General features: G+C 34.2%; 2 protein-coding genes and 1 pseudogene across 2 annotated transcripts; all 3 read left to right on the top strand.

Moving 5' to 3' along the window:
* Positions 1–22,237: 22,237 nt before the first annotated feature.
* LOC128284226 (uncharacterized) lies at positions 22,238–26,474 on the top strand. Its single transcript, XM_053022091.1, has 5 exons — positions 22,238–22,738; positions 22,855–23,682; positions 23,815–24,020; positions 25,446–25,761; positions 26,257–26,474. Exons 1-3 carry the CDS (start codon positions 22,382–22,384, stop codon positions 23,821–23,823), a joined length of 1,194 nt encoding a protein of 397 aa, XP_052878051.1. The 5' UTR covers positions 22,238–22,381; the 3' UTR covers positions 23,824–24,020; positions 25,446–25,761; positions 26,257–26,474.
* Positions 26,475–41,890: 15,416 nt separating this feature from the next.
* On the top strand, positions 41,891–50,661 carry LOC108472810 (uncharacterized). The gene is made up of 8 exons (XM_017774366.2): positions 41,891–44,533; positions 44,841–45,323; positions 45,715–46,443; positions 46,812–47,645; positions 47,753–48,214; positions 48,631–49,011; positions 49,112–49,621; positions 49,739–50,661. Exons 1-8 carry the CDS (start codon positions 42,005–42,007, stop codon positions 49,865–49,867), a joined length of 6,057 nt encoding a protein of 2,018 aa, XP_017629855.1. The 5' UTR covers positions 41,891–42,004; the 3' UTR covers positions 49,868–50,661.
* An 8,583-nt stretch (positions 50,662–59,244) lies between these two features.
* Positions 59,245–60,152, top strand: LOC128283947 (protein argonaute 4-like; annotated as a pseudogene).
* Positions 60,153–72,089: the final 11,937 nt, after the last annotated feature.

The raw sequence follows: 72,089 nt of genomic DNA, 5'->3' as shown, positions 1-72,089 counted from the left end.
CCTAATGGGTAACCCTGAACATGAATTAACAAATTACTGGTTTGTGCACTTTGTGTGTACTACCTGAGTATCTATCGAAATTTCAATGACTCAACGGATAAAAAATCCCGAAATAAGAAATATGAATTTAAATGAATTTATATCTCGAATGTTCTTGAAATACTAGGAAACTTGTAGCATGATAAGCTCATCTCTATTGGCTTGAAATTTTATATTATTTACATGACTAACCAGTTGAATGAGTGCATGTGATTAGGGAATTGATCAAAACGATTTGGATGCATGTTTTGTATGTTTACTATAGGTGATTACAAATGGTAAGTTAAATTATTGTTATACGAATTTACTAAGCATTAAATGCTTACTAGGTTTACTTTACTCTATTTTATACTGCTTGGAAGCTCATCAAGGTTGGAGGTCGGTCAGAGTATCATCACACTATCCACCAGCTCGTCTCGGTATAAATAGAAACTTATTGTAGTATAATGGCATGTATAGGCTAAAGTTGACATATGAGAGTTTGTAAATGTTTTGGTTGTAATTAGCCATTAGAATGGCTAAATGGATAGTGATATTATGTTTAATATTTATGTGTGCATGGGATTAAAATTAAGGGTGAGGAATAAGGCTTGGAAATGGTATTATTCTGTCTACACAAGCAGAGACACGGGCATGTGTCTTAGCCATGTGTAAGACACAGCCATGCGCAAGGGCATATGGTCAGGCCGTATGTCCCATGTACCTAATTTTCGAAAACTAAATTTACCACATTTCCTAACACACGGGCGTGTGGTTGGCTGTGTGACGCAAGTTAGAGAGTTACACGAGTATGGACACGGGCTAGGACGCGACCATGTGCCTCACATCGAATGCCCATACAGCTTTATACACGGACATGTCACTTGGTCGTGTGAGCCGCATGGCCCACCTACACGGGCGCGTATCCCTTGTTTTTAAATTTGTTTTTTGAAATTTCGTGAAAAATTCTATGAGTTTTCGATTTAGTCCTAACTTGATTCTAATGTATAAATTAGACCTCGAAGGTTCAATTAATAGACAATATGATTGATTATTTATGATTTCGAGTATGAATAGTAATTGAGCTAAATTATCTGTAAATATTTTGTAAACTTTGGTGATGTTCCGTAACCCTGTTTTGGTGATGAATACGGGTTAAAGGTGTTACATTTATTAGTATCAGAGCTACGATTTAGCCCAATTCTCAGACTAAGGTAGTAAATGCGAGTTTAGCTTTACATGCTATTATATTATTTGTGATAGTGCGATATATGTTGACCATTTTAAGTGTATTTTCATATAGTAATGTCGTCCAACTAAGCTAGAGCTGAATCCGAGAAAGCTGAGAGCGCTGCTCAAGCTTCTATACAAACAGCTACATCTAGTAATAGTAGAAGGCCCGTATCTGAGGGCCGAGGAGAGGAGGCAAAAGAAGCCTTCTTTTAAATGATGAATAAGTGGTTCACTGAATATTTAAAGAGAAATCGTGCTGTACAACAACCTCCCCTACTTGCTCTTCAACCGGTTGATATGTGCAAACATTTTGAAGAAGGATTAAATGAAGATATCAAGTTATTGATTAGGATTCTTGAATTAAGAGAATTTGTGGTACTGGCTGGTCGAGCACAAAGGCTGAGAAATTGAATAAATAAAAGAAACAAGTAGAGAGAGAAGCTTGGGTTTATGGTAAAAGATTTATGGGTAAGTCATAATCATCTACTTCAAAGAAATCAAAGAAGTATCATAATTGTTTTACCACATCTGTGGGATATTCTGAGAAAAAGCGAGGCTCTCAACGCTCTAACCCGAGATCTTTATCTTTATCTGTAAGCAGTGTTGGAAGCGTTGGGAATTTCAAACCAAAATGCAAATATTGTAGTAAATTTCATTTTGGGAAATATCGTCTAAGAAGTGGGGTTTGCTATAGATGTGGTCCTTTTGACCATTTCCTTAAAGATTGTCCGAAAAGAATAGAAAAACATACTGATCAGATTTCGAAATCAAGTAACCCTGGTTTGAGGGGTAGACCACCCCGAGATTCTGAAAATGTCTGTGGTAATCGAAGGACTACAAAAGATTCAACAGTTAAGTCTGAAGCATGAGCACCGACAATGGTATATGCTATTCGTGCAAGAGAGGATGCCACTGCACCAGATGTCATTACTGGTACATTTTCTCTACTTGAAACGATATTACTGCTTTGATTGATCCTAGTTCAATACATTCATACATATGCACAAATTTAGTATTTGTTAAAAATTTACTTGTTGAATTCACTGAATTTGTGGTTAAAGTTTCAAATTTCCTGGGTCAGTATGCTATGGTGGATAAAGTTTGTAAAAACTGTCCATTGATGATAAAAAGGTTATTGTTTCTCGGCTAATTTGATGTTACGGCCCTTTGATGAATTTAATGTAATCTTGAGAATGGATTGGCTAACTCAACATGATACAGTGGTGAATTGTAAACAAAAATACATCGTGTTAAAATGTTAGAATGGTGAGTTACTCCATGTTGAATCTGATAAATTGCATGGGATATCTAATGTGATTTCGGCTATATCAGCATAGAAATATATCAGAAAAGGCTATGATGTTGATCTTACTTATGTATTGGACACTAAAGTATCTGAATCAAAGATTAAGTCAGTGCCGGTTGTTTGTGAGTTTCCTGATTACCCGGATTACCACCAGTTAGAGAAGTGGAGTTCTCTATAGATTTTGTTCCGGGAACAACTGCAATATCTATAGCACCTTATCGAATGGCTCCTATTGAATTAAAAGAGTTGAAAGCACAGTTACAAGAATTAACTGACCAGGACTTTGCTCGACCCAGTTTTTCACCTTGGGGTGCACTGGTTCTATTTGTAAAGAAGAAAGATGGATCTCTGAGGTTATGTATAGATTATAGATAACTCAAAAAAGTGACAATAAAGAATAAGTATCCATTGCCTCGAATTAACGATCTGTTTGATCAACTGAAAGGTGCCACTGTATTTTGGAAGATTGATCTTCGTTCTGGTTACTACCCGCTACGGATGAAAGACTTAGATGTGCCGAAGACAGCCTTTAGAACCAGGTATTGGCACTATGAGTTTCTTGTAATGCCATTCGGTTTGATAAATAAACCGAAATTATTCATGGATTTAATGAATAGAATTTTCAAACTGTATCTAGACATGTTTGTGGTAGTATTTATTGATCATATTTTGGTATATTCCCGAGATGAAAATGAACATACTGATCATTAGAGAATAGTGTTGCAAACACTGTGGGAGAAACAATTGTATACCAAATTTAGTAAATGTAAATTTTGGCTACGGAAAGTTGGTTTTCTCGGACATATAGTATCTGTTGAAAGAATCAGGGTGAACCCAAATAAAATTTCAACTATTGTTAATTGGAAGCCATCGAAAAATGTGTCTGAGGTTAGAAGTTTTTTGGAATTAGCCAGTTACTGTCAAAGGTTTGTACAAGGGTTCTCAATGATAGCTTCTCCGATGACTCGTCTGTTGCAAAAAAATGTAAAATTTGACTAGACTGAAAAATGCCAGCAGAGTTTTGACAGATTGAAAGCCTTATTGACTGAAGCCCCTGTGTTAGTTCAACCTGAATTAGGTAAGGAATTTATAATTTACAGTAATACTTCATTGAATGGTTTAGGCTATGTATTGATGCAAGAAGGTAAATTAATAACTTATGTTTCTAGATAGCTAAAACCACATAAAAGAAATTACCCGATACATGATCTTGAATTGGCAGCCATTGTGTTTGCATTAAAAATTTGGCGGCATTACTTGTTTGGTGAAAAATGTCACATATTCACCGATCATAAAAGTTTGAAGTATTTAATGTCGCAAAAAGACTTGAATTTGAGACAACGCAGGTGGCTTGAGTTGTTAAAAGATTATGATTTGGTTATTGGCCATTATCCGGGGAAAGCCAATGTGGTTGCTGATGCTCTAAGCAGAAAGTCTTGATTTACCTTACGAGCAATGAATACCCGATTGTAATTGTCAGATGATGGTTCAATTATAGCTGAGTTAAAAGCTAAATCAACATTTCTACAACAAATCTGTGAAGCTCAGAAGAATGATGAAGGATTACAAGCTAAACGAATATAGTGTGAATAGACTCTTGATTCAGAATTTCAGATTGAGCCAGATGATTGTTTATTATTCAGAGGCAGAATATGTGTACCGAAGGATTTAGAACTAGTACAAAAGTTTTGCATGAAGCTCACAAAGGTACCATGTCTATTCATCCTAGTAGTAACAAAATGTACAATAATTTAAAAAAGATATATTGGTGGCCAGGAATGAAACGTGAAATTTCTGAATTTGTATCAGGTGCCTTTGGGATTATTACAGCCAATTACGATACCAGAATGGAAATGGGAAAGGATTACCCCCGTCTCCGAAGAAGAAACTTGCTATTTGGATAATCGTCAATCGGTTGAAAAAGTCTGCACACTTTATTCCTGTATGTATGGATTTCTCTTTGGATAGATTGGCTGAATTATATGTTTCTGAGATTCTTAGACTACATGGAGAGTTGATTTCTATTATTTCAGACAGAGATTCTCGATTTACATCCCGGTTTTGGAATAAATTGCAAGAAGTTTTGGGTACATAGTTACATTTCAGTACTGCATTCCATCCTCAGACTGATGACCAATCCGAACGTGTTATACATATTTTAGAAGATATGCTTCGGTGTTATGTGCTTGAATTTGAAGGTAACTGGGAAAAATATCTGCCTTTAGTTGAATTTGCTTACAATACCAGTTATCGGTCAAGTAATAAAATGGCAGCGTACGAGGCTCTATATGGTCGCAAATGTAGAACTCCATCATATTGGACAGAACTCAGTGAGAAAAAGATACATGGAGTTCACTTAATCCGTGAAACTGAACAAAAGGTAAAGCTGATTCGGGATAGTTTGAAAGCAGCCTTAGATCGTCAAAAGTCTTATGCCGATCTTAAACGAAAAGAAATAGAATTTTAGGTTGGTGATAAGGTATTTTTAGAAGTATCACCTTGGAAGAAAGTTCTCCGATTTGACTGTAAAGGAAAATTGAGTCCACGATTAATCTGGTCATATAAAATTGCTGAAAGAATCGGACCTGTTGCATATCAGTTGGCATTACCACTAGAACTTGACCGAATTCACAATGTTTTCCATGTGTCCATGTTACGACGATATCAATCAAATCCTTCACATCAGAAGTAGAGATTCAACCTAATATGACCTATAGTAAAGAACCAATCAAAATCCCGGCAAGTGAGATAAAAGAGTTAAAAAATAAAAAGGTAGCTTTAGTGAAAGTTCTTTGGCAACGACATGGAATGGAAGAAGCTACCTGGGAACCGGAGGATACTATGAGAAAGCAATACCTAAACTGGTCAGCTTTTCGAGGACGAAAATTTTTATGTGGAAGAGTTATAACAACCCGTTTTCAATGAAATCAAAAAAGTGGTTTTAGAACCACTAATTGGAGTAAGAAAGAAACTTTATTTTAATGTTATTGCATGGTTTGCATTATGATAGGAAAGATACTTGAAAATTTTGATAAGAAATTTTACCGATTTCATGCTTAATTATGGAAATGATCAAATTGTATAAAATGCAAAAGTTGAGTTCTAGTAGCTATAAGTATCAAATAGCTATAGAATTCAAAATAAAAGGTCCTTATATGAAAATTATACCATTAGATGGAGTTAGTAGATATTTTGATGATTCATCCATGGAAAATTAGAAAAGAAAATGATAAAATTGGAAAGTTGAAAATTAAAAGATGATAAATTAAATTAAATAAGAGAAAACATCATTTTATATCATCTTCCCCAAAATTTACATGAAAACCCTAGGAGAGAGAAATGAAACCAATGAAGCTTAATTAGGTATGAATTATTGTCAGTTTTTAGTAATTTTTATATTTTTGAGATCGGTGTAGTTTAATTTATCTATTTTGGGGATTAATTTGTAAAGTTATTAAAGTATCAAAGTTTTTCCATGGATGAATATGCTAAAATTTTAAAATATAGGGTAGAAAATGAAAGTTTGTTGATAGATAAACAAATTTTACAAAATGAATTTTGATGAAAACACGATTTAGGGACTAAATTGAAAAGTTGTAAAATTCATGGAAAAATTCTAAATCTTGTGAAATACATGTGCTGTAAATATAATATGAAAATTTTGGTTAGGTTTGGAATAAGGACTAAATTGCATGAATTTTATTTTCCGAGCCTAGAGACGAAATTGTCATTTATGAAAAGTATAGGGGCAAAATGGTAATTTTACCTAGGATGTGAATTGAATTTATCTGAGTATGAAATGGATTAAATTGATGTTAAATTCATTCATATAGATTCGAAAAGATCAAATAAAGAGTTATATCGTGGACAAAAGAAAATATCGGATTAGTAGACTTTTGCAAACACAAATAGTTGTCGAGGTAAGTTCACGTTACCAAATTGTATATATTTATATGCTTGAGTTGAATGTGATATGTAATTAAATTAATTATATGAATATTGTAAATATATGAAATAATCACATATCTGATCATGTCCAAAAAATATTAAATTCCGTTTAAATAAAGAATTTTGATGGATACATGGTTTTCCCACATTGAATAAGGTCCTGCATATGTTGCGGACAGAATATAGCTCGGACGAGCAATCCTGTTATAATTCCTCTCGAGTATCCTGTTATTTAGTTCCTGCGAGCATCCTAATTGGTAGTGAATTTGGATGTGTTGTGCACTACCGTAGCTCTGTACGAGTGTCCTGTTACATGATTCGATTGGTTGTGGTCCTGCTTATGTTATGGACACAAACACAGCTCTTTGTGAGCGTCTTGTTATGCGATCGGTTATGATCCTGCATACGTTGCGGACACAAACGTAGCTCTTTATGAGCGTCCTATTAAGCTCGTTTGAACTCCCTGTTATGCTATCTGGTGCTCCCTGATAATAACTCTTCGGTGTTACCTGTTAAGCTCTATGAGCTCCCTGATTAAAAATCTTACGAGTTTCCTGTTTAGCCTGAATAAGCGTCCTGTTACATGACTCATCTGAGCATCCTGATTTGTGGCTTTAGAGTTTGCTTCCTGATTATGTACCGTAATGGGTAACCCTGAACATGAATTGATGGATTACTGATTTGTGCAATAAATTTATATCTTGAATGTTCCTGAAATACTAGGAAATTTTTAGCATGATGAGCTCATCTCTATTGGCTTGAAATTTTATGTTATTTACATGACTAACTAGTTGAATGAGTGCATATGTAACAGTCCAATTTTGACCCTATTTGGAACGGTGGTTTCGAGACCACGAATCTGAGTCAAAATAATATTTAAATATTATTTTCTATGATTAAAATGTGTGAAGTTGCTTTTGTGAAACTATCATTTAAAAATTTTAATGTTTGGAGGTCGATTGATGAAAAAGGGTTTAATCGCGTAAAATGAAAAATTTAAGGGTTAATGTATAAGGGCCAAATTATGAATGTTTTTATACTATGGAATATTAAGGTTGCAATTTGGCCATAATTAGGAATTAGTGGCCGGCCAATATGCATGAAATAGTAACTTAGAATTGTTTATTATATATTATGACATTATGATATATTTTAATATATATTAATATATTATATTTGATAAAAGATGAAAGTGTTCATCTTTTTATTCTCATTTGGCCGAAACTAAGAGAAAGAAAAGAAAGTCTAAGCTTTGGTATTTTTGGTCCTTGCAAATTCAATTAGATCAAGAACCAAAAAGATTGGACGTGGATCGGGGAAAATCAAAAATCGTTGAGTTGTCGAACTCAACTGTCCGTCGATATCCGAGGTAAGTTATTAAGCAAATTTTTGTATTGTTGTTGATATAAATTTAAATCAAATTAAGTAGAAGAGCTGAATTGAATTACATGAAAGATTGATGTTGCCGAATTTGAAAGAAATTTATGAATTTAAATTGATGTGTATTGAGTAATAAAATTTAGGCACTAAGTGTGCGAGTGTGAACGATTACGGATGTGAATCTTGCACTAAGTGTGCGAATGTGGTTATTGAGCACTAAGTGTGCGAATTTAAATATTGAGCACTAAGTGTGTAAATTGTGTATATATTTTCCGAGTAAACATTAGCACTAGGTGTGAGATTTATTTGAGTAGATCGGAAATGGTTGAATAAATTAAAGCTTCAAATTTCTTGATGAACAACTATGATGTATAGCTCAAGTTTGTGCAGGTGAGCATCGATTCTATGTGATGAGTATTATAAATTGAAAGTATGTATACAGATAGATTGGTTTTAATGGCTTTGTGATCGAATATATTAATGTTATTCAATGATGAATGTTAAATACATTCGTTTTTTTTTTGTGTGTTTGTGAGTAATGTAGTATATTGTGGTTGGGCAGATGCATATTGGACTTAGTTGAATTTGGGCATATGATTAATAAATTGTTTTGAATGTGGTAAGATATTGATTAAATGATCTAGTAGCATGACTTAGTTAGATAATACTAGCCTATTAAATTTAATTTGGAGTTGATTGAAGCTTATAACTTACTAAGCTATGGTAGCTTACTTTGGATGTGTTTTTCTTGTCTCTATTTTATAGATTTTGGTGATCGTTACTCGCTCGAGGATCATTAGTAAAGTCATCCACACTATCTTCAATATTTTGGTACTTTTAAAAATTGGTTTGGTAATTATGGCATGTATAAGCTAATAACTCTTTTGGAGATGTTTAAATTTTATATATGTATAATGGTTAAGTCATGCGAAAATGACTTAATTTACATGTTAAAGTTTGGTTTTGTTTGGTTGTGGTTTGAGTTTGCCTTTAATTGTGATGTCTAAATTATGTGCATTTTTTTATAGTAATGATCAATATGGGTTATAATATGAGTTTAGTAGGATTTATTATGGTATGTATATGTTGTGGTAAGTGAGTTGTTTTATATGTTCTTGGTTTATAATCGAAAATTTTACTTATAATTTGATCAATTATGGGTTGGATATTGATATTCGGTGTTAATGGCAAGCATGAAAATGTTTTAAGCTTAATGATTGGTATTTATATTCGGTTTATTACCTATATGATTTTGGTATGCATATTGAATATATATATATATATATATATATATATATATATATGGTTTTATATAGATGTTCAAAATGATTGAAATGGACATGGTTATTTTACTTAAACATTGATGACAAATGATGCACATTTGGTCTTGTTATAATGTTACTTCATGTGCATAAATTTTTTATTAAGTACTTATATATACCTTATTTTGTTGAGTAAATATCAAGCATTGATGGCATTTGGTTTAACCTATTAATTGTTTTTAAATGAATTCGTAAAATGGTCAATTGACTTTGTTAGTAAGTATAAGCAAATGAGTTGTTAAGTTTATATTTAAATTTGGCTTGGCGGCATATTATTATGCAGTTAAATTTTACTATATGAATGTTCAAAGGTTGTTGTGATCGTGAGGTAATACCTCATAACCCCTCTGGCGACGGAATCGGATTAAGGGGTGTTACAGCATATAATTAGGGAATTGATCAAAACAATTTGGATGCATGTTTTGTATGTTTACTATAGATGATTATAAATGGTAAGTTAAATTACTGTTATACGAATTTACTAAGCATTAAATGCTTACTAGGTTTACTTTACTCTGTTTTATAGTGCTCGGAAGCTTTTCAAGATTGGAGGTCGGTTGAAGTATCATCACACTATCCACCAGCTCATCTCAGTATAAATAGAAACTTATTATAGTATAATGGCATGTATAGGCTAAAGTTGACATATGAGAGTTTGAAAATGTTTTAGCTGTAATTAGCCATTGGAATGGCTAAATGGTTAGTAATATTATGTTTAATATTTATGTATGCATGGGATTAAAATTATGGTAGTAGATGAAAGTATTTGAATTGATAAATAGATATTTAAACATGCTTGAGTTATTATGTGATCAACTAAGTAAACCTGAATACATAAATAAATGATATGGTATACATGCATAATATTGGTATTTGGCTTGGTTTGAATGTCTTGAATTGGTTTGGAAATGTGTTTCAAATGTTGTTGTAGGTGAAAAATAAAAAGAATGAGGAATAAGGCTTGGAAATGGCCTTATTCTGTCTACACGGGCAGAGACACGGGTGTGTGTCTCAGCCGTGTGTGACTCACGGCCATGTGCACGGGCGTGTGGTCAGACCGTGTGTCCCCTGCACCTATTTTTCCAAAATTAAATTTACCACACTGCCTAACACAAGGGCATGTGGCTGGCCGTGTGATGCAAGTCAGAGAGTTACACGGGTATGGACACGGGTTGGGACACGGCCGTGTGCCTCACATTGAATGCCTATACAGCCTGATACATGGGTGTGTGACTTGGCCGTGTGAGCCACACGGCCCACCCACACGGGTATGTATCCTCTGTTTTTAAGAAAAATTCTATAAGTTTCCTATTTAGTCTCGACTTGATTCTAATGTATAAATTGGACCTCGAAGGTTAAATTAAGGGACAATATGATTGATTATGTATGATTTCGGGTATGAATAATAATTGATCTGAATTATCTGTAAATATTCTATAAACTTTGGCGATGTTTTGTAACCCTGTTCCGGCGACGGATACGGGTTAGGGGTGTTACAACGGTAGATCCCCAACTTAGTTTTGCGCATTCATTGAAGTCCATTAGATATAGAAGCCACCTTTCCTGCACTAAATTTCTAGATTTATTTGGCATTAAAATGCCATTGGTTAACCTCATGATGGATACTCGGGCATAATGTTGTATAACCTCCTCCGTTGCGTTGTCAGGAAGCTTATTGAAAATTTTCTCCAATTAGTTAATCGAAATCTAACCACCTAAGAACCTGTTCGGGACCTTCCCCAACATTGCCGTGCAGGGGTCTATTTTTCCCCAAACCAGCGTTGATCCTGTGATAACTAGCCCATCCACCGGCAAACCAAGCTGTAGCGCTACGTCCTCGAGTGTGATTGTACAATTATCACATGGGAGGTGGAAAGTTTGTGTTTCGGGCCTCCACCTTTCAACAATGTGCTAATTAATGTGGGATTGAGTTTATAGCCCCCTTGCATGTGAGACGCATGCAAGAATCTAGCCTCTTGTAGGTATTTAGAAGTTTCAAGGATCAGAGGCTCCCCCGTATTATATATGAACGCCTCCAGCACACGATCGTCCCGCCTATTTATAACATAAAATTTTTATTAAGATTTATAAAAAATTTTAACATAAATAAAAATAAAAAATTTAAAAATAATGTATTACCGTTGCTAATTAGGCAGACGAAATACAGTTGTCTCCGAAGCAGATTAGAGAGGCGTCTATTCTCGAGAAATAGATCCGAACAAATAAAAGACGATATAATTAAATAAATAATATTTTTAAATGAAAATATGAAAAAAATTAAATAAAAAGCTTGACAGAGTTTGAAAGAAGGATGTGAATGAAAAAAAATGAAATTTAAGGGGATTTATAGTTAAAAAAAGTTATCGTTGGTTTTAATTTTTGTTATCATTTGGAGCATCAACAATAAAAAAATCGTTACGGTTACAGTAATAAAAAAATTACTAACAATATAGATAAAAATACATAAATACTTAAATATGAATTTGGTGGAGGGATTCAAATAAATATTTTTTGAATTTTAAAGAAAATTCATAGGGATTCAACAAAATTTAATCCTCAATTTCTCTTGAATTTTTTGAATAAATATTTTTTTTTAAATCCCACCAAGCTAAGCGAGTCCTTTAAATTACTTTTTGGAATCAATCACTACCAAATTCTACTAGCACCATAATCAAATAGTTGGTTGAGGGAGTCAAGTAAAAAAGCCTTTATTTATAGAAACATCTTTTGCTCCATTTCGGAGGCAAAGTGCAGGGCTTTGAGGGATTTAAATGCTTAAGGTTAAGTGATGCTTTATTGATCGATTTTTCCTCATTAAAAGAAGATGTGAAACAGAGTTTGGGTATGTCTGTAAAATAAAAAAGAAATTAACTTTGGGTGTGGGTTTAATGATGAGTGCTTAATGATAAAGTGATGATGTAGTTTGGGTCAAGTATAGTTGGGTATCGATTTGGTATGGTATTTAGATTGTGAGGTTTGGGCGAGAGTATAAGAATAATGGGAAGCTTGAAGACGAATGAGGAAGGAGATGATGGGATGAATGTTGTTTTACAAAGTTGATCTCTTTTGTTTGGTTGACCAAAATATCTAGCAACAGGACAAAAATCGATTTCTTTCTTGTAAATTTTTTAATCACTATGCTGTGTGGCGGCATATATCAAAAGTAGGAGCATTTTGTAGGGGTTTTTTTTTTTAATGATTTTGAATTATAACTAAGAAAACTTTACTTATTTTTATTTTAGGTTTTGATTGATTTTTTTCTAATTTTTATATTTTTGAATATTTTATTTATAAATTTTTAGAATTTGGACTAAATTGACAACATATGCAAACATTAAAGGTTAAATTTGTTGAGCTTTTAGAATTGGGACCATATAGCAATTAATACTTTATGCAACTTTGTATATAATTTAAATATTTTATATTTTATGTCCTTTTATAATAAATTATATATATTTCAAGATCTTAAAATTTTACTTTTTGAATTTGGACTAAATTGACAAAATGTGTAAATATTAAGGGTTAAATTTATTGATTTTTCTACAATTAGGACCAACTTGACAGAATGTACAAAGTGTTAATGACTAAATTTGTTATTGTATTAATAAAAAGACTACTACATTAGCATTTCATTCGACTAAAAATAACAAATAATCTAATGGAAGTAACTAAATTAACAAAAAAAAAGGTGACTAAAATAGGAATGCATCAAAATTTGGGTGACTATCTGAATAGTTTACCCTTTAAAATTTTAGAATTATTATTAAAAAATTTAAAAGTATCAAATTAACATTTTAATTATAGTTTAGGGCTAAATTAATTATTAACCCTTTAAATTTACATGCTCCATCAACGACTTAACTGAAATAACTTTAGTAATAATTAAATAACTTGAATCACTAAAATGTGATTTACCTTAAAAAAAAGTGAAATGTCATAATTTGATCTAGTCAAACTGTATGTGCTTAATTTCCACTGAAGGTACCCGCAACCATCCACATTCATTCTGTGTTTTCTTTTGCTGGTTCTTTGATTTGTAATCTAAAGTCTAACGGAGTCGAAGACAATAGTCCATATCCAATTCCACGCCTTACTGAATTTCTATTTCATATCGGCTAATGGCTTCGTCACTTCACTTTTGATTTCTTCTTGCCTGCTTCTTTCCTTTTACTATTTTCTTTTTTACTCTCTCTGACAGTCATCTGTAACCCCAAAGCAAAAAAACCAAAATGGAAGCTATTGGTACTGAGGCTGCGCCAATGTCTCTTCCGAGGCTGTGAAAGGTATCTTCCACCAAGTTAAACATCATATTAGATATGTAATCTTTTACCGAAAATTGTTGACAAGTTCAAGCAGAAACACAGGACGTTGATTGCAAAAAGAACTAGTGTGCAACAAGATGTTGATGTTGCAGAAAGGAACGGGGAGAAGAGTAAAACCGATGTCCTGGATTGGCGCCACAGAGTGGAGAAGGTTGTTGTTGAGCATTGGCCTGCAATGCAACATGTGACCAGCAGACTACTTCAAAGCAGACGAAATGTAGCGAACCGAGAGCGACAACGACTTGGTGCATTTTGGTTTCATTTTGTTCAAATGTAATTTGCTTAGTTAGTTTGTAATTTGTAATCTAAGTTAGTAAGATTTTTTATTTGTACTTGATGTAATGGCTGATGTATCAACTAACTTTAATTTGAATTTCAATCTTGTATTAGTTAAGTATAGGTGGGAGCAGTTACATTGTTAGGTAACTGTCAAATTCTCTTTGTAACTTACATATAATTTGATATTATCAATGAAAGAGCATGTTTTCAGCTCAATCTTCTTGTTGTTCAAATTTCTTCTCATTTTCAAACTTTTGTTTCATTTTTTTACTTACTGTCATTTTTAGCAAAACTTGGTTTGTTTTCTGATTGGTTGCTGTATTTGTTTCAACAAATGATATTCAGAGCCTAAATTTTTGAGGGCCTCTGTTTTGTTGGTTGATTTGATAAGAGAACACAAGCTTGAGAATAGGAGATCGAAGCTGTTGAGGTTGTTTCAGTAAGATGAGTTTCACATCTCCTCCACCTCCAGTGTTTGCTGGTGAGAACTACCACATTTGGGTAGTCAAAATGAAAACATACCTTCAAGCTCAAGACTTGTGGAGTGTAGTTGAGAATGACATCGAACCACCTCCATTGAGAGCCAATCCCACTATTTCTCAAATGAGGCAGCATGCTGAGGAGAGCACCAAGAAGCACAAAGCTTTGGCTTGCTTGCAAAATGGAGTGACAGATGTAATCTTCACTCGGATTATAGCCTGCAGCACACTTAAGGAAGCATAGGAAAGGTTGAAGGAGGAGTTCATGGTGTCAAATAAAACTAGACAGCAACAAGTGATTAACTTAAGGAGAGATTTTGAAAACTTGAAGATGAAGAGTCTGAGAGCATTAAACAATACTCAGACAGGATTATGGCCACTGTCAACAGCATAAGGCCACTTGGTGAGGATTTCAGTGATAGCAGAGTGGTTGAAAAGGTTATCACCACACTCCCTGAGAGATTTGAGTCCAAAATCTCATCACTTGAGGATTCAAGGGACTTGACAACCATCTCTTTGTCAGAGCTGGTGAACTCCCTTTATGCTTTGGAGTAGAAAAGGGCCAATAGGCAGGAAGACCATCCTGAAGGAGCCTTCTAAGTAAAGGCCAAAGAGGGCTCCAGCACAAGTTAGAAGGCAAAGAAGCCTTGGCTTGACAAGAGGGATAAACCAAGGAGAGATTCAGGCAAGAGAAAGTTTCCACCATGTGTCTATTGTAAGAAGACCACTCACTCTGAAAGATTTTATTGGTTTAGGCCAGACATCCAATGCAGGAGCTGCAAACAGTTTGGCCATGTTGAGCAAGTTTGTAAAAACAAACCAAAGGCACCAGCACAGCAGATTCAAGCTCAAGCTACTGAAGATCTTCAAGCTCAGGAGGAGCATGTGTTCACAGCTTCCTGCTTTGCATCTCCAAGCAAAGTCAGAAGTAATTGGTTGGTGGACAGTGGCTGCTCACACCATATGGCAAGTGATGAGAGTCTGTTCAAAGATTTTGACAGAAGCTATGGCTCAAAAATCAGAATTGGTAATGGTGAGCTAATTGAAGCCAAAGGCAGAGGCAGTGTTTTTGTCAGCACTTGTTCAGGTAACAAAGTTATTTCAGATGTGCTCTTTGTACCTGACATTGATCAGAATTTGTTGAGTGTTGGTCAGTTGGTTGAAAAAGGGTATTCCCTAGTTTTCAAAAATGATTCATGTGTTATAAAGGACTGCCATGGTCAAGAATTGATTATAGTAGGCATGGTAGATAAATGTTTCATGCTTGATGTTAATAAGCTTGAAAACAAAGCCTATGTAAACTTGACTGATAATGTTGGCCTATGGCATAAAAGATTAGGCCATGTTAACTTCAGATCACTTGACCTATTACAAAAACAGAATTTGGTGGAGGATAAGTCTAAAGTGGAAGCAAGTGACAGTGTTTGTGATGTTTTTCAGTTTGGTAAGCAAGCCAGATTACCATTTCCAGTGAACCAAGCTTGGAGAGCTCGAGAAAGGCTTGAATTAGTGCACTCTGATATTTGTGGACCAATGAAGTCACCGTCTTTGAATGACAGCAAATATTTTGTGCTGTTTATTGATGATCTTACCAGACTTTGTTGGGTTTACTTCTTGAAACAAAAGTCTGAGGCATTTGAAGCCTTTAGCAAGTTTAAAGCATTAGTGGAGAACCAGACAGGCTGTAAAATCAAGGCATTGAGAACTGAAAATGGGGCTGAATACTTATCTGAAAGATTTCAAAAGCTTTGTGAGCATGCAGGGATCCATCATCAGCTAACCACAGTCTATACTCCATAGTAAAATGGAGTTTGTGAAAGAAAAAACAGAATAGTAATGAATATGGCCAAATGTCTGCTGTTTCAAAGTAAACTTCCAAGCAGATTTTAGGCAGAAGTAGTCAACACCTCAGTTTACCTGTTGAATAAGCTTCCAACAAGAGCTGTAAAAGACAAAACACCCTTTGAGGCATGGTATGGGCTTAAACCATCAGTTTCCCATCTGAAGGTGTTTGGATGCATGTGCTATGCACTCATTCCAGCTGAAAGAAGAACTAAACTAGAAAGAAGGTCTACCCCTGGCATATTTGTTGGCTACAGCAGCACCAAAAAGGGCTATAGAGTGTATGACCCTTCAACAAAGAAAATTTTGGTGAGCAGAGACATCAAATTTGATGAAGAAAAGTTTTGGAATTGGGAAGGTTCAGATGCAAGTCAGATTGATGAAGAACAACTTGACACAGCTTAGAGCCAGTTGAAAATGAACCAGAAAGTGCAAACATTGATGATCCTCCTGTGAGAGGAACCAGAACCATTGCTGACATCTACCATAGGTGTAATGTAGCCATAATTGAGCCTTCAAGCTATGAAGAAGCTGCAAGGGACAGAAACTGGAAGAAGGCAATGGAAGCTGAACTTGAGATGATCAGAAAGAATGAAACTTGGGACTTGGTTGATAGGCCAGATCAGAAGAAAGTCATAGGTGTCAAGTGGGTTTTTAGAGCCAAATTCAACTCTGATGGCTCTTTAAACAAACATAAAGCAAGATTGGTGGTAAAGGGCCATAGTCAAGAGTATGGCACAGACTTCATGGAGACATTTGCTCCAGTAGCTAGGCTTGACACAATCAAGCTTCTTTTTACCTTGGCTGCACAGAAACAGTAGAAGATTCACCAATTGGATGTGAAGTCAGCCTTTTTGAATGGTTTTCTGAAGGAGGAAATTTACATAGAGCAGCTAGAGGGATTTAAAGTCCAAGGAGAAGAGGACAAGGTCTATAGGCTGAAGAAGGCCTTATATGGCCTGAAACAGGCACTTAGAGCCTGGTATGACAGAATCGATGAGTATCTGTCAAGGCTTGGGTTTGAGAAAAGCCTAAGTGAGAAAACACTTTATGTGAAGAAAGCTGAGGATGAAACTTTGTTGATTATTTCAATTTATGTAGATGATCTGCTAGTGACTGGAAGCAGAACTGATCTGATCAATAACCTCAAGACTCAAATGAAGGAAATGTTTGATATGACTGACTTAGGAGTCATGACATACTTTCTTGGAATGGAAGTGAACCAGTTTGATCGAAGAATCTTCATTAGCCAGTATGCTTTTGCCCTGAAGATCCTAGACAAGTTCTGCATGTCAAATTGCAAATCAGTGAGCACACCAATGGCTCAAGGAGAGAAGCTGACCAGCTTTGGAAACCAAGAGAGAGTTGATGAGAAGGAGTACAGAAGCTTAGTTGGCTGTTTGCTCTATTTGACAGCAACTAGACTTGACCTTATGCATGCTGTTAGCTTGTTGTCTAGATTCATGCACTATTGTGACACATCTCATTTCAAAGCAGCAAAAAGGTTACTTATATACATCAAGGGAACCTTGAAGCTTGGTGTCATGTTCAAGAAAGAAAATGAGCTTAAACTTGTGGGATATTCAGATAGTGACTGGGCAGGTTCTGCAGATGACATGAAAAGCACCTCAGGTTACTTCTTCACACTTGGCTCTGGAGTATTTTACTGGAGTTCAAAGAAGCAACAATCTGTTGCTCAATCCACAGCTGAAACAGAATACATTTCTGCTGCAACAGCTGTAAATCAAGCTATTTGGCTTAGAAAGTTGCTATATGATCTAAATGAAAAGCAACTTAAGCATACTGAAATCATGGTTGACAATCAATCAGCAATGGCTATTGCTAAGAATCCAGTTTTTCATGGAAAAACCAAGCATTTTAGGATTAAGTTTCATTTTGTTCGAAAGGCTGAACAAACAGGTGAAATCAGTCTTATTTATTGTAGCTCACAGGACCAATTGGCTGATATTTTGACTAAACCTCTTGGCACATCAAGGTTCGAGGACGTAAGGAGTAAAGTTTATGTTGCATACAGACCAAGGAGGAGTGTTGAGCATTGGCCTGCAATGCAACATGTGACCAGCAGCTACTTCAAGCAGACCAGAAATGTAGCAGAACCGAGAGCAGCAACAGCTTGGTGCATTTTGGTTTCATTTTGTTCAAATGTAATTTGCTTAGTTAGTTTGTAATTTGTAATCTAAGTTAGTAAGATTTTTTATTTGTACTTGATGTAATGGCTGATGTATCAGCTAGCTTTAATTTGAATTTCAATCTTGTATTAATTAAGTATAGGTGGGAGCAGTTACATTGTTAGATAACTGTCAAATTCTCTTTGTAACTTACATATAATTTGATATTATCAATTAAAGATCATGTTTTCAGCTCAATCTTCTTGTTGTTCAAATTTCTTATCATTTTTAAACTTTTGTTTCATTTTTTTACTTACTGTCATTTTTAGCAAAACTTGGTTTGTTTTGTGATTGGTTGCTGTATTTGTTTTAACAGTTGTCACTGAAAAGGAGAAGAAAGTGAATGATCTTGAAGTCAAAGCAAAGACCAAGTGCTTCTTTGGCTTGTGGCCCAACATCAAGTCTCGCTACCAGCTTAGCAGGAAAGCAGAAGAAGCTGCTGCTACTTTTGATGAGCTTATCAAAGATTGCCAATTTGAGCGCTTGGGATACCGTGATCTTCCTGAACCCATAGTCCATACAGACTTTGAGGCCTTTAAATCAAGAGATGAGGTTTTCAATGATATCATGGAGTCACTGAAAGATGCAACAACAAGCATGATTGGAATGTACGGGATGGCTGGTGTGGGCAAAACATCGCTGGTCAACGAAGTTGAGAGACAACTCCATGAGGTTAAGTTATTCGATTCAGTAGTTAGGGTAATTGTATCTCGAATTCCTAACATTAAAGAAGTCCAAGACCAAATGGCGTACTCATTGGGTTTGAAGCTTGAAGAAAACAGTCCGGTTGTAAGAGCCCGTAGATTGTGTGAAAGTTAAGGAAGTAGAAAAATGTTCTTATTATTTTGGATGATCTTTGGAAGAAACTGGATCTAGCGGAAGTCGGAATTCCATTTGGAAGTCAACACAAAGGGATGCAAAATACTGTTGACCTCAAGATATCAAAATGTTCTAAGCAATGGGATGGGTGCTACAAAGACCTTTGCAATTGGTGATTTAGATGACGAAGAAGCTTGGGAGTTCTTTAAGAAGATCGCCAGGGACAGTTTTGAAAGTGATGAGCAATTGAGGTAGCCAAGAAACGTGCAAGATTACCGCTCGCCCTTGCAGCAGTCGCTAGGGCGTTGCGAAATAGAAGTTTGTTTGTTTGGAGGGATGCTTTACAACAACGACAGAGGCCCTACTTAAACAAAAGCTCGAGTGAGATATCTGCTGAGGTACATTCGGCTATTGAGTTGAGTATCAATCATTTATCGAGTGAAGACCTCAAGCAGATTTTCCTACTTTGCAGTTTACTGCGTCGTGACACTAGGATTGAAGACTTGTTGAGATATGCTTGTGGTTTGGGTCTAATTAAAGGCGTCAACACCATGAAAGCAGCACGAGATAGGCTGTTAAAAATGATGAGTACCCTCAAAGAATCTTGTTTGTTACTTGATAGTAAAAGAACCAATGAGGAGTGCTTTGATGTGCACGATCTTACTTATATTGTGGCCAAATCAATCGCTTCAAATGACAATCAAGTGCTTGCTTTAATAGAGTAGGATAATGATGAGGATGAGGATGAGGATGTAGTAACAGATTGGCCAAATGGAGAGTCAATGAAAGAGTGCAACAAGATTATTTTGTAGAATCCTAGTATCAACAAGCTTCCTGACCAGTTGAATTGTCCGCAACTTTTTCTTTTCCTTTTGTTTAGCGAGGATCTCTCCTTGACGTTGCCAGATAACTTCTTCAAGGAAGCAAAAAATCTTAAAGTCTTAGATTTGACTGGAGTGCAATTTTCGTCTTTACCTTCATCAATTGGTCTCCTAACTAGCCTCAATACATTGTGCCTAGATTACTGCAAGATGGGAGACAACCTAACCATTATTAGAGCGCTCAAGAACTTAAATGTGCTTAGCCTTTTGCAATCTGATATCAAAATTGTACCCAAGGAAATTAGGCAATTGTTGAAGCTAAAGTTGTTAGATGTAAGTGGTTGTACTAAACTCGAAAAAGTTTCAGCTGACGTCTTGCCACGTTTGTCAAAATTTGAAGAACTATATATGGGTGGCACTTCTATTCAATGGGGACAACCCAATGCTAGTCTTGCTGAACTGAACACACTGTCTCATTTGTCCACTTTAGAAGTTCAAATTCCGGACGCCGAGGCTGCCCCACAAGATTTCTTTCGAAAGTTGCAAAATATGGAAAGATACAAGATTTTCATAGGAAAAGAATGAGAGCGGTTTGGCTACTATCAATATTCAAGAACCTTAAAACTCAGGCTAAACACAAGCATTGATGATTTGGATCATGGAATTAAGATATTGGTAGGGAGAACTCAAGCTTTAGAATTGGATGAACTGAAAGGTGTGAAGATTGCACTGAAGGAGTTAACAGATGAGGAAAGGCTATCACATTTGCAGAATCTGCATATCCAAAATGGTTTGGATATTGAATCTATCACTAATGATAGAAATGAGTTGCCGGGATTGCAGTCTTTGACATTGCAGGGTCTTCCTCAACTCGTTGGCTTTTGCGCTCAAGACAAAATCGATGCTACCTCATTGCCTCAACGTGAATTGCCACTCTTCGGAGAAAAGGTATCTATAATTCAATATCTTTCAAGGCTTTCTTTCCTTTTTCTGAATCATGCCGTATTGCTCTTGCGTTGTTGCTTAGTTATGTGAGATTTTTTTCCCTTTTTCTGATCATATGATGGGTTCTTCTGTCACCAATACTCTCAACATATTTTATATTTACCAGAAATTTTCTATCATATGACACTTTTTATTTGTTGGCAGACTTTATTTTTTTTATTATATTTGATAATTGCAAAAGTAGAATTATATATTCATTTTTTTTACAATATTTATTTGAAAGTAGAATTAACTATGTGTATGGTTGTAGATATGGTTCCCTTTTTTGGAGAAATTGCAGTTGTCATCGCTTAATGTTACAAGGATATGGCACAACCAATTATCAAATGTATCTTTTTACACTCATGAGAAGCTAACCACATTGATAATCGAGGATTGTGGAAACATAAAATACCTGTTATCATTTTCTATGGCTAAATATCTAGTTCATCTCAAATATTTTGAGATAACTAAGTGCAACTGCCTAGAGGAGATAATTTTTTGGGAGGATATAGAAGAAGAAACTCAAGCTACCATGACTTTATCATTATTTCCTCAGTTAAAGTCCTTGGAGCTAAAGGATCTTCAGCATTTGAGTGGATTTTGCTTCAGTTCTCAAAATAAAGTTATTGAATTTCCATTTATGAAGTCAATGACGATATACAACTGTCCAAACTTGGAGGGTTTCATATGTAGATATACAAGGGAAGGGAACCAACGAATCTCTAGTCAAGGTGATCTGTTTGACAATAAGGTGGGTTAATTCTTAATTTTTAGGTTTATTCATTTTCTCCTTGTTGACTTTGGCTGTAATGGTTTAGTGGAAGGAAAATTAAAAGGATGAAAAATTAAAGGAGTAAAAATAGAAAATATATATTTTTCTTTTTATTCATTTCTTGGTACACTTGAAAATGAGATAAATGAAAATGGAATTTTTGAAAAATGCATATTTTTAGACTAACAAGCATCTCTCTCATTTTTTCTCTTATTACTTCAATTTGTAATGATTTATTTTTATGCATTAGAATAAAAATGAAATTTCTCTTATTTTTTCATCTCTTTTTTCACTAACTATACTAAAAAATAAATGTTTTTTTTTCACTTTTCCACAAACCCACACAATAAATGAAAAAAAACAACTAGCTTCTAATTTCATTATATTGGCACGAGTGCAGATTGCATTTCCCAAACTACAACATTTGACAGTTGAAGGATGTGATAAGTTGTTAACCATTTTCCTATCTAATATGCTGACAACATTTCGAAGGCTGCACCAACAGCAGGTATTTGAAATCATGCATGAAGAAGAAGAAACCACTTTACTTGCAACCGCTCAACTAAGAGAATTGTATATTAGAGGATTACCAACGTTGAAATATATTTGGAAAAATGAACCCAAAGGAATTTTTTCATTTTAAAAAATCTGTGCAATATCTGCTATGGGCTGTCGAAGTTTGAAGAATGTATTTCCAGCCTCAGTAGCCAAAGACCTACCACAACTTGGTTATCTTTCAATATTTGATTGTGGAGTGGAGGAGATTGTTTCCAAATTAGAGGAAGGATTAGAATCGGAAACGGCCGTCAATTTCGAGTTTGATCAACTACACACCCTGGTACTTTCGAGGCTACCAGAATTGAAATATTTCTACCCGGGTAAGCATACCGCAAAGTGGCCAATGTTAAACGAGTTGGAAGTAGCTGGGTGTGAGAAATTGAAGATATTGGGTACACAACTGAACACTAACAATGGGCAACTTGACTCCCCAATCCATCCACCACTTTTCTTGGTTGAAAAGGTAACTTTGCTTTACTCTAATTAAGAATCGTTGAAAATATTATTTAGAAAAAATAGTAATTCTTAATTCGAAGATGAACATATTGACTCCAAAGTTCTTTTTTGATTGGTTTTCAGGTCATCCCTAAACTACAGCTTTTGACATTAGATACTGATTGCATTGCAATGATAAGTGATAGTCAATTTTCAAGCAGCCTTTTTCATGAAATAAAATCTTTTCGAGTGGTTGGCCACGGTGCTAAATCAATTGATTTTCGAATTTCTTTCTTTGAGAGATTCTACACTCTTGAAAACCTTACCATCTCTTATTATGAAATAAAAGAGCTATTTTGTTCCGAAGGAGATACCGCTAATGAGGAGATGTATGCTGGGACTTTGTCAACAATTAGAAACTTAAAATTGGTAGCTCTTAATAATCTAAAAGATTATTTATGGAAGCAAGACGTACAGGTAGACCACATTCTACCCAAACTTGAGACTCTTCAAGTTCACTTTTGTTGCAATTTGATCTGCTTAGGATCATCCTCAGCATCATTTCAAAATCTCACCATATTGGATGTGCAGTTTTGCAAAACAATGGAATACTTAGATACATGTTTAGCAATCCAAGGTATGGCCCAACTCAAGAAGTTGATGGTAAGAGACTGCATTTCAATGACAGAAATAGTTGCAACTGAGGGAGATGAAGCAACTTGTGACATTATTTTCAGCAAGTTGAAAAGTTTGGAACTTATGAATCTATCGCGACTTAAGAGCTTTTGTTCAGGCAATCACACATTTGGATTCCCATGTTTAGAGGAATTAATAGTGAGTGGTTGCCCTGAATTGGAGATATTTTGTATGGGAGTTTTAACTCATCCACCATTATTGGCAAAATGCGGATATGATAATGAACATTGGTGTAGTGACCTTAAAAACACTATCCAAGAAGTGTATTCAATAAAGGTATTATTGTATATTCCTTTAATTTACCTTTGGTTATTCTAGCTTATTCCATAGTATCATTCTTTCTTTCATATGGTTTGGGTTGGCTTCATTATAACCTTTATGAATTTTAATCCTTGTTTCTTTTTTCAGATTTTGTAGGCTGAATTTTCCAAGTCAATTGAAATATGGAAGAACATTCATGGAGGTTTAGATTTCAAGAAACTTAAGGTTTTAGAAGTCAATTGTGAAGGGTTGAGAAAATGATTTAAGTATGATCACTAGTGGCACTGACATTATTCTCTTGGGATAGAAAGAAACAACTTAGAGATTCGCTTTCCATCTCTTTCCATTGAAAGGTGATATCCCATTTTTGTTTTCTTGCATCATTGTTTTCTTTCATGTTTTTTTTTTTTTTTGTTTCTGATTCCCTATTCTTGTTGTACTACTTGTTTTTCTCTAGCAAACTAACGTTACTTATAGGAACAGAGAATTATGGGTGTGAGAAACTGGAGAAAGATATGGCACAACCGGTCAACTAACTGTGTGAATCTATATGGCACAACCGGTCAACTAACAGAACTTACCTTTTAAACACAAGCATACATATAATACAAGATGTACTAAGTGCTGTATGAACTTACCTTTTCAAAATACAAAACCAGTAAATCTTTTAGGGACTAATATGTATTTTTTTACTTTTCTCTTATTAGCTCCACTTTTATCCAAATGTTGATCTATATAAATATATTGTTTAACAAATCAATAGCAAACATTTTTATACAATGTGCATAATCTTAAATAAATTCATTTTTGATTTTTCACATTTTACATTCTATTCAGTTTAGTCCCTAAACTTGAAATAGGCATAATTTTTTTATTTCTAGCTTCGGATTAAAATCCGATTTTATATATTTCCATTAGGGATACTTTTTATTTCTAATTAAACTTCATGGCAGGTTTTACATTTATTCAATTTGGTTCTTAATGTAACAAAGTTAGCAAACTTAAACTAACTTTACAATTTAGTCCTTTTTATAATCTAAGTTTTAAACCTATCAATTTCAAGTCTAATTCATCAATTAATCAATAATGACAACTGACTAAAACTTTAACAATTCATCAAATTGGTACATGGGCTAGCTAAACCAAACTCTCATGATCATAAATTTATAAAAATTACAAGAAAATGACTTAATTTCATTACCTAATTAATGATAGATTGTTTGGAAAGATTTTTGAAGGTTTCCAAGCTCTCAACTATGGTGGACGGTGGAAGGAAGGAAAAAATGATTAAATTCCGCAATTTTTTCCTTTTATATAAAATTAATCTCTAATTAATCTAGGTTATTTAGCTTAATCATGTTTTGATTAATATATTTCAACTATTAATCCTATTTAGTAGATAGTGTCATCATCATACACCAACTATGAGAAATTCATGTTTAATTACTATTTTGAAATTTTGGTTAATTGTTATTCAAGTCATCGAGTCTTTTGCTAATTAAAATTTAATAGCGATTGAATTTTTATAATTTAATCTCTGAGCCTTAATTAACTATTTAATTGACAAAATTTCTCAACCATTCTTCAATATATTTTATATTAACTCCATAAATATTCTTATTTTATATTTACGGATTTGGTTTATGAAAATAAAATTTCAAATTCACAATTTTTTGGTACCATTGAAAATCGGATAGTTACATGCAATTTTCAAAATAAAAAATGCTTGGCAAGTGCATCCATATTCTGTTATTAACACAATCAAATGAATTTTGTAGGTGTCATTACCTTTGTTAAAGGATTCGACAATTGTAGACATGGGGAAGATGGAAAGGATATGGGATGACCAACTTGAGATGAACTCCTCCAAATTAAAACACCTTGAAGTGCATAGTTGTGTGAAACTATCAAACATTTTCCCACTTAATATGCTGGGAGGACTTCAGAGACTAAAAAATCTGCAAGTAATGGAGTGTGCCTCATTAGAAGAATTATTTGAACACAAATTCACTGAGGCAGAAATAAACACCAAGTTGTATTTCCTCAAATGACATACTATGCTACCAAAACTGAAGAGTATTTTGGATCAATATGGTATGTGAAACATGTCCACAAGATGCATTAATTTTCTATTTCTTATTCTAACATAGTAATTAGTAAAAGTAGATGTGCATGTTTTACTTTCTGCTTAAATCCATCTACATCTAATCCATAAGCATTCTCTGGATAGCTATCCTGATCTGAATTCTAATAGCATGCATGTTTACTAACTAAAACGAAGGGCCAAGGATGAAAATAGTATTAGTATTAAGCAATGTTGACAGCTTCAGGAGTGTCTGGTTATGCAATAAACTGTTGGCACAATTCTATACCCTTTATCTAATTTCATCCTTGCTATCCTAATCCGATTTCAAATAGTATGCATGTTTACCATCTAAAACGGAAGACCAAGCATGAGATTTGTATTAGTGTTATGCGACATTGAGAGTTCAAGAGTGTCTGGATATGCAATAAACTCATTGCCATAATTCCATTTCCTTTATCGAAATTAATCCTTGCTTTTGTTTAACACATTTGTCAACTGACCAGGGCACATTCCCTTGCTTATAAGAACTGAGATTGGAAAGCAATGGCAACATGAAAGAGATATGGCATGGACAACTTCCAGAAGGGTGTATTTTAAGCTGAAAGTTTTGGAGCTCTTAAATCTTCAAAATATTGTTGAGAGTGATGCTTCCATTAATGAAATATTTCCATGTGAATATTTAAATAACCTTAAACATTTAAAGCTTCTTTACACTTTATTGTTTGCCTTCCAAAACCCTTTTGCTTCTTTTTTTTCTTTGAAGAATTCTTAAAATCATTTTTTCTGTTTAAAATATATGAAAATAAGAAAATTTTACTATTTATATTCTCTTAATAATATCATTTATGTCACCAAAAGTTTTGGGTGTTACAAAATATCTGAATGATAAATAATTTTATCTTTATGATATATTCATAATATATAGTAAATTTTATAAATAATTATAAAATAGTAATATATGATGAATAATATAACAAATTATTGATAAATCTAAGCTATTATTTAAATCTCTATTTGAGTTGGTATTACGAGTCAATCGGGCATCAAATCAATTAAAAAATTACGAATATTTCTTGAAAGTAAAATAATTATACTATTTGAAGATATTTTTATCATTTTATTTTAACAAAATCATTAGAAATATACTTTATTTTGTCTTAATTTGTTCTAATACCTTGGTTTACTTATTTTAATTTAAAGATTTCAAATGAATAGAAATTTATGACATTTTGGTTATTCATTATTTCTTTTTTTTCTTAAATTTAATAAGGTTAATAAAGTATCTGACATTTAAAAAATATTAAAGTTTATATCTTACACTAAAAAATAACTGTAACTGAATTTTTAAATAGAAAACAATTTTTAATAAAAAGAGTACATACATATACTTTTACAATAATTACCTACAGTTTTTAATATAACATTTTCTTTGAAAAATACAACTCTTTAACATGTTTTAAATTGTTTATGTTTTTAAATTCGCTTAACCTTGCATAAATTCGAATGTGATAAATTGTTTATGTTTGTATAAGGTGATAAATGCTTTAATTTGATATTTGTGTTGTTTCTTTTAAAGAGAAGCTACTTCAAATTGCATCAATGATGTTGTATATTTAGATTTCGACATTTTACCAATAAAGGCCCATTTCTTACTTTATTTACGGAAATGGGTCATTTTTTTTATTATTTACCGGAATGGGCCAAAAACACTAAAGTGCGTCCACGTAAGAACGTTTTAAAAGGAAATTTCAGAAAAACGCGTCCCTGAGGGAGCGTTTTGTCATGTCAGCACAAAACACTCTTACGTGGACGCGCTTTGCTGACGTGGCAAAACGCTCCCTTAGAGACGCGTTTTAGCCTGTGTTTTTTTAAGGTTAGGGCTATTTGCGTGTTTAGTGTCTAAGGTTTATAGGTTTAGGGTTTTAAGATTTATGATTTAAGGTTTAAGGTTTTGAGATTTAGTGTAATGAACCGAAAGTTACGGTATCGGAAATTGAGTCTTGAATACTGTTTCCGTGAAATTAATTCATGAATATTTATTAGAAATATTTATGAATTATAGTTGAATGGTTATTTAGTGTTTAATTAAGTGAAGTAGCTTGAATTTAGTTTAAAGGACTAAATTGCATACGGTATAAAAGTTTAATTATAGATTAAAGATTAGTAAAGGGACTAATCTAGCAATTAGACCCTAAGTGCCATGTGTGTGAATGTATGATATAACATGTGTAATAGTTGGTAAAGATATTAAATGTGTTAAAGTAGTTTTTCTTATAGATTAAGTTATTTTATTAGAATAATATTATATTATTAATATTATTATATTGAATATAGATTTATGAGTAAGTTAAAAAAAGAAAGAAAGAAAGAAAGATAGATAGAAAGAGTTACAAAGAGCAAACGTGAGAAAGAAAGAAAGAAAGAAAGAAAGAAATAGAAAAGGGAAATTTGAGGATTAAGGCCCTAAAGCTTGATTGGTAAGATGTTTTAGCTTATTTTCTTATAATTTTTATGTTTATGGATGCCTAATTCAAAGTTCTACATGTATGAGGTTAAAATGAAGAAAAATAGAAAATTTTTAGATATTGATTTAGTTGAATAAATTGAGGTTTTATGGGTTAAATTGATAGAAATTGAAGTTAGAAGTGAAAATTGAGTGATTTATTAAAAGAATTCTAAGTTAGGTTTAAATAGGGATTAAGTTGAATAGAGCTCAAAATTTATGTTTTATAATGAATTTTATGAGTTAGAAATTGTTAATGAGTTGATTAAAAGAGAATATGAAGCTTAAGTTAAAGAAAAAAGATTAGTAATGGAAAAAGGACGAAATTGGAATTTTGTAAAAGTTTGATAGAAAGTGAAAATGTGTTTTATGAATTAGTATATTGATGATTTTTAATTGTATGATTGTTAGTAGCAAGCGTAGCACGGATCGTCATCAAAGAAGGAAAAGAAAGTGAATGAAGATATCGATTAAATTCGATAAATAGTGGTTTGTATTTCTATAAACCGAGCTTAATCGTTATTGCTATATTTGATATTTATATTGTATGAAAATGTGAATGAGGTAAGTATTTTTACCAATATTGAAATGAATGTGATTTTGAATACCCTATTAATGATGTCGGGCTAGTCGGATATAGTTGACATGTCATAGGAATTGAAAGTATTGGGATATTTCGACATTGAGTCGATGAGACACTATGTGTCGACTATGTTAAAGTTCGGATTTTTCCGATGAAGTACTTTGTGTACTATAATGTTAAAGTTCCGGATTTGTTCCGATGAAGCACTATGTGCTTATCCCGGAGTGTGGGTTGGATCCGTGTATCCGTTAGTGTCCGAATTATGTTAATAAGGGTAAATAAAGTAAAGATTATTAAAGTACTTATTGATATTGAATAATAGCAATAATGTGTTTGAATTACCATGTTTTAAAGTTGATTAAGCTATTGTTTATAGAAATACCACTGAGAGTATTCGAAGCGTACGGTTTGTTTCCGTGTGCAGGCTAGGTACGAAAGTATAAGGATTCAGCATACAAGCCGATCCCCGAACTCAAATTGGTGAAGTTTCTGTCTTTTTGGAAAATGGCATTGTACCTAGGATGTCTTTTGGTCATTTTGAAAGTATCTAAGTTGTTAAGTGATATTTTGGTATGTTTTGTAAATGTTACCAAAACCTTAAGTATGGTATGTTTTGATATGTTAGTGAAGAGTAATAAGAGGAAGTGTTGGTAAATATTGTAGAGAGAAGAAATGAAGATGTTATAAACTTAGTTATCAACATTATATACTAAAACAGATTTGGACAGTAACAGTAGTCCAACTTTGAAAATATACCAAAAATAGTATAAAGTGAATTAGATAATGAATAAAATATTTAATTGAAGCTTAATGAATCTATTTTTATATGGAAGAAGCAAAATAGGTAAAAGAGTTGTATTTTATGAGATATTTACGTTTTGGTGAAACAGGGTTAGAGCAATTTCTGGATTCCCTGTTTTGACTTTAGAAATTCACTATAAATTTTTTATTAATAATTAGGACTCAAAATTTATATTTATGGATTACTTATTGAGTCTATTTTTAATTTAAAGAAATGGAATAGTCATTGGATTTCTGTACAGGAAGAAATTTGATTCGTAGTGCACAAGGGTCAGAGTAGCCGAACCCTGAAACAGGGGAGACTTTTTCTAATAAACTGTACTAATTGGCCTGACCAAAAATTCTAGAAAAAAATTAGTAAGTAGATATATGAGTCTAGTTTCAGGAAAAATTTACAGAATTGGATTTTGAGTTTCGTAACTCGAGATATGATTTTTTTAGCGACCGTGATGCAGATGGATAGTTTACTACGAAAATTGTTTAAGTGCTAAGATAAGTTTTATAATGTCTCCTGCTTGACTTCGGCAACGGTCTCGGGTAGGGGGACGTTACAATATTGATTGGTATCAGAGCTAATTAGGTTTAGTCGGTTCTAGGACTAAATCGAATGTCAATGTGAATCTAGAGGTACATGCCATTACTGAGTCAAATTTGAGTTGGGATTGGATGCTGATATGTTTGTTGAATATTTTTGTTTTATAGCATTAAGAATGTCTGATAAAAGCATTGAGGATACTGATCAAGAGATTTATAGTGAAGATGATGAACCGTATAATGTGACTAAATCGGAGTCTGCAACTCCAAGTGTGAATCCAGTAGGAAATCAACCGAATGTTGGAAGTGATAATACTGAAGTCTTTAGAATAATCGCCGATGCCCTTCAAAAAGTGGTAGGAACTATGCTTGCTACGTCCTCTATCCCTACTACCCAAAGAGCTCCAATTAAAGAATTGAGAAAATATGGAGCTACAGAATTTTTGGGTGCAAAGGGAATTGATTCGACTACTGCTGAAAATTGGTTAAAGACTACAAAGAGAGTTCTGAAGCAACTTGAATGTACACCACAAGAAAGCTTAGTGTGTGTTGTCTCATTACTACAAGAGGAAGCTTTAGTATGGTGGGAATTAGTGATTCAGAATGTACTTGAGGAACAGATAAGTTGGGACTTCTTTCAAAAAGAGTTTCAAAATAAGTATTTGGGAGAAATGTACATAGAGGACAAAAGACAAGAGTTCTTAACACTGAAACAAGGTGAGATGCTTATAGTGGATTATGAACGAGAATTTATGAGATTGAGCAGATATGCCACTGAGTTTGTACCGACTGAAGCCCACCGATGTAAAAGATTTTTAAGAGGATTACGTGATGAATTTAGACTACAGTTGATGCCTCTTAGAATCACTGAGTTTGCGGATTTAATGGAAAGAGCTAAGATGATTGAACAAATTCTCGGAAGGGATAAAAAGTCTGAAGTTTCTCGTTCGACTGAAAAACGTCCCGGAATGGTTAGTTCAAGTCCGCAGCCTAAGCGGTCAAAGGAATCACGAGGTAATTAGAGATTTAGTTCTCGATCAGAAAAAAGTGATCGAGGTCGGAAAAGACAGACTACTGTGTCTACTGGCAGTATCCGAAGTCCAGTTCAGAATACTGAAATTCCAATATGTGAGCATTGTGGAAACCGACACAAAGAGGAATATAGAAAGTTGACTGGAGGTTGTTTCCGTTGTGGAGCTACCGGTCACTTTATTAAAGATTGCCCAAAGATATCTGGAACAACACCAACAGTAGTACAAAGATCTGAATTTGCTTCCAGAGGCCGAGGATCATGCCGAAGTAGTTCGTTTGCTAGAGGTGGTACTAGAAGAACTAGTGAAAGTGCTACACAACAATCTGAAGCTAGAGCTCCAGCTCGAGCGTATCTTGTGAGGACTCAAGAAGAGAAAGATGCTCACGATGTGGTGACAGATATATTCTTATTAAATTCAGCACCCGTTTATGCTTTAATAAACCCTGGGTCATTACATTCATATGTTAATATGAAAGTAGTTGAGACAAAAAAAATTAGAGTCTGAATTGTCTAAAGTTATGATAGAAGTGTCTTGTCCACTGGGACAAACTACTTTAGTGAACCATATATGTCGAAGATGTTCGTTAATGATTCAAGATAGAATATTCCTGTTGATCTATTGATTATGCCATTTGGCGACTTTGATGTTATTTTGGGAATGGGTGGTTATCGAACATGGAGTGATTTTAGACTGTTATAAGAAGAAGTTTATTGTTGGAATGAAAGTGAAGATACGATTGAAGTAAATGGTATTTGGACTAGTGGATCAATTCGTATTGTTTGACCATTAAAGCTAGCAAGCTTCTTCATCGAGGTTGTAATGCTTTCTTAGCATATGTAATTAATTCGGATTCAGTTGAAAGTCAGTGTAGTAAAATTCAGATTGTATGTGAATTTTCTGATGTATTCCCTGAGGAATTACCTGGATTACCCCCTGATCGAGAGGTAGAATTTGTGATTGAAGTCTACCCAGGTACAGATCCGGTATTGATACCCCAGTACCGTATGACACCTATTGAGCTAAAGGAATTAAAAGTACAGTTGCAAGACTTATTGGACAGAGGTTTTATATGACCTAGTACATCACCATGGGGAGCTCCAATGTTGTTTGTTAAGAAGAAAGATGGGTCGATGCGGTTGTGCATTGATTATCGACAACTCAACAAATTGATTGTTAAGAACAAGTATCCACTTCCCCGAATAGATGATTTGTTTGATCAACTGAAAGGAGCTTCCGTATTTTCAAAGATTGATCTGAGGTCGGGATACTATCAGTTGCAAATAAAAGAGTGTGACATATTGAAGACGGCATTCCGTATGAGGTATGGGCATTATGAATTCTTAGTAATGCCATTTGGACTGACAAATGCCCCTGCTGCTTTTATGGATCTTATGAATCGGATTTTTCAGCCATACTTGGATCAGTTCATAATAGTTTTTATCGACGATATTTTGGTGTATTCCAAGTCAGAAAAAGACCATAAGCAACATTTCCGGATTATTTTGCAAATACTACGAGAAAAGCAATTGTATGGAAAATTGAGCAAGTGTGAATTCTGGTTATCAGAAGTTGTGTTTCTTGGTCATGTCGTATCAGCGGATGGAATTCGAGTGGATCCAAAGAAGATTGAAGCAGTTATTCTGTAGAAAGTTCTTAAGAATGTATCAGATGTACGAAGTTTTCTCGGATTGGCTGGTTACTATCGAAGATTCATCAACGGATTTTCAAAGATAGCCTTACCGATGACCAAGCTACTACAGAAGAATATTTCATTTGTTTGGAATGAGCAATGTCAGAAAAGTTTTGAAGCATTAAAGCGAATGTTAACTGAGGCACCGGTGTTGACTTTACCAGAATCAGAAAGAGATTTTGTAGTGTACAGTGATGCTTCATTGAGTGGACTGGGATGTGTACTGATGCAGAATGGGAAAGTCATTGCTTATGCTTCACGGCAACTGAAACCGCATGAACGCAACTATCCAACTCATGATTTAGAATTAGCAGCTGTAATTTTTGCCTTGAAGATTTGGAAGCACTATCTTTATGGTGAAAAGTGCTATGTTTATACGGATCATAAAAGTTTAAAGTATCTGCTTTCACAAAAAGAATTGAATCTGAGACAAAGGCGTTGGATAGAGCTTCTGAAAGACTATGATTGTGTCATAGACTATCATCCAGGGAGGGCTAATGTAGTAGTCGATGCACTGAGTAGAAAAGCTGCGATTGAATTACGAGCAATGTTTGCACAACTTAGTATCACTGAAGATGGAAGTCTTTTGGTGAATTAAGAATAAAGCCGATAATGTTTGATCGAATCGGATCAGCACAGTTAGAAGATGATAAGTTGTTAAAGAAAAGAGAGATGATTCAGAATGGTACAACGGAAAATTTTAGCATTGATGGAAATGGTTGTCTAAGATTTCAGAATCGACTTTGCATTCCGGATAATTCTGAGTTGAAAGAGTTAATTCTTCGAGAAGCTCATAATAGTCCATTTGCATTTCATCCTGGAGGTATGAAAATGTATCGTGATTTGCGTGAATTGTATTAGTGGTCGGGAATGAAAAAGGATATAAGCGAATATGTGGCAAAGTGTTTGACTTTCAACGAGTGAAAGCGAACATCAAGTTCCATCGGGATTACTTCAACCTATCAATATTCACGAATGGAAATGGGACCAAATAACGATGGACTTTGTGGCGGGATTACCGGCGTCTACAAGTAAAAGAATGTTATTTGGGTAATAGTTGATCGACTTACGAAGTCACTCATTTCTTAGTGTGAGAACCGATTGGTCGTTAAAGAAACTTCTTGAGGTTTATGTTAGGAAATCATTAGATTACATGGTATTCCAAAATCAATAATTTCGGCAGAGATCCAAGGTTTACGTCAAGGTTTTGGAAGCAATTACATGAATCTTTCGATTTTCGACTTCACTTTAGTACGACTTTTCATCCACGATGATGGTCAATCTGAGCAGGTAATACAAATTTTAGAAGATACGCTTGAGCACTGTATGATTGATTTTGAGCCTAACTGGGAATATTATTTGTCATTAGCGAATTTGTATATAATAATAGTTTCGATCAAGTATCTGAGATGGCACCGTATGAGGCTTTGTATGGACGAAGATGCCGATCACCCGTATGTTGGATGAATGAATGAGAAGAAGATGATTGGACTGAATTGGTTCAAGAAAGCGGAAAATCTGATTAAGAAAATTTGGGAAAGATTGAAAGCGCTTTTGATAGGCGAAATCGTATCTGATTTGAAACGATGGGATATTGAATACTCGATCGGGGATAAAGTATTTTAAAAGTTTCACCTTGGAAGAAAATTCTAAGATTTGGGCAAAAGGAAAATTAAGTCCTCGTTTTATTGGGCCTTACGAAGTTATTGAGAGAATTGGACGATGGCGTATCGATTGGCCTTACCTCTGAACTACGAGAAAATGCACGATGTCTTCCATGTTTTTATGCTAAGAAGATATCGATCGGATCCTTCACATGTTATTACGACCGAGAATGTAGAGATTTAACGACTTATCGTATGAAGAAGAACCGGTTGAGATTCTAGCACGAGAGGTAAAAGAATTACGTAATAAGCGTATTCCTTTAGTAAAAGTGCTATGGTGAAGTCACAGTGTTGAAGAAGCTACATGGGAACCGGAAAAAGCGATGAGATCTCAATACCCCATCTCTTTTCGAGTAAATTTCGAGGACGAAATTTATTAAGGAGAGAATTGTAATGAACCGAAAGTTACGGTATCAAAAATTGAGTCTTGAGTCTTGTTTACGTGAAATTAATTCATGAATATTTATTAGAAATATTTATGAATTATAGTTGAATAGTTATTTAGTGTTTAATTAAGTGAAGTAGCTTGAATTTGGTTTAAAGGACTAAATTGCATACGGTATAAAAGTTTAATTATAGATTAAAGATTAGTAAAGGGACTAATCTAGCAATTAGACCCTAAGTGCCATGTGTGTGAATGTATGATATAACATGTGTAATAGTTGGTAAAGATATTAAATGTGTTAAAGTAGTTTTCTTATAGATTAAGTTATTTTATTAGAATAATATTATATTATTAATATTATTATATTGAATATAGATTTATGAGTAAGTTAAAAAAGAAAGAAAGAAAGAAAGATAGATAGAAAGAGTTACAGAGAGCAAGCGTGAGAAAGAAAGAAAGAAAGAAAGAAAGAAAGAAATAGAAAAGGAAATTTGAGGATTAAGGCCCTAAAGCTTGATTGGTAAGATGTTTTAGCTTATTTTCTTATAATTTTTATGTTTATGGATGCCTAATTCAAAGTTCTACATGTATGAGGTTAAAATGAAGAAAAATAGAAAATTTTAGATATTGATTTAGTTGAATAAATTGAGGTTTTATGGGTTAAATTGATAGAAATTGAAGTTAGAAGTGAAAATTGAGTGATTTATTAAAAGAATTCTAAGTTAGGTTTAAATAGGGATTAAGTTGAATAGAGCTCAAAATTTATGTTTTATAATGAATTTTATGAGTTAGAAATTGTTAATGAGTTGATTAAAAGAGAATATGAAGCTTAAGTTAAAGAAAAAAGATTAGTAATGGAAAAAGGACGAAATTGGAATTTTGTAAAAGTTTGATAGAAAGTGAAAATGTGTTTTATGAATTAGTATATTGATGATTTTTAATTGTATGATTGTTAGTAGCAAACGTAGCATCGGATCGTCATCAAAGAAGGAAAAGAGAAAGTGAATGAAGATATCGATTAAATTCGATAAATAGTGGTTTGTATTTCTATAAACCGAGCTTAATCGTTATTGCTATATTTGATATTTATATTGTATGAAAATGTGAATGAGGTAAGTATTTTTACCAATATTGAAATGAATGTGATTTTGAATACCCTATTAATGATTGTCGGGCTAGTCGGATATAGTTGACATGTCATAGGAATTGGAAGTATTGGGATATTTCGACATTGAGTCGATGAGACACTATGTGTGGACTCTTCGTTAAAGTTCTGGATTTGTTCGATGAAGCACTATGTGCTTATCCCGAGTGTGGGTTGGATCCGTGTATCCGTTAGTGTCCGAGTTATGTTAATAAGGGTAAATGAAGTAAAATTATTAAAATCTTGATTGATATTGAATAATAGCAATAATGTGTTTGAATTACCATGTTTTAAAGTTGATTAAGCTATTGTTTATAGAAATACCACTGAGAGTATTCTCAGCGACGGTTTGTTTTTGTCTTGAGCTAGGTACAAAAGTATAAGGACTCAACATACAAGCCGATCCACGAACTCAAATTGGTGAAGTTTCTATCTTTTGGAAAATGGCATTGTACCTAGGATGTCTTTTGGTCATTTTGAAAGTATCTAAGTTGTTAAGTGATATTTTGGTATGTTTTGTAAATGTTACCAAAACCTTAAGTATGGTATGTTTTGATTTGTTAGTGAAGAGTAATAAGAGGAAGTGTTGATAAATATTGTAGAGAGAAGAAATGAAGATGTTATAAACTTAGTTATCAACATTTTATACTAAAATAGATTTAGACAGTAACAGTAGTCCAACTTTGAAAATATACCAAAAATAATATAAAGTGAATTAGATGATGAATAAAATATGTAATTGAAGCTTAATGAATCTATTTTTATATGGAAGAAACAAAATAGGTAAAAGAGTTGTATTTTATGAGATATTTATGTTTTGGTGAAATAGGGTTAGAGCAATTTCTGGATTCCCTATTTTGACTTTAGAAATTCACCATAAATTGTATATTAATAATTAGGACTCAAAATTTATATGTATGGATTCCTTATTGAGTCTATTTTTAATTGAAACAAATGGAATAGTCATTGTATTTATGTACAGGAATAAATTTGATTCGTAGTGCACAAGGGTCAGAGTAGCCGAATCCTGAAACAGGAGAGACTTTTTCTAATAAACTGTACTAATTGGTCTGACCAAAAATTCTAGAAAAAAATTAGTAAGTAGATATATGAGTCTAGTTTCATGGAAAATTTATGGAATTGGATTTCGAGTTTCGTAAATCGAGATATGATTTTTTTAGCGACCGTGACGCAGATGGATAGTTTACTACGAAAACTGTTTAAGTGCTAAGATAAGTTTTGTAATGTCTCCTGCTTGACTCCGGCAACGGTCTCGGGTAGGGGGACGTTACATTTAGGATTTAAGGTTTAGTCACGTCAGCAAAGTGCATCCATGTCAGCGTGTTTTGTGCTGACATGGCAAAACGTTCTCTCGGGGATGCGTTTTTCTAGAATTTTCCCTTAAAACGCTCCTACGTGAATGTGTTTTAGTGTTTTTGACCCATTCCAATAAATAATAAAAAAGTGGCCCATTTCCGTATATAAAATAGGAAATAGGCTTTTATTGGTAAAATGATCTTTGATTTGATGATTACGTCAAATGTGGGTTGTTATATATATTTTTTAGTTTTTTAACATAATTTGATTTCTTTACGTTATTATGTTATTAGCCTAAGTTAAATTGTTAACAATTTTTATTGAAATTTTGATGTCAATTTTTGTTAAAACTACTATTCATATAGAATTCTTTTTTACCATAACAAATTTAAATGTACAGTTTTAAGAAAAATCCCAATTGGTATTTATGACATTATTTTTATTATTACATGGTTATCAAGTGAACTTTTAAATTTTTAAATGTCATTGTATATTTTATAGAAGAATTTTAATAGTAGTAATAATTAATTCTACATTTTAATTTCAAAAAGTAGATAAATTAAAATTTTAAAAATAAAAGTAGGGATGTTAAATTCTAAATACACTAAACGTATAAAGACTGAAAATATATTTTATCTTTAATTTTTTACTCTGTAATTTATGAAGATACAAATGTTTAGCTGTCACGTGCCATTTCATGATACCCACATGACCAGCCTCCTCAATTATTGAACAAGTGGCCAACTTTCTCAATTATTGAACAAGGTGAAAACAAAATAAGGTTGAAACTTCAAAAGATATTTATACTATCCTTGATAAAAATATTACTACTTCTACTCAAATTTCCCTAAATTGCCCACGGATAAAAAATTTATATGTTAATTTTTTTAAAAATTATTTAATAATAGATATTGGTGAAATGATAATAAACTTGTATTATAATATTATTCTAACATGTATTTAATTATTGAATTTATAAATTCTTTTATTTAAAAATTTCAAAAGTATAAATTTTTTATCATAATAATCTTTTTAGTTTTATTTAATTTTTACGTTAATTTTATTTAATTAATCATAACTAATTAGAACTAAAACAATATTAAGAAGAAATTACTTAAGGTTCAAAAGTGTATAAAATAGGATAAATTATATCGATTGTTCTTAAACTTTAATTAAAATTACATCTCAGTCATTCAACTTTTAAAAGTTATATAATTACCATTAAAGGTATTGAAATATTATATTTTGTCACTCATCCGTTAACTTCATTAAGTGGGTGATGTGGTACATTAATTTAAAGGTTAATAATCAATTTAGCCCATGAACTATAATTAAAATATCAATTTGATAATTTTAAATTTTTCTTAAGAAGAATTTTAAAAATTTAAAGAGTAGACTACTTAGATAGTCATCCAAGTTTTAGCGCGTTCCTATTTTGGTCACCGATTTTTTTTTGTTAATTTAGTCACCCGTTAGATTAATTGTTATTTTTAGTCACTCCATTAAAATGTCTTGGTCACTAAACAAATGTTGACATGATTGTCTTTTAATTGGTATAAAAACAAATTTAACCCTTAACACTTTACACATTTTGTCTATTTGTTCCTAATCCTAAAAATTCAACAAATTTAACCCTCAATATTTGCTTATTTTGGCAATTTAGTCCAAATTCAAAAAAAAATCATAGTTTTAAAAACTTGAAAATATATAAAATTTATTATAAAATGACATAAAATATAAATTACTAAAATATAGATAAAATTACATAAATGATTAAATATGAATTTGGTTGAGGATTCAAATAAATATTTCTTTAATTTTATCAATTTTTTAAGGATTCAACAAAATTTAACCCTCAATTTTCCTTGAATTTTTTGAGTAAATATTTTTTTTCTTTAAACCTCACCCAACTAAACGAGTCTTTTGAATTACTTTTTTGAATCAATCACTACCAAATTCTACTAGAACCATGATCAAATAGTTGGTTGAGGGATTCAAATAAAAAAGCCTTTAATTATAGAAACATTTTTGGCTCCATTTCAATGGCAAAATGCAGGGCTTTGAGGGATTCAGATGCTTAAGACTAAGTGATACTTCATTAATTGATTTTTCCTCATTAAAAGAAAATGAGAAACAAAATTTGGGTATGTTTGTAAAAAAAAAAAAGACTTTCGATGTGGGTTTAGCGGTGAGTGCTCGATGATGAAGTGGTGATGTAGTTTGTGTCTAGTAAAGTTGGGTATCGATTTGGTATGGTATTTGAGATTGTGAGGTTTGGGTGAGAGTATTAAGAACAATGAAAAACTTGAAGATGATTGGGGAAGGAGATGAGGGGATGATTGTTGTTTTACAAAGTTTGATCTCTTTTGTTTGCTTGGCCAAAAAAATCTAGTAATAGGATAAAAAATTAAACTTGTTTTCTTGTAAATTTTTTAATTGCAATGTTGTGCGGTTGCATATATAAAAAATAGGAGCATTTTGTGGGTGCATGATTCCTGTTGAAGCATATACTCGGGGGTGGGTGCAGGGCGAACGATTTCAAAGCGGACTCCCCATTCATTAGATAGAGAAGATCCCCACTAATTTTGAGTTTGTGTTTTGATTCTTTATTTTTTTTGGGATGTTTTATATTTTGAATATATTATTTATAAATTTTTAGAACTTAGACTAAATTGAAAAATGTGCAAATATTAAAGGTTAAATTTCTTGAATTTTAGAATTAGAACCAAATAGCAATTAATCCTTTATGTAATTATATATATATTAAATATTTTATATTTTATGTCCTTTTATAATAAATTATAGATATTTCAAGTTCTTATAATTTTTGAATTTGGACTAAATTGAAAAAATATGCAAACATTGAGGATTAATTTTGTTGATTTTCTAGAGTTAAGACCAACTTGACAAAATGTGTAAAGTGTTAATGGCTAAATTTATTATTATATTAATCAAAAGACTAACACGTTAGCATTTCATTCAATGACCAAAGTATTTTAATGGTGGAGTGATTAAAAATGACAATTAATCTAATGGAAGTAACTAAATTAACAACAACAAAAGAAATTGGTGATCAAAATAAGAGCACAACAAAACTTGGGTGATTATTTAAATAGATTTACACTTTAAAAGATTTAAAATTATTATTAAATATTTTTATAATTATTAAATTAATATTTTAATTATAATTTAAAGACTAAATTAATTATTAACCTTTTAAATTATTGTGTCAGGCCACTCACCCTCTTTATAGAAGTTAATAGATAAGTAATAAAAATATAATATTTTGATAAATAATTATATAATTTTAAAAAAAAGTTAAATTCCTGAAATGTAATTTTAATGAAAGGTGAGTGATAAACTGACAATCGCTTAATTTCCACTGAAGATACCCGCAACCGTTCACATTCATTCTCTGTTTTCTTTTGCAGGTTCTTTGATTTCTAATCTGAAGTCTAATAGAGTCGAAGGCAACAGTCCATATCCAATTCCATGCCTTTTAGAATTTCTAATTCATATCCGCTAATGGCTTCTTCACATCATTTTTTATTTCTTCTTGCTTGCTTCTTTGGGTTTTTTACCAAAAAAATATAAAAAATAAAATAAAATACTAAAATAAGTTGCTTCAAAAATTAAGTATCAAAATGGTACATTTGTCTTGGTGAAGGGTGGTGCATAGGCGACACCACCACAATTCGACCAAAACAAAAAAAAATAAAAAGTAATAATTTAAAAGATTTAGGGACCTATTATGTAATTTTTCTATTTTTGAATAGCTGCTGACCCTCCTGGCAGTGTGGCGGCACCAAACTTTAATTTGGATAATTTTATTTTAAGCTCTCCTTATTTATCCGGATAATATATAATCATATTGGTAAGTTTGCTAGCAGGGGCGAAGCCAAAAGAAATTTAGTATGGGCCACCCTTAAAATGTAAAATTACATTTTAAGCTCTTAAAATTTTTAAAATTTTAAATTAGTAAATATAAAATTGCACTTTGACCCCTTAAAATTATAAAAATTCGATTTAATCATTTACAAATTATAAAAATATAAACTATAAAAAATTAAAATTTCATATGACCCCCTAAAAAAATTTTTTAGCTTCGCCCCTGTTTGCTAGTACATACTTCATCCGGATAAAATATGCATTGTTAAAATTAATAGTTTGTTTAAACACAATATAATGAGATGAAGAGGAATAAAAAAAATAATAAATAAGGAGGGCTTAAAATAAAATTATCCAAATCTAAATTTTGGTGCCACCACACGGCACCCTTACCCTTCCTTTACAGCAGCCATTCAAAAAAAAATTTATATAATAGGTATCTAAATCTTTTAAATTATTATTTTTTTTATTTTTTTTACTACTTTAAGTTAAAAATTTAGGATGGTACCGACTATGCACCACCCACCAAGACAAATGTACTATTTTACCACTTAATTTTTGAAACAGCCTAATTTGGTATTTTATTTTATTTTTAAAATTTTTTTTTGGTAAAAAACCCTGCTTCTTTCCTTTTACTATTTTCTTTCTTGCCTCTTTTTTACTCTCTCTGTCTGTCATATGTAACCCCAAAGCAAAAAAAGAAAAAAAATGGATGCAATTGGTAGTGGTGCTGCTGCCAATGTCTCTTCCGAGGCTGCCAAAGGTATCTTCCACCAAGTTAAACGTCATATTAGATATATAATCTTCTACCAGAAAATTGTTGACAAGTTCGAGAAGAAACATAGGACGTTGATTGCAAAAAGAACAAGTGTGCAGCAAGATGTTGATGTTGCAGAAAGGAACGGGGAGAAAATTAAAGCTGATGTCCCGGATTGGCGCCAAAGAGTGGATGAGGTTATCACTGAAAAGGAGAAGAAAGTGAAGGATCTTGAAGTCAAAGCGAAGACCAAGTGCTTCTTTGGCTTGTGTCCCAACATCAAGTCTCGCTACCAGCTTAGCAGGAAAGCTGAAGAAGCTGCTGCCACTTTTGATGAGCTTATCAAAGATTGCCAATTTGAGCGCGTGGGATACCCTGATGTTCCCGAACCCATAGTCCATCCAGACTTTGAGGCATTTAAATCAAGAGAGGAGGTTTTCGATGATATCATGGAGTCACTGAAAGATGCAACAACAGGCATGATTGGAGTGTACGGGATGGCTGGTGTGGGCAAAACATCGCTGGTCAAAGAAGTTGAGAGACAACTCCATGAGGTTAAGTTATTCGATTCAGTAGTCAGGGCAATTGTATCTCGAATTCCTGACATTAAGGAAATCCAAGACCAAATAGCATACTCATTGGGTTTGAAGCTTGAAGAAAAGAGTCCGGTTGTAAGAGCCCGTCGATTGTGTGAAAGGTTAAGGAAGGAAAAAAATGTTCTTATTATTTTGGATGATCTTTGGAAGAAACTGGATCTAGAGGAAGTCGGAATTCCATTTGGATGTCGACACAAAGGATGCAAAATACTTTTGACCTCAAGAGATCAAAATGTTCTAAGCAATGGGATGGATGCTACAAAGACCTTTGCAATTGGTGATTTAGATGACGAAGAAGCTTGGGAGTTCTTTAGGAAGATGGCCGGGGACAGTTTTGAAAGTGATGAGGAGCTGCGATCTACAGCAATTAAGGTAGCTGAGAAATGTGCAAGATTACCACTCGCCCTTGCAACAGTTGCAAGGGCGTTGCGAAATAAAAGTTTATTTGTTTGGAGGGATGCTTTACAACAACTACAGAGGCCTTACTTGGAAAAAAGCTCGAATGAGATATCTGCTGAGGTACATTCGGCTATTGAGTTGAGTATCAATCATTTATCGAGTGAAGACCTCAAGCAGATTTTCCTGCTTTGCAGTTTACTGCGTCGTGACACTAGGATTGACAACTTGTTGAGATATGCTCATGGTTTGGGTCTAATTAAAGGAGTCAACACCATGAAAGCAGCACGAGATAGGCTGTTAAAAATGCTGAGTACCCTCAAAGAATCTTGTCTGTTGCTTGATAGTAAAAGTACCAATGAGGAGTACTTTGATGTGCATGATCTTACTTATATTGTGGCCAAATCAATCGCTTCAGAGGACAATCAAGTGCTTGCTTTAACAGAGGAGGATAATGATGAGGATGAGGATGCGGTAACAGATTGGCCAAATGGAGAGTCAATGAAAGAGTGCAACAAGATTATTTTGCAGCATCCTAGTATCAACAATCTTCCTGATCAGTTGAATTGTCCACAGCTTTTTCTTTTCTTTTTATTAAGCAAGGATCTCTCCTTGACGTTGCCGGATAACTTCTTCAAGGAAGCAAAAAATATTCAAGTCCTAGATTTGACTCGCATGCATTTTTCTTCTTTACCTTCATCAATTGGTCTCCTAACTAGCCTTAGTACATTGTGCCTAGATTGCTGCAATTTGGGAGATAACCTAACCATTATTGGAGCTCTCAAGAACTTAAATGTGCTTAGCCTTGCTGGATCTGATATCAAAATTGTACCCAAGGAAACTGGGCAGTTGTTGAAGCTAAAGTTGTTAGATGTAAGTGGTTGTACTAAACTCAAAATAATTTCAGCTGACGTGTTGCCAAGTTTGTCAAAATTAGAAGAATTATATATGGGTGGCACTTCTATTCATTGGGGACAACCCAATGCTAGTCTGGCTGAACTGAACACACTGTCTCATTTGTCCACTTTAGAAGTTCAAATTCCGGACGCCAAGGCTGCCCCAGAGGACTTCTTTCAAAAGTTGCAAAAGTTGGAAAGATACAAGATTTTCATAGGAAAGGAATGGGAGCGGTTTGGCAACTGTCAATATTCAAGAACCTTAAAACTCAGGTTAAACAGAAGCATTGATGATTTGGATCATGGAATTAAGAAGTTGGTAAAGAGAACTCAATATTTAGAATTGGATGAATTGAAAGGTGTGAAGATTGCACTGAAGGAGTTAACAGATGAGGAAAGGCTACCACATTTGCAGAATCTGCATGTCCAAAATGGTTTGGATATTGAATCTATCACTAATGATAGAAATGAATTTCCGGGATTGCAGTCCTTGACATTGCAGGGTCTTCCTCAACTCGTTAGCTTTTGCTCTCAAGACAAAATCGATGCTACCTCATTGCCTCAACGTGAATTGCCACTTTTCGGAGAAAAGGTATGTATAATTCAATATCTCTCAAGGCTTTCTTTCCTTTTTCTGAATCATGTCGTTTTGCTCTTGCTTTGTTGCTTAGTTATGTGGGAAGTTTTTTTCCCTTTTTCTGATCATATGATGGGTTCTTCTGTCCCCAATACTCTCAACATATTTTATATTTACTAGAAACTTTCTATTATATGACACTTTTTTTTGATCGGCAGACTTTATTATTTGGTAATTGCAAAAATAGTAATATATATATATATATATATATATTTTTACAATATTGATATGAAAGTAGAATTAACTATGTGTATGGTTGTAGATATCATTCCCTTCCTTGGAGAAATTGCAGTTATCATCGCTTAATGTTACAACGGTATGGCAGAACCAGTTGTCAAATGTATCTTTTTACACTCATGAGAAGTTAACCACATTGAAAATCGAGGGTTGTGGAAACATAAAATACCTGTTATCATTTTCTATGGCTAAATATCTAGTTCATCTCAAATATTTTGAGATAACTAAGTGCAACTGCTTAGAGGAGATAATTTTTTGGGAGGATATAGAAGAAGAAGCTCAGGTTACCATGACTTTATCATTATTTCCTCAGTTAAAGTCCTTAGGGCTAAAGGATCTTCAGCATTTGCGTGGATTTTGCTTCAATTCTCAAAATAAAGTTTTTGAATTTCCATTTATGAAGTCAATGACAATATACAACTGTCCAAACTTGGAGAGCTTCATATGTAGATATACAAGGGAAGGGAAGCAACAAATCTCTAGTCAAGGTGATCTGTTTGACAATAAGGTGGGTTAATTCTTAAATTTTAGGTTTACTCATTTTCTCTCCTTGTTGACTTTGGCTTTAATGTTATAATGGAAAGAAAATTGAAGAGATGAAAAATTAAAGTAAAAAGATAGAAAACATTTATTTTTGGTTCCTATAATATGGTCGATAAGATAGATGAAAAATTAAAAGAAAAAGTAAATTTCATTTGTCATTTTTGGTACAGTTGAAAATGACTTTTTGAAAATACATATTTTAAGACTAACAAACATTTCTCTTATTTATTATTTCAATTTAGAATAATTGGTTTGTATGCATTAGAATAAAAAACGAGCATTTCTTTTATTTTTTTCCTCTCAGATTTTTAGAAATTTATTTATTTTCTAATTTCATTATATTGACATGATTGCAGGTTGCATTTCCCAATTTGGAGAAAGTGATTATTTCCTTCTTGAGAAAGATGAAGATGATATGGCGGAACCCACTTCCACCAAATTCATTTCCCAAACTACAAGTATTGGTTGTTGAAGGATGTGATGAGTTGTTAACCATTTTTCCATCTAATATGCTGATAACATTTCAAAGGTTGCACCGTCTATTCGTACATAATTGTGGTTCCTTACAACAAGTATTTGAAATCATGCATGAAGAAAACGAAACCGCTTTACCTGCAACCGCGCAACTAAGAGAATTGCATATTGGAGAATTACCAAAGTTGAAATATATTTGGAAAAATGATCCCAAAGGAATTTTTTCATTTAAAAAAATCTGTGCAATAGTTGTTTGTGACTGTCAAAGTTTGAAGAATGTATTTCCAGCCTCAATAGCCAAAGACCTACCAAAACTTGGTTATCTTGCAATATCTCATTGTGGAGTGGAGGAGATTGTTTCCAAATTAGAGGAAGGATCAGATTCAGAAACAGCAGTCAATTTCGAGTTTGATCAACTATACGACCTTATACTTTGGAAGCTACCAGAATTGAAATGTTTCTACCCGGGTAAGCATACCTCAAAGTGGCCAACGTTAAACAAGTTGGAAGTAGTTGAGTGTGGGAAAATGAAGATATTGGGTACACATCTGAACACTAACAATGGACAACTTGACTCCCCAATCCATCCACCACTTTTCTTGGTTGAAAAGGTATGAACTCTAAAAACTAACTTTTTATTACTCTAATTAACAAACAAAGGAAATTCTCTTAAATTCTAAATCATGAACCTAAACCATAAACCATAAATCCAACAATGGACTCTAAAATCTAAAATTTTAGATTAAACTCTAAACCATCAAATTAATTTACTATTATTATTGGTTTTTATTTATTTATTGATTAACAAAAAATTTATGATAAATAAGGTTGAAATATTATTTAGAAAAATTAATTTACTGATGAAGAGAGTAGTAAGAAGTTTTTGAAAATATATGATGTTTCATTTATGTAACAGATGTTATTCTTAGTTCGAAGATGAACATATTGACTCCAAAATTGCTTTCTGATTGGTTTTCAGGTCATCCCTAGACTACAACATTTGACATTAGATAGTGATTACATTGCAATGATAAGTGATGGTCAATTTTCAAGCAGCCCTTTTCATGAAATAAAAGTTTTTGAAGTGCATGGCCACGCTGCTAAATCAATTGATTTCCGAATTTCTTTCCTTGAGAGATTCTACACTCTTGAAAGCCTTATTATCACTTATTGTGAAATAAAAGAGCTATTCTGTTCTGAAAGAGATATCGGTAATGAGGAGATGTATGCTGGGCGTTTGTCAACAATTAGAAACTTAAAATTGGTAGCTCTTAATAATCTAAAAAATTATTTATGGAAGCAAGATGTACAAGTGGACCATATTCTACCCAAACTTGAGACTCTTGAAGTTCACGATTGTGACAATTTGATCTGCTTAGGATCATCCTCGGCATCATTTCAAAATCTCACCACATTGGATGTGTGGAATTGCGAAGCAATGAAATACTTGGATACATGTTTAGCAGTCCAAGGTATGGCCCAACTTAAGAAGTTGAGGGTAAGAGACTGCATTTCAATGAAGGAAATAGTTGCAACTGAGGGAGGTGAAGCAACTTGTGAAATTATTTTCAGCAGGTTGAAAAGTTTGGAACTTGTGAATCTACCGCGACTTAAGAGCTTTTGTTCTGGCAGTCACACATTTAGATTCCCATGTTTAGAGGAATTAATTGTGAGTGGTTGCCCTGAATTGGAGATATTTTGTAAGGGAGTTTTAACTAATCCACCATTATTGCAAAAAGTAGTATGTGGAAAAGATAATGGACATTGGTGTAGTGACCTTAACAACACCATCCAAGAAATGTATTCAATAAAGGTACTATTGTATATTCCATAATATCATTCTTTCATTCATATGGTTTGGGTTGGCTTCGTTATAACCTTTATGAACTTTAATCCTTGTTTCTTTGTTGGATTTTGTAGGCTGGGTTCCAAGATATCGAGTATTTAGTCCTCTCTGAATTTTCCAGATCAATTGAAATATGGAAGGAGAACGTTCATGGAAGTTTAGATTTCAAGAAATTTAAGGTTTTAGAAGTTTATGAGTGTAATACCATGACATACATATTTAGCGTATCGATGGCTTTAGATCTTGTGCAACTAGAAGACATAAAAGTGAAACAATGCCCTATGATGGAGCAGATTATAAAAGGAGCAGAGGAAACAGAAATGGATATACTCTTGTTACCCAGGCTTCAGGAGATAAGACTTGAGTCATGTTCAAGGTTGACAAGTTTTTATATGGGAAGTATTACCCTGGAATGTCCATCTTTATATAAAATCGCAGTAGATGATTGCCCAAAGATGTATGCAATGGCATCTACAAGTGAGCAAGAGGATATAGAGATAGTTGGCAGAGAAAAGACACCCTTTTTCAATCATAAGGTTAGTCTCTTCTCTTTTGTTTAATGTTTTAACTTTTTAATTTATTTGGATGAAAACTTAAATTAAATAATAGAATAAGAAACTAGGGTACATATTTTCTACGGATAGAAACTAAAATGTCTTATGTTAAAGATTGTTCAAATTCAATGTTATAACTAGTAGTGTGAGAGTATGTTATGACAATGCCAAAATGTAATAAATAATAGTTTTTAATGATAATTCAAATGTAATAAAATTAATTCCTTATTTTGAGAAAAATAGAAAAAGAAGTCTGACCATTAATGAAATAATTGTTTTTAATGATAATTCAAATTGTTTTGTTTCGTTTTAATAACAAATGCTTTAGCATTAATCAATGAGTATGTATTTATCATCACAAGCATGCATAATTCATGCAATGAGGATTTTGTCTGCAGGTTTTGTGTGCCCACTTGAAGTACTTGAAGCTATCATCAACTAACATCAAAAATTTATGGCCTGATAAACCAGACAGGGCTATATCCTCTAATGTTCTTAACTTACAATGCTTATTTGTGAAGCGTTGCCACAATTTGGAATATCTATTCCCATCCTTTTTAGTCAAAAATTTTGAGCAGCTCTATCTACTTAGTCTTCACAATTGCGAGAACATGGAAGAAATAATCTTTACAGATGGATTAGCAGCTGCGGCAGAAGATGGTATACCTCAGATTTACTTGTTCACTAAGCTATATTTCCTGAAGCTCAGTAGGCTTCCAAAACTAAGGACATTCTGCCATCAAGAAAACTCAGAGACCAATACTCTCTTCAACCAAAAGGTGATATTCTTCTTTTGTTTTTTTGTAGTAATTTTACTTTTCATATCTATGTAGAATTCTAACTTGTTTTCCTCGTTAACAACTTAAATAATTCTCGCAGGTTGCGTTTCCTAGCTTGTGCTGTTTGAGAATTGTAGGCATGGGAAAGTGTAGAAAGATATGGCATGATAAACTCACTAAGGATTCATTTCATGAATTAACCTTTCTTGAGGTGGAACAGTGTGACAAACTTTTGAATGTTTTACCATTTGATATGGTGGAAAGACTTGAAAAACTAGAAGGTCTGGAAATATCGGAATGTGAGTCGGTAAAAGAAATAATTGGACTCGCTGACGATCGTGGACTCAACTCAAATGAATCGATTGAGCTCAAATCAACTACCGAGTTTCTGTTTCCTAAAATAAGACAGCTGATACTTCATAAGCTACCCAACTTGAAGGGTTTGTACTCCAAGGTGCATACTACAGATTGGCCATTGTTAAAACAATTGGAGGTGTGTGAATGCAGCAAGGTGGAGACATTTGCTGGGGAGTATATCAACTTTAGAGAAACACAAGGAGAGAACCAGTCCGTTATCTCTGTTCGACAACCCCTATTTTGGGTCACTAAAGTAAGATCTCATAAACGAAACTGAATAAAAAGTCAATCTAAACAGATTTGCATATTTTATCAATCACTTTAGAAGATTTGCTTTTATTTAACATATATATGGTTCTTAATTTCTCAGGAAACATTCCCCAATTTAGAAGAATTGGTTTTGGTTCGGAATGGCAATATGAAGGTATGGCATGGACATGGAGCAGACTTGAAACAATATTGTCCCAAACTAAGAAAGTTTGATTGTCCCGAAACATGAATTACTATATCAGATTGTGTCATTTAGTCATTACCAAATCTTGAATACCTTTCTTTTGGCAAAGAGCTGCCTTCAATGAATTATTTCCATGTGAAGGAGTAAGAGATGAAAACGAACGTGCAGGAGCACTTGCTTGCTTGAAGGAGTTAAGGTTGTATTATCTTCCTGAGTTGACACATATCTAGAAGAGCAAACTATCACTTGCAGAAGTTTTCTACAAGTGTTGGGATGCGGCAAATTAAAGAATTTAGTGCCATCTTTTGTGTCATTCAAACATTTGACAACTCTAGAGGCATCAAAATGCTATGGATTACGAAATTTAGTAACATTCACAATAGCTAAAAGCATGGTGTAACTCACAAGAATGAGTGTTACTGATTGCCAAATTTTAGAAGAAATCATAGCTTTTCTACACTAATGAAGTTGTTAGAAAGTGGCCTTCCATGCAGCACATACACCAACATGCATGCCAAGAAGTTCAGGCTAAGACCAGAAGCTGCTGAGTCAAGTGCTGTTGCTGTTCATTTTGTTCTATTTTGTGATTTTAGTTAATGTAATGCATTCTAGTTCATTTGGAACTATGTTTGTTTGATGATTGATGTAATTAGGTGGTGATTGAGCTGAAAATCAGCTTTGTTTTGTTGTACAAGTTAATTTACCAAGTTTCAATGTGTCTTAGTGGAGTTAGGTAGATGTTTAGTGAATTTGGCTTGTAATGACCAGCTTATGTCTGGTATATGTAATGGCTATATGTTAATGATTTCTTTTTAATGAAACATATTGAATTTCATTTATATGCTCTATTTTTGTTCTTGTTTACGATTCTGTTCTTGTTTTCATAGCAAATTTCTGCTCTTGTTTCTTCACCAAGTCATGAGGCTTGTTGCATAAGCTCTCGACTCTGCTTGCTTATTTGTTCCAAGTTTCAACAATTGGTATCAAGAGCTTTTGTCTTAGAGGACCTGTTTCATTTTCAACTTAAAATCGAATGGCTTCTTCAGGATTTTCTGTAGTAGCACCACCAGTCTTTAATGGTGAAGGGTTCCACATATGGGTGGTTAAGATGAGAACTTACCTACAGGCTTTTGATCTGTGAGAAGTTGTAAGCACTAATGCTGAGTCAACTCCACTCCGAGCCAATCCCACAGTGGCTTAAATCAGACAGCACGTAGATGAGAGAACCAAGAGGCATAAAGCCGTGTCTTGTATTCAGAACTGTGTGTCTGATGTTATCTTCACCAGAATTATGGCTTATGAGACTCCAAAACAAGCCTGAGACAAGCTCAAGGAGGAGTTCCAAGGCACAGAGAGGACATGGCAGCAGCAGTTGCTAAACTTGAGAAGAGACTTTGAAAATTTAAAGATGAATGAAGAAGAGACAGTGAAGCAATACTCAGATAGAATCATGGTTGTTGTGAACAGCATAAGGTTGCTAGGAGAACAGTTCAGTGAGGCAAGAATTTTGGAGAAGGTGCTCTCAACATTGCCTCAAAGATATCAGGCAAAAATCTCATCCTTGGAGGATTTGAGAGACCTTGCAAGCATCTCCCTAACTAAGCTCATTAATGCCCTCTATGCTCAGGAGCAAATGAGAGCCAGCAGGATGGAGGAGCACTAGGAGGGTGCTTTTCAAGCCAAGGGCAAAGCAACCTCGAGCACCTAAGCCTATAAAGGTAAGAAGAACTGGAGAAACAGGCCTAAGCCTGATGCTGCAAGAAGAGGAGACCAACTCTGCAGATTTTGTAAAAGGCCTGGTCATCCAGAGGCCAAATGCTGGTTCAGACCAGATGCCTTGTGTCAACATTGCAAGAAGAAAGGGCATGCTGAAAGGGTCTACAAAGAAAAAGGCAGACCTGGGCAAAATCAAGGACAACACAAGAATGAGGAAGCTCGAGTGGCTGAAGATAGTAGTGACCATGAAGAGCAGGTCTTTGCTGTGTCATGTTTAGCTGGTCAGGGCAAGGGCTCAAAAGGATAGCTGTTGGATAGTGGCTGCACAAACCACATGTCACCAGATGCAACCATTTTCAAAACCTTAGATAGAAGCTGCAGGACCAAGGTGAAAATAGGTAATGGACAATTCATTAAGGCTGAAGGAAAGGGAAATGTGCTAATATGCACTTCCACAGGAGACAAAATCATTACAAATGTGCTGTTGGTGCCTGAGATTGACAGGAACCTTCTCAGCATTGCTCAGCTGCTAAAAAAGGGTTACTCAGTTGTGTTCAAGGGCCAGAAATGTCAAATCACTGATCCAAATGGATCAAGCCTCATGACAATCACAATGACTGATAAATGTTTTGAATTCAACTGGCCAAGTGACCCGCACTCAGCATGTGTTGCCTCAATAGAAGAATCCAAGCTTTGGCATCAAAGGCTTGGTCATGCCAACTTTAGATCGATGGCCCGAATAGTTAATAAGGAGAAGGTTGAAACCTTCACCAAGTCAGTCCAAAATAAAGATGTTTGTGAAGTTTGTCAGATGGGAAAGCAACCCAGACTCCCATTTCCTGCAAACACAACCTGGAGAGTATCAAACAAGTTGGAGCTGGTGCACACTGATGTATGTGGCCCCATGAAGACTGAGTCACTCAATGACAATAGGTACTTCATTCTTTTTATTGATGATAGTACCAGATATTGTTGGATTTTCTTTTTGAAGCACAAGTCTGAGGTAGCTCAAGTATTCTTGAAGTTTAAAGTTGCAGCTGAAACAGAAACAGGGTGTAAACTTAAGACCATCAGGTCAGACAATGGAGCTGAGTATACTTCTGCTCAGTTTCAAGCTCTCTGTAATGATGCTGGCATCAAACACCAGCTAACCAATGTCTATACACCTCAACAGAATGGGGTTAGTGAAAGGAAAAAACAGAAGTCTGATGGATATGGCCAGGTGCCTTCTATTCCAGAAGAATTTACCAAAGACCATGTGGGTTGAAGCAGTTAACACTGCTATCTACATTCAGAACAGGCTACCAACCAAAGCATTGGAATATAAGACTCCATTTGAGGCCTGGCTCGAGTTCAAGCCATCTTTGGCTCATCTAAAAGTGTTTGGTTGCCTATGCTACAGCCTTATACCAGCTGTAAAAAGGGACAAACTGTCCAAAAAGTCTCAAGCTGGCATTTTGGTGGGATACAGCATGGCCAAGAAAGGTTATAGATCCTAGATCCTTCAACAAACAAAGTCCATATAAGCAGAGATGTAATCTTTGATGAAAAGACATGCTGGAACTAGGAAACAAATGAACCAAAGGCTGTTTCTGAAGAACTCATGGCAGATCAGCTTGAATCTGATTAAAATGGTCCTGATATGGACATTGATGATGAACTTGTCAGGGGAATAAGGACTTTGGCTAAAATTTATGAAAGAGCACATATGGCCACAGTTGAACCGAGCAGTTTTGAAGAGGCTGAGACACGTCAAGGCTAGAAACAGGAAATGGCTGATGAGATTGCCATGATTGAGAAGAACCAGACATGGGAATTAGTTGCTACACCAGCTAAAAAAAAGGTTATTGGGGTAAAATGGGTCTATCGAGCCAAACAAAATGCTGGTGGAAGTTTGAATAAACTGAAGGCTAGATTGGTTGTTAAAGGGTTCAGTTAGATATATGGCCTGGACTACCTGGAGACATTTGCACCAGTAGCCAGGCTAGACACCATCAGGCTACTGGTTGCCTTAGCAGCTTAGATGGAGTAGAAGATCCATCAGCTTGATGTGAAGTCTGCTTTTCTCAATGGTTTTCTAGAAGAAGAGATATATATATTGAGCAACATCAATGCTTTATTGTGTCTGGCAAAGAGAACATGGCATATTGGCTTAAAAAGGCCTTATATGGCCTGAAACAAGTTCCTAGAGCCTGGTATGCTAGGATTGACAGTTATTTGTTAAGCCTGAGATTTGAGAGAAGCATGAGTGAGCTAACATTGTATGTCAAGAAGGAACAAGCTGAAACACAGCTAATTGTGTCCCTTTATGTTGATGACCTCTTGGTGACAGGAGGAGACCAGAACATACTGATTGATTTCAAGGCCAAAATGAATGACAGGTTTGAAATGTCAGATTTGGGTTAGATGACTTACTTTCTTGGAATGGAGGTGCAGCAAACACACACTGGAATCTTCTTGAGACAGAAGACATTTGATGCAAAGATCATAAACAAATTCTCTATGGAGAATTGCAAGCCAATAAACACACCTATGGCTGTTGGAATAAAGCTATCGAGTCAAGGGGATCATGAACAGGTCAGTGAGCCTGCCTATAGGAGTCTAGTTGGCTACTTATTGTATTTGACAGCAACCAGACCAGATATCATGTTTGCTGTGAGTATGTTATCAAAGTTTATGCATTACTGCAACAAGTAACATCTTCAAGCAGCAAAAAGAGTGCTAAGTTACATCAAAGGTACCTTGAGCTGTGGATTACAATTTAGCAGAAGTAAAGACCTGAAGTTGATAGGCTACACTGACAGTGACTGGGCTAGTTTAAAGGATGATATGAAGAGTACTTCTGGTTATGCATTTACACTTGGTTCAACAATGTTTTGTTGGAGTTCAAAGAAGCAATCCATAGTAGCTCATTCAATTGTAGAAAGCTGAGTATGTTGCAACTGCAAATGCTGTTAATCAAGCCATTTGGGTAAGAAAAATTCTAGCTGTTTTGAACCTACATTAAAGGGAAGCAACAGAGATTTATTATGATAACATGTCTGCTGTTACAATTGAAAAGAACCTTGTCTTCCATGGTAGAACTAAGCACTTTAGCATCAAGCTACATGTGCTAAGGAAGATAGAAAAAGCTCGAGAGGTGGAGCTGATTCATTGCAATTTAGAGGAACAAATTGCTGATATCTTTACAAAGGCCCTTAATGTGTCAAGGTTCATCAAACTAAGGAAGGAGTTAGGAGTTAGCAGCATGAAAACCAAGGAGGAGTGTTAGAAAGTGGCCTTCCATATAGCACATGCACCAGCATACATGCCAAGAAGCTCAGGCCAAGACTAGAAGCTGCTGAGTCAAGTGCTGTTTTTGTTCATTTTGTTCTATTTTGTGATTTTAGTTAATGTAATGCATTTTAGTTCATTTGGAACTATGTTTGTTTGATGATTGATGTAATTAGGTGGTGATTAAGCTGAAAATCAGCTTTGTTTTGTTGTACAAGTTAATTTACCAAGTTTCAATGTGTTTTAGTGGAGTTAGGTAGATATTTAGGTGAATTTGGCTTGTAATGACCAGCTTATGTCTGGTATATGTAATCGCTATATGCCAATTGTAGACACTCAATTTTGCCCGGGCCCAGAAATAAGTCCAAAAACAAACCTCCCCCCCAAAAAAAAGAAGTCCAAGATTATAAATATAATTTGGCCCGATCGGATTGGCCCATTACTTGAAAAGATTTAAGGTCCATCTACAAGCTAGACTCATATGGAAATATAATCTTCAATGATATGCAATCTTAGATGTGATATGCAATCTTAGATATGATACAATCTTAGATATGATTGCAATCTTAGATATGATATGCAATCTTAGAAGATATGATTTTGTAATCTTAGAGATTTAATTTGTAGATACCTTTTAATCTTAACTGTTGATGTAATTGATCTGTACCATTGAATTTTGGGGAGGCTCAACTATAAATAGAGGCCTCTCCCCTCATTGTAAAACAACTTGACTACACTTGAGTTTTGGGAAGCAATAAGAATTCTTGAGAGCATTCACTCAAATTTCTCTCCCTCTTGCGTTCTTATTTTCTACAGTTTGTTCTCATTTATTCTTTGTTCATCTTCGTTTTCAACCTTTTTATTTAATCCTATCTCCTTAATTTTTAATTCTCTTTTATATTTTATTTTTTAATAATTTTAGTATTTATATCAAATTATTTTTTATTAAATTCTATATTATTCATTGTTTTAAAAATATATTTCATTTAATTGAAAAGTTTTTTCTTAAATAAGGCAATGTTTGATGTTTAGAAATTGGAAAATAGTGCCCTAACATGCCAAGTTGCGATTTTTTCGTTTGACTAAATAACCAAATATCTTTTAATAAATTTTCAAAATCATGAGATAATTTTAGTTACGAGGATTTAAAACATCGTGTCCTAACATGTTGGATCGATGTTTGTATACTTTGAACAAAGGAATCTCAAGTTTCAACTTTAAATTGTTCAAGTTTTAAAATCTTTTCAAATTTTCCGACATTAAGACAAAAATTATTCAATTTGGTACCAATTTTGGGCGTTACGAGGGTGCTAATCCTTCCTAAACGTAACCGACTCGAACCTATTTTTCGATAATTTCAGAGACCAAAATTAATGTTTTAAAACAAAACATTTTATAAGGTGATCCAATCACACCAAAAAGATTGGTGGCGACTCCGTTTGCTTTTTAAAAGTTGATCCCTGTTTTTAAAACACCCTTTAAAAAATAGGTTTCGATGACTTGGCGACTCCAATCGGGACGATAAGAGAGTCAAGCCAAAAATTGATTATTTTCTGTCTTATTGTCAGAAATTTGGAAAATTTTTAAAATACGTCATTTTTTACATGTGTTTGTTGCATATGTTTGTTATTGTTTACGGACACATTGCATTCGTATGACCGTTGTGGTCACACCCTTAAGTAGGAGTAAGAAGCTATGCTTTCGTGAGGTTTTCACCTCTGCATGGGCTAGTGGATTGCTTCCGGATGTCTTCGTGAGATTTTCATCTCCGCATAGCCATAGGGAAATGTGTCCCCCTAAACCGAACTTGGTCCATATGAGCCTATAATTGGTGAAGATCGAGGAATCTGCTGGTTCAGGTACCCTTGCTTTAGAACCGAACTACATATAGTGAACTTTAAGTGCTTGCCCCAGGTAGTATGATGATGACCTTTAGTGCCTACCTTTATAAGTTCTTATTAATTTTTTTTTTATATATGTGACAATGACTTGTTTTTTCTTATTTTGCTATCATTGCATGTCATTTATCATTAAAAGGTGTCGATTCAAGGTTCGATTTCTGAGTTAGAAAGTTTTGTAATGGGGAACGAATATCTTAATAAAGTGGAGGACAACTCTTTCATTTGTACTTGGTCAGAGAAAACCCAGATAGAAAAAGGAAATAGTGTCATCGAAGGATACACATCAGAATTATGGGACTATACTCTCATTAGTGTGATGCAATATAACCTCCAAGAGTTAAAGGAAATATGGGATTAATGGAGTAACGAAGCCAAGCAGTTGTTCTACAACAGTTATAGGGAATTGCAGTATTTGCTTGACATGAAGATAGATGAACAATTCAAGGTGAGCGTGGGGAGTACTGATGGACACTTCTACAATTACAGAAGAAGATAGTCACCTCGTGGATGGTAAGGGTATAAGACCTACAAAATTGAATTGGATGGAAAGAATTTTGCTTATAATGGTAGAAAGGCTTACTTACTATAGGACCGCTACCAAACAACAAGCTGGAATTTACTGTGGTACTTTAGGATGTTGTACCTATCAGAAATAATGGAAATGCAAGCCCTGATGGCTGGGACAGCCCAAATGAGCATGAAAGAAAGAGATTAAAGAAGATCGTATTGCTTAAAGACATTTAAAGTGAAGATTAGCTATGCTGCGAAGATACTCATGCAAGCAATTCAAAATGTTCTGTGGGGGAAAAAATTTGAAGACTCTCAAGAAGTACTGAGGATGTTTGATATCATTTTAAGGCAGTATGCTGCGAAGCTGGAATGCCTACTTGTTCGCCAATCTTTCTTTCAAGGCAATCAGAGCAACTTCACAGACATTGGAGGAGGTGTCTTTGGCTGTAGAGCTTACTTCATAGGTGAAGCCGTAATTCAAATGCAAGAGATAGCAGATCATTTACAGATACTGGTAGAAAAGGCGAGCACGTTGAGCACCAATATGACTACAGTTATATCGTGGTCAAAAGTTAGTTTTGTTATTAGATAGGGTTAAGACTCTCGGCCTACGGGCGAAAGCGTATTTGTAATTCGTTTTATGAAAAGATTTTTGTTCCTTATCGTTTTATGAAAAGATTTTTGTTCCTTAAATAACATTTTCTAAAATGAAACTGAATCAGAATCGATATCCTTTCGCATTCATACATTTGCATCTTATAGCATTTCATTGCATCATTTGTATTCAAAATTATAAAAAGACCCTAATTAGTTAAAGTTATTAAAAAGAGAAAGAAAAAGAGAGAGAGAGAGAAGAGGGTCACGGCTGAGTGAAAAAGAAGTTGAATGGGAATTAACGACGTTCCCTTACATATCCCCGACTTTTATGTCAGGAGGGATAGTTTACCCGGAGAATGGGGTATTTGGAAATGAAAATTATCTCATCAATGTCATACATGAGGAAGGGACTGAACAAAGAAACCTTGAGGGCATTCGCCCTTACGAACCGGGAAGTTCTTTAAACAATTGGACTGCAGAAGAACTTCGTGTAATCTTTAGGAATTTTACGGAGTAATATTTAGAACACTCTTGTTGCTCTAAAGCCTAGGAGTAATGAGATTTCTTTTGAGAAGTGGGCTCATGTTCAGACATTTTTATTTTCAATAAAACATACTTTTATTATTTATTCGAGTAAATATTCTTTCATTCTGATTCTTTTGACCTTTGACATTTTTTATAAATTTTCATTTCATGTAAATAGTCATTCTTGAATTCATTGATTCCTTGTATATTCTTTTGTGTGCTTATCATAGATCCCTAGATATCAATGACACGAGCAACGATACTACAGATTCAGAGTTCCTTTTGAGTACGATATGTGTTTAGAGGAATCTCAGTACTTTGAAGGTGTCAGAAATTGTGACTTGTTTCTGAATTTGTTGAAAATGGTTTTTACCCTATGAAGTGGTGGTAGGAAATATAGCCTTAGAGGAAGGAAAGATTACGAAATTGGAATTAGCTGAGGAGACAAAACAAGACCTTGTTGAGACTATTATGGGAATTCAAAAATGTGGTCCAAAGAAGCATGCAGGAGGATTTGCAATTGCCAAGATAAACATGAGGTTTTGGGGCACTGTTCGTCCACCATGGAAAGGGATCGCATCAGTTGTACAATGAATTCCAAATTTAAAGGAGTCAAGACTTATGTGGCATGTATGTTATGGGCCCGAGCTCGTCAAAAGTTTCAAGCTGACAATGACTCATCTTTGTGGATGTCAACTACTCCATTAAGAGGGGGAGATAGCTTCATATGCCAATATTACAAAGTCAAAAGTCATCTATTTCAAAAAAAAAAAGATTATATATGACTGCACAATGCCAAAAGTTTGCAGTCTTTTCAAAGATAATGCGCCATACCACAGTACAACAAAGGTTGCCAAAAGAAAAGAAAAAAAAAAGAAAAAAATAAATAAATTACAGAAGATGACCGAGATCGGTAAAAATTGACATAAGAAACTACCGCCTACTCTCTATGCTTACGCTGGGGCAAACACCTTCAATTCCAATTGTTTCAAAGGTTCCAACCATCATCCTTGGAATGGGTGCATTCTTTGGCTTTCCTGAGCAGTCTGATGTGCCGTCAATAGCTGCGATGGTTAGCACCAGGCGGTGGCCATTGATTTCCAGCTATGGGGCATCAGGCCGTACACAGTCTCTGAAGCTTAAAATGATAGATTCTTTCTTCAAAACCAGTGTCTGATAAAGTGGATGATGGTATCATGAAGGAAGCTCTCTTAGACTTCTATACAAGTTCAAAGAAGAGTAAACCTGATCAAATCATTATCTTCAGGGATGGGGTTAGCGAGTCTCAATTCAATCAAGTTTTGATCAAGTTATTGAGGCTTGCAAGTTCCTTGACGAGAAGTGGAACCCTAAAGATTGTGGTTATTGTTGTACAAAAAACCATCATACCAAGTTTTTTCAGTAGGGATCTCCTGACAATGTGCTACATGGTACTGTCATTGACAACAAAGTATGCCATCCAAAGAACAATGATTTTTACCTTGGTACCCATGCTGGAATGATTGGAATCACGAGGCAGACCCACTATTATGTTCTCTTAGACCAGGCTGGGTTTTTGGCTGATGATCTGTAAGAGTTTGTTCATTCTCTATCCTATATGTATCAAAGGAGCACCACAACCATATTTGTTGTGGCTCCTATTTGCTACGCTCATTTGACAGCTTCACAGTTGGGGGCTATTTATGAAGATTAGGAATGCTTCAGAAACATCATCGAGTTATGGTGGGATGTATGCTCCGGGAGTAATCTCTGTACCTCAGCTTTCCAGGTTGAAGGATAAAGTCAGCAACTTCATTCTTGTCTGCTGAGAATCATTGTACCATCTTTTTAGGGTTTGACAAACAACAGCAATGACTGTTGCTGGGGCAATCCCTTTCTCATGGGTTTATGAATCAAGATTTTTTCCTCCAAGCTTTGATGGAGTCAAGAATTGAATACCTCTAGTAAACTTAACTTGAAAGTATTCATCCTAAGCAAACGTACCAAGAATGGATGACACAGACTTATGACAAAGAAGGTTCTTCCAAAAAGATTTCATAAAGGAAACCTTGTGCTAAAAGAAATCATTCTCATGCAAAAGGATGCCGAATTGGGAAGGGCCATATGTTGTGAAGAGGGCTTTCTCTAGAGGTGCACTGATTTTGACAAGAAATGGATAGGAAGAATTTATCTAATCCAGTGAATTCGAACTTGGTCAAGGAGTACTTTGTCTGAAGGAGAAGGGAAGCCAAGGTGAAAACCCGCAAAGGGCACTTTGGGACTTCTATTTCAAAAAAAAAAAGAAGAAAGAAGAAAAGAAAAAGAAAAAAAGAAAAAAGAGAAAAAAGAAAAAAGAAAAAAGAAAATGGAGAGGCCAAGGTGAAAACCCGCAAAAGGCGCCTTGAGACCAAAGGGGTTTTGAGTTGAAAACCCAAAAGGGCAGCTCAAATTTGGAAAGTCACGCAGTGACCTTGCTATGCCGGATTCGACGAGAAGTGAAGTATGTTACATATCGAGGCATCAACGAATTACTTTGGATCTTTTAAACACATGTTGAACTCAAGAAAGTCTTCATGGAGCTGGTGTATAGACGCTCAAGCGGCGATATCTGGGGCATCTGATTTCTGTTCTATTTACTATCTTTGGATTCTTTTTCTTCGCAAAGATATGTTCTTAGGATAATCTTTTTGCATTCCTTCCAATAATTTGTCTAAATCTAATTATCCTCAGGATCAATTTATTTGTCTCCCATTATTCATAAAGCATGTTGCATTGAAATAATGATCGATGAACTAAAATATCTTCACAAACGAAGTTTTGCGTATTACTCTGAAAATTTCTAGATAATACAAGAAACTGAAACAAGACAATTGTTTAAGGAATTCCCATATGGGTTGGAGATACTCGAGAGATTTTCTTTTTTAGTCTAAAAGGTGGTTAGACGTTTTAAGCAATATTGATATTAAGAAAGGATCATTTCATAAACATCTTCAGTAGGTCGTAACATTAGGGGAATGGTACAGTAGACCAAATTGATGGAGAAGATTCGAGGCATACAAGCAAAGTATGATTGATATGTCGAGAAGAACGAGGTGGAAAACTCGATAGATGAATGAGTGATGACGTCCGAAATAGGAGTCATTTTCATAAACATTTTGCATTGTAATATGTCTAATTAGGAGCATTTGACTCATTTCGATCATGGCATCTTAATTATTTGGCATAAGCATAAATTCCAGGAAATTAATTTTACAGGTGGATTCCCAGTGGACAATGTAGCAAGATTGATTGAAAATTACAAAATTCAGCGCCTTAATCCCCTAATCAGTAGGGTAACAGCCTAAAATTGCAGATCTTATCTCCCTAAGCAGTAGTGGAGCAGATCGAAGACCCGCCTTAACCCCATAAGCAGTAGGATAACAGGCTAAAATTGCAAATCTTATCTCTCTAAGCAGTAGCGGAGCAGATCGAAGATGATGCGTCTTAACCCCCTAAGCAGTAGGGTAACAGGCTAAAATTGCAGATCTTATCTCCCTAAGCAGTAGTGGAGCAGATCGAAGACCCGCCTTAACCCCCTAAGCAGTAGGGTAACAGGCTAAAATTACAGATCTTATCTCCTTAAGCAGTAGCGGAGCAGATCGAAGACGATGCACCTTAACCCCCTAGGCAGTACGGTAACAGGCTAAAATTGCAGATCTTATCTCCTTAAGTAGTAGTGGAGCAGATCGAAGACTCGCCTTAATCCCTTAAACAGTAGGGTAACAGGTTAAATTTGCAGATCTTATCTCCCTAAGCAGTAGTGGAGCAGATCGAAGACTCGCCTTAATCCCCTAAGCAGTAGGGTAACAGGTTAAAATTGCAGATCTTATCTCCCTAAGCAGTAGTGGAGCAGATCGAAGATGCGCCTTAACCCCTTAAGCAGTAAGGTAACAGGCTAAAATTATAGATCTTATCTCCCTAAGCAGTAGTGGAGCAGATCGAAGACGATGCGCCTTAACCCCCTAAGCAGTAGGGTAACAGGCTAAAATTACAAATCCTATCTCCCTAAGCAGTAGTGGAGTGGATTGAAGACTCGCTTTAACTCCCTAAGCAGTAGGGTAATAGGCTAAGATATAGCAGATCTGACCTTCAGATGTTTACATCGAAGTAGATCTAAGATGACAGATTTGGCGTCTCTGTATTGTCAAGGAGCAGATCGAAGATTTCAGCATGACATCCTTGTGTTTATAGGGAACAAGTTAAAGATAGCAGATTTGGCATCCCTGTGTTTATAGGGAACAAGTTAAAGATAGCAGATTTGGCATCCCTATGTTTATAGGGAACAAATCGAAGATAGTAGATTTGACATTCCTGTGCTTACAGCAAAGCAGATCGAAGATTTCAGCATGGCATCCCTGCGTTTATAGGGAACAAGTTGAATATAGCAGATTTGGCATCCCTGTGTTTATAGGAAACAAATCGAAGATAGCAGATCTGACATTCCTATGCTTACAACGAAGTAGATCGAAGATTTCAGTATGGCATCCCTGTGTTTATAGGGAACAAGTTGAAGATAACAGATTTGGGCATTCTTGTGTTTGCAAGGAACAAATCGAAGACATAGCAGATTTAACCTTTAGATGTTTATACTGAAGCAGATCTAAGTTGATTTGGCATCCCTGTGTTTACAAGGAACAGATCGAAGACATAGCGTATTTGACATTCCTATGCTTACAGTGAAGCAGATCGAAGATTTCAGCATGACATCCCTGTGTTTATAGGAACAAGTTGAATATAGTAGATTTGGCATCCTTAAAGACATAGCAGATTTTGCTTTCACGTGTTTACGCTGAAGCAAATCTAAGATGATTTAGCATCTCTATATTGTTAGGGAACAAATCGAAGAAGCAGATTTGGCGTTTCTGTGTTCGACGGAGAGCAGATCTAAGATATCAACATGACAGTCATGAGTTTGCAAGTAGCAGATTGAAGACCGGGATCCGATAAGACTAGGCAAATTTGGTCTACTTTTATAGTCTTTGCTCGATTTCTATTACATAGCAATGAGAAAAGAGGGGCAGCTGTAGACACTCAATTTTGCCCGGGCCCAGAAATAAGTCCAAAAACAACCCCTCCCAAAAAAAAGAAGTCCAAGATTATAAATATAATTTGGCCCGATCGGAATGACCCATTACTTGAAAAGATTTAAGGTCCATCTACAAGCTTGACTCATATGGAAATATAATCTTCAATGATATGCAATCTTAGATGTGATATGCAATCTTAGATATGATTGCAATCTTAGATATGATATGCAATCTTAGAAGATATGATTTTGTAATCTTAGAGATTTAATTTGTAGATACCTTTTAATCTTAACCGTTGATGTAATTGATCTGTACCGTTGGATTTGGGGAGGCTCAACTATAAATAGAGGCCTCTCCCCTCATTGTAAAACAACTTGACTACACTTGAGTTTTGGGAAGCAATAAGAATTCTTGAGAACATTCACTCAAATTTCTCTCCCTCTTGCGTTCTTATTTTCTACGGTTTGTTCTTATTTATTCTTTGTTCATTTTCGTTTTCAACCTTTTTATTTAATCCCTATCTCCTTAATTTTTTTAATTCTCTTTATATTTTATTTTTAATAATTTTAGTATTTATATCAATTTATTTTTTATTAAATTCTATATTATTCATTGTTTTAAAAATATATTTCATTTAATTGAAAAGTTTTTTCTTAAATAAGGCAATGTTTGGTGTTTAGAAATTCGGAAAATAGTGCCCTAACATGTCTTTGGGTTGCGATTTTTTCGCTTGACTAAATAACCAAATATCCTTTTAATAAATTTTCAAAATCATGAGATAATTTTAGTTACGAGGATTTAAAACATCGTGTCCTAACATGTTGGATGTGATGTTTGTATACTTTCTAACAAAGGAATCTCAAGTTTCAACTTTAAATTGTTCAAGTTTTAAAATCTTTTCAAATTTTCTGACATTAAGACAAAAAATTATTCAATTTGGTACCAAATTTGGGTGTTACGAGGGTGCTAATCCTTCCTCGTAAGTAACCGACTCCCGAACCTATTTTTCTGATAATTTCGTAGACCAAAATTAATGTTTTAAAACAAAACATTTTATAAGGTGATCCAACCACACCTAAAAAGATTGGTGGCGACTCCCATTTTCGTTTTTCAATAGTCGATCCCTGTGTTTAAAACATCCCTTTAAAAAATAGGTTTCGACACCAATGTTTTCTTTTTAATATATTGAATTTCATTCATATGCTCCATTTTTGTTCTTGTTTTCGATTCTGTTCTTGTTTTCATAGCAAATTTCTGCTTTTGTTTCTTCATCAAGTTACGAGGCTTGTTGCACAAGCTCTCGACTCTGCTTGCTTATTTGTTCCAAGTTCCAAAAGAAGTCATGGATGGCATCGTTTTCTCCCAGTTCAAGTCTTTAGAACTTGGTAGACTTTCAAGGCTCTGCTCAGAGAATTAACCTCAGCAATATTTCCTTTATTGAAAGAAATATTCATGAGACTTGTGTCCAAAGATAAGGGCGTTCTCCAGACATCGGAAGCCGCTTATTAATAGTTTTGAAGTGAATATAATTAGATATGTAGTGTTAGAGTTTACTTCTTTCCCTAGTTAAACACTTGTAACTAGTAATTATGTATGGTATTCTTACGTGTAAACTGATAAGTTCCCTCAAATGTTACTTTTGTCACAATTGAATTAGTGAGTCATACTTGTATTTAATTGAGAATGAACATTGTGAAGGGTTGAGAAAATTATTTAAGAGGAGAAAGGCCAATCTTATAATCACTAGTGGCACTGGCATTATTTTCTTAGGATAGAAAGAAAAAACTCAGAGATTCGCTTTCCTACTCTTTCCATTGAAAGGTAATGTCCCATTTTTATTTTCTTGTATCATTACTTTCTTTCATGTCTTTTTTATTGTTCATTTTTCTTAAATATTTGATTCCTTATTCTTGTTGTACTACTTGTTTTTCTCTAGCAAACTAACCTTGCTTAGAGGAATAGAACATCACGGGTGTGGGAAACTGGAGAAAGATATGGCACAACCAGTCAACTAACTTTGTGAGTCTATATCTTACAGATGTGTTTGATTAAAGGGGGAAAAACAGAACTTTGGAATACTTTTTCCATTTTCATGTAAGGGGATAAATGATGAAATTACAGCGGATGCAAATAATAAACATGCCAGCAATTTACATGCAGTGACAATCACTCAATCCATTGCTATCGAAAGATCCTTAAATCTGTATTTTCCTAAACTTATTACATCCTTCTACTTTATAGGCTATTCATATGGAAGAGTTTCAGTTCAAGGATACATACTACAGAAAGGCCAAAATTGAAGGAAAGGTGGAGATATTTGCTTTAGAAAAGTAAGAGTTTCAAAGAATCACAGAAATGATTTTGTGTTCCGTAAGGTATGAGTATTAAAAATATCATACTTTTAGTATTGAACTTAAGCATAAAATGTAGTTTAATGGCAGAAATTGATTATTTCACTTATCATTTTGGCGCAGTCGCTTTATAAAGAGTTATGGAAGATGCCCTTTTCATTGCGAGTTCAAATGCTGTCTACTAGAGTATGCTGCTGCTGCTCAGTTGCAGTCATTTTCATTGATCTAAAGTTGTTATTTCACTTTCTAACTATGTTACTCCAACTTTGAGTTTGAATGTCAGATAAGAGCATATTTCTAACAATGATATGTTCCGTTTCTTTTATATTCTTTTTCGTCTTTGAAATTCATATTTGTAAACCATGTTGTCTCATTGCGTAAATCCCCATACATTATTTGAAAAATATTTTTTAACAATCGATGAAAACCAAAGTTTCATGATTTTCCTAGTAAAGCAAATTCAATAAAGTAATAAGAAGCGACAATAAAATGGAGTCTTGATCAATTTGAGAGATCATTTAATGTAGCTGAAATAAATAAATTTTGGTTTGTTCGTTTAATTCATACTCAAGTTATTATTATTTTTACTTTTTCTTTTTGTTTATCATCTGAATATTTAGGAATTAAGACCATTCCAATGCTCCCTTTCACCATGCATAAATTGAACCAACAATCAAGATAGGCACGAAAATGAAAGTTTCTATGAATACGAGTACCCCCAATACAACATTGTATAAAAATAGCTAATAGTATTGTTATATAAAAATAATAAAACATTGGAAATTATTATCCGATTTTGATAAAAATGTTTGAGAAAAATAAAAATTTTGAAATATCGAGTTAAGTCAAAATTGGATATGCTTTAATTTTTCTAGTTTAGTAAATTAACATTAATTTCTAATCAGATAAAAGTAAAGTTATGTTGGAGATATACTGAGTGGAAATGGGCAAAAAAATTTAGTTTATATAATTAATTTCATTGAAAATTTTGAATTTTATTACATATTTTCTATTTCATTAGGGAGATTTAAATAAAAAGTGTTACATTTTTTTTTATAGTTTGGGTTTTGGTTAGTTTTTCAGTTTTTCAAGCGCATGAGAGAAAGAGGATAAAACCGCCGCCCATTACCGCCACCGTCATATAACCTCAATTTGATTGGTCCCTTCTTTTACCTTGTTACTTATTTACTTATTTTTTATTTATTTTTTATTTTTATTATCATTTTATTATTATATTTAGGTTTTTATTGATTTTTATTTATATTCTTATTATATTATCTTTAGTTGTTTTATGATTATTGTTTACATTCTTATTTTTATTTTTCCGATTTCATACATTAATTTTTATTTATCTTCTTCTTCTTCTTCTTCTTCTTCTTATATATATATATATATTTTGTATCATTACTGTTATTGGTTTTGTTTTTTTTTTTTTTTTTATGTTTCACTATTGTTAGTTATTTTATTAATAGGCCTTGATTGTTTTTATTTCACTTTATCTTTATTATTATATTATTATTGTTTTTATCATACTGAGTGTTGGTGTTTTTTTTTTGGGGTTAGCTGTTTAGTATTGTGGTTTAGGTTTTCACTTCGATTCAGTCTCTATTGTGTCGTCTATTGGCCTAGAATAGTTGTTTGCATTGATATGTTGTTTATGTTGATTTTTCCGGTTATCTGATTTTTTTTTTACTTTTATCCTTTATTTTAGGGGCATAATGACCAACACACGTGGCAAATCTAAACTCGCCGTCCTTGCTTCGAAAAAGCGGAAAACTCCAGGCATGACATCATCGTCAGACGTTTTCGCTGATTCCCACCATCTGTACCTCCACTTTTCACAGAGTCCTCAAGAGGACCTCTATCAGCATCTTTGATAGAGGCCACTGGGATTAGGTCGTTGCGTTAATTGAGCCGCTTTAGAGCAGGTCTATTTAGTTGATAGAGTGCGCGCCATCATTGCCACGGCTCCTTGGGATCGATTTTTCTCCATCATTTAGCCTATCTACTCAAAGTTTACTCACGATTTTTGCTTGACATTCCTATTATAGCAAGTGATGTCGACACACGATGAGCTGAGCACTATTACCTTTAGACTCAGTGGCATGACGCGTCATATAAGCGTTCCGGTGTTCGGAGTTGAATTAGGACTCTACACTGACGAGTTCATGAGTGATGAGAGCTTTCTCACTTTATACCGACATATCAACTACTAGCCTTCTCTATGTTGGGTAGACCTCACTGTAAGTACGATACCTTATGATACGAGTCGATTGAAGGTAACTTCTCTACCTCCGGCCTTACGCTATATTCATGCCATCTTGGCTCACACTTTGACCAGTCGGAGGGAGAGCACTGGCATTGTTGGTACAACTTACGCTTTTTTTCTATGGAGCATAGCTATGGGGAACACATTTGATCTTTCTTAATTCATTGCCCTAGCTGTATGCCATTAGACAGAGCGCAGTAGGAAGGGCCCTATTTGCTTAGGCCTTTACATGACTCACCTCACATGAAATTTTGACATCCTCGACACTTTAGAGTAGTCCTCCTTCTTTACCCTTGTTATGTTGATGACCCCGCAGGGGTTATCGAGTATGAGTTACATGACGATGATCAAGTGACTTCGTGGAGTGGATTCTCCTCAATACCGATTATCTCATTTTGACCCTCAAGATGAGCATGAGGACTTCACTAATGATGTTCCTTTCTACCACGAGGATCCACCTCATCCTCCATCTTAGAGTCACCGTCCTGCTACTTCTGCTGCCACCTTAGCGGATCTCTCTAAGCAGTTCACTCATTTCGAACGACACTGTTTTGAGCGATTTGACAGTATTGATATGACTTTACAGTAGATCTGTTCGTACCTCCAATATCTTCTTTAGCGCCGGCACCTCACGATCACGATGCCTTCGACGATGAAATCCATTGATTTTATTCTTATTTTATTTTTGCTTTTAGTTGTTTTATTTTTATTTTCTTAGACTTATTTCGTTTATTATCTTTTGAACTATGTTTTTTTTTATTTTTATGGTTGTTTCTGATCAAGTTTGTAACCTCTTAATATTATTTATTATTTGTGTTTATTTTTTTATTAGTTTGTCTGGAATCATGCACTACATTTAGATTTGCCTACAATTCCAATTTTCATCATTCTGGCGATTTCATCCAATATTCAAGGCAGTTTTAGTTTTCTTTCTTATGATATTCTACTTATACTGTGCTTATATCTGTTTGTACATTGAGGACAATGCGCATCTTAAGTGTGAGGAGGATATTTATATAATTATTAGAAAATCCTTGAATTATTTCTTGTATTTAAGTAAATTTCTCATACTTGAATTAGAATGAATTTTTGTCGATTTGAGATTTTTGTTGATTTGTTTTGGATTAATTTGTAGATATTTGTGCATTGGTTAATTTAAACTTTAAGACGTGAAAGAATCAATCATGATAAGTTATTTTTCAAAATTAAAAATTTTAGGTTGTTTCCCTGAATTGAGGTATTATCTTGAAGTCTTAAATTTACAAGTTTGACATCAAAGCCATGATTTTTTTGTGAGATTTTGAGCCTTCAGAACATACATTTTTTCTGTTCATTCTATTATTGGTTATAAATATGTCAACTTGATTTGTTATTCTAGAACTTGATTCATATATCATCATTCCATTTTCTGCATTACCATTTTATCTTATTTCATTAAAATCACGTCATGAATTACGTTTAAACATATTTACCCATAGTTATTTTTACACTATACCCCCAAATAAGATAAATATTCATCGTTTTAAATTTTACATATGTTATGATAAAAAAAAGGGAAAATTTTAAAAATAGGCAATATTTCGTATTTGGAGATTCGATGAGTCGTGACCTAACTTACGGGGTTTTTGATTTTCTCTTTGAATCTAAATGACCAAATATTTTTTTAAAATTAAAATAAGTGAGATTTAATATTAAAAAATAATAATAAAAGGCAAACTTATTTTTGAGAATTCAAGACGTCGTGTCCTAACTTACGGGATACGACCTTTTGTTACCTCAAGATAAGAAAGCCTTTGTACATACGTTTTGATCTATTTAAGGGATTTTACTAAAAAATATATACATTAATACAAAGAGGGATCGTATTTTAAATTCTTTTTAAGCTTTCAACTTTCGACATTAAGACATTAATTAATCAATTAGGTACCAATTTTGGGCGTTACGAGGGCAGGGGCGAAGCCAGAACAAATTTTTAGGGGGGCCGGATAAAATTTTAATTTTTTTATAGTTTATATCTTTATAATTTGTAAAGAATTAAATCGATTTTTTATAATTTTAGGGGGTCAAAGTGCAATTTTACCTTTACTAATTTAAAATTTTTAAAAAATTTTAAGGGCCAAAAGAGTAAATTTACATTTTAGGGGGGGTCGGGGCCCATGCTAGCCCCTGGCTTTGCCATTGTACGAAGGTGCTAATCTTTCCTCATACGTAATCAACTCCCAAACCCATTTCCTGAATTTTGTATACCAAAACAGTTATTTTAGTAAATCAAGCAATTTATTAAAAACGATCAATTTACGAAGTGATCCGATCACACCTCATAAAAAGGATTGGTGGCAACTCCCATTTTCGTTTTTTAAATAAAAGTTGATTTTTTAAAAAAGGTTTTGACACTAGTCTTGTTCAAATAAAAACACTGTCTCATTTGTCCACTTTAGAAGTTCAAATTCCGGATGTGAAGGCTGCCCCAGAGGACTTCTTTCAAAAGTAGCAAAATTTGGAAAGATACAAGATTTTCATAGGAAAGGAATGGGAGCGGTTTGGCAACTAACAATATTCAAGAAGCTTAAAACTCATGCTAAACATGAGCATTGATGATTTGGATCATGGAATTAATGTTGAGAAGTAAGCAAGTTGTCCAAAAGGGTTACTTGTTATTCAATCTTGAAACCAAAACATTTTTTGTTAATCGTGATGTCGTTTTTCATGAAACAGTGTTTCCTTTTGCCTTTCCTGCTACAACTTTTTTTTCCCTCCCGATGATGGTTCCAACTTTCTTCATCTTGAACCTTTACCTTCCATCTCTATCCCTTCTTTACCTACTGTACCAGCACCTAGTTCTTCCTCACCTTTACTATCAGCACCAGATACTCAATATTCCAATTCTCGTCCCCCTTTACGTCGCACTACATGGTCTGTCAAAACTCCTGCTTGGATGACTGATTATGTCTATTTCAACCAGTCTTTAGCTTCTTTTACCACAGGTTCTTACCCTATTGCTCATGGCTATTCTTCCTCCCATTTACCTGCTCATACTCGGTCATTTGTAGCTCATATTTCTTCTTTAATTGAACCCTAAAAATATGTTGAGGCCATTTTCTATCCACGATGGGTTGCTGCCATGCAACAAGAAATTCAGGCTTTGGAAGCAAATGGTACGTGGGAGGTTGTTTCCTTACCTGTTGGTGTGGTACCCATTGGCTGTAAATGGGAGTATAAGATCAAGTATAACTCTGATGGTTCTGTTGAATGCTTCAAAACTCGATTAGTCGGTAAAGGTTACAATCAATAGGCTGGCATTGATTTTCAGGAAACCTTCTCCCCTGTTGTTCAGCATGTTACTGTTCGCACTGTTATTAGTTTGGCTTCCATACATGATTGGCCTCTTTTCTAGATGGATGTTTACAATGTTTTTTTTTGCAAGGGGATTTGTATGAGGAGGTGTATATGGACATTCCAGCTAGTTTTCGCACACAAGGGGAGCATAAGGTATGTCGTTTGCTCAAATCGTTATATGGCTTGAAGCAAGCCTCTAGACAATGGAACCTAAAGCTCACTGAGGCGTTGTTAAAAGGGGGTTACACACGAAGTAAATATGATTATTCCTTATTCTCCAAAAGACGAGAGGGTAACATTGCCATCCTACTCATTTATGTTGATGATTTATTAATCACAGGAAATGTCATTGGCATGATAAATGAGTTAAAGCAGGTTTTGGACCAGAATTTAAAAATGAAAGATTTAGGTGCATTGAAATTTTTCCTTGGGATAGAAGTAATGAGATCACGTAAAGGAATTGTGTTGAATCAAAGGAAGTATGCATTGGAATTATTAGCTAACGTCGGGTTAGGAGAAGCAAAACCAGTGAGTACGCCTCTTGAACAAAATCAGAAACTGACTTCAGTAGAGTATGATGACTCGGTACAAATGAAGACTGATAGGGATGACTTGCTCACGGGTATTACAGTATATCAAAGGCTTCTTGGGAGGTTGTTGTACTTAACCAATACGCATCCAGACATAATGTTTGCGATCCAGCACTTAAGTCAGTTCATGCACAAACCAAAAAAATCTCACTTA

Source organism: Gossypium arboreum, chromosome 11, assembly GCF_025698485.1.
Source record: "Gossypium arboreum isolate Shixiya-1 chromosome 11, ASM2569848v2, whole genome shotgun sequence".
In the NCBI taxonomy this organism is placed as follows: domain Eukaryota; kingdom Viridiplantae; phylum Streptophyta; class Magnoliopsida; order Malvales; family Malvaceae; genus Gossypium; species Gossypium arboreum.
This window is presented reverse-complemented; position numbering and strand designations above follow the sequence as displayed.

Coding starts and splice junctions, on each gene's coding strand:
- LOC128284226 (XM_053022091.1), top strand. CDS start 22,382: ATGGGCTGTCGAAGTTTGAAGAATGTATTTCCAGCCTCAGTAGCCAAA. Junction 22,739..22,854: donor CACTTTTCTTGGTTGAAAAG/GTAACTTTGCTT, acceptor ATTGGTTTTCAG/GTCATCCCTAAACTACAGCT.
- LOC108472810 (XM_017774366.2), top strand. CDS start 42,005: ATGGATGCAATTGGTAGTGGTGCTGCTGCCAATGTCTCTTCCGAGGCT. Junction 45,324..45,714: donor GTGATCTGTTTGACAATAAG/GTGGGTTAATTC, acceptor ACATGATTGCAG/GTTGCATTTCCCAATTTGGA. Junction 48,215..48,630: donor CACCCTTTTTCAATCATAAG/GTTAGTCTCTTC, acceptor TTTTGTCTGCAG/GTTTTGTGTGCCCACTTGAA.